This window comes from Seriola dumerili, unplaced genomic scaffold (assembly GCF_002260705.1).
Source record: "Seriola dumerili isolate Sdu_G_001 unplaced genomic scaffold, Sdu_1.0 BDQW01000189.1, whole genome shotgun sequence".
In the NCBI taxonomy this organism is placed as follows: Eukaryota; Metazoa; Chordata; class Actinopteri; order Carangiformes; family Carangidae; genus Seriola; species Seriola dumerili.
Genome location: NW_019174444.1, coordinates 2,159,909 through 2,230,693, shown reverse-complemented (window position 1 = coordinate 2,230,693; position 70,785 = coordinate 2,159,909). Strand labels below are relative to the sequence as shown.

The following is a 70,785-nucleotide window of genomic DNA, read 5'->3' as shown; positions in this document are numbered from 1 at the left end:
ACAAGAAAAAGAAATGTGAATGTATTTGTTTCCCCAAAACAACCAGTTGGTGAAAAAAAGTAACGAATCCCATCATGTGTTGATTTCAGTGGAATTTATTTACAAACACAGGCACAGCCAAAATGATGTGTGTTTAACTGTGAAACGTAAATCTGCGAAGTAATAAGAAACGCAACTGTGAGATGTTAATGGAGTAAAAAGTACAATATTTCTCTTTGAAATGAATTGAGGAAAATCTGATTCTTCCAAGATGGAAATAATAAAGCAAAGGACAAAGATTATATTAAAACTTGTAAGGAAATCTCTTAAAAAAACTTAAAAAATGAAGAAGCGCTTGGTCAAAGAAAACTAGACTTTAGAGTCTTAAAGGTGTCTCCCATCGAAAAGGCTTCAGTTCAGGACCGGTTCTTCAGTCCTGCACTTAAACTAAACAGAATTTCTAAAATCCTTACCGCAGACTAAACCACACATTACATATGCTGTAACCAAAAAAAAAAAAAAAAAAAAGCTAAAAGAAGCTAAAAAGCTGTTTAAAGATGCAGGAGTTGTTGGTTAGCATTCACCCGTCACTCACCTGTCTCACAATCATTTGAACCAACAGAACAATGATTAAATGAACTGTAAGGACGACAGTTTCAAAATCAGAATCAGATCAGAAATACAGAAACAGTGAAGCTCCATCTGCACTGACCGCCAGAACAACACCACCATTATCCTCTTGTCTCTCCCCAGACTGGGTGTTTGGGTCCCGTCGAGCCACCAACCCCAACAAGAACTGAGATAAACTGCATCAGCAACAACATGAACGAGATGAAGGGAGAATGAGCGAGCTGTGCGAGCAGCGCGCGCTGGTGGAAATGAGCCACATCTCCCTGAACCACCACACTAACTGCCTGAGCTCCAGCAGGCCGGAGGAGGTGGTGGTCACCATAGACGAGACGTTACAGCAGCGACCTCCGGACACTCACTCCGGGACTTAACCGTGACCTTCCGACCTTCCCTGAGAGAAGAATAAAGCAGCGTATTTGCTTTGCATTTCTTGTTCGAGTGGATTTACAAGTCTGTCATGAATCGAAGCTCTATCCACTGTTTCATCACCTTGCAGGTGGGCTGTAATACCTGTGTTATGTTGGGGCCTAAAGGGACTTTGATCTGTGAAGCTGTGCTGGGACACTGAAGGCATCATCAGGTGCTGATGTTTGTCTCTGATTGGTTCCTTTCTGTGGTGAAGACTGTCGAGGACAGCTGCAGCTTTTTCTGGACCAGCAGTCAGAGAAAAAAGTTTGTTTTTTTTTTTCTTATTATTTTGTCCTCATCGTACCGACCCCCTTTAGCTTTACTGTGAAAATACCACTGTTAATGTAACACACAGCACGTAATCACTCTAAATATACAGTACATGTTGGTCAGTACTTATTGTAATACTGCTTCAGCTTCACCAAAAAAATAACACAACATTTCTTTCTGGTTTTCCTTGATGCTGTGAGACACTTTTGTAATTATCGTAAAATTTATATCAAGCACCTGAAGTGACACAGGTAATATAAATGTTAACACGAGCTCCTTTTATGTGTAATTGATGCTGTAATCACTGGGGATAAAAAAAAAACATTTTCACTACATGGTGATAAAATAGAAATATTTTGTAGTTTCATGTTATTAGCTTGATGTGAACAAGTGCTAAATCACCTTTAAGAGCTCCGGTATACCTGACTGCAAAAAAATCTAATATAAAAGTATCAAAGCCATCGTTCTTATCTTTAAAAAAAAAGATTATAATTTGAAGCACAGTGATGGTTGCTTGGTCCTTTTTTTAGTCGTCAATATTTTATGTGAACCGGCTCGTGTCGAAGCCTTTGTTTACCTTTGTTACCTCACTGTTAAGGGCTACGTAATGCTGCTGTGACACCACTGAAAGCTACAACCAATGGGGCTTATTTATTTTTTTCCCTGTGCATGCTGGGATTATTATACTCCACACGCACGGGAAGATGTGCCAAACTGCAGAGAATAAATATTACACTCTTTAAGGCAACTGGAAATAGAACCACAACAGAGGAAATAAGATTTAGCTGTTGTACACTCTCATATATTTTTGGATGAAATATGGTAACGTCGCACTTTAAGGTGCTGGTTTTAAGGGCAATTTGATAAAATGGTGTTTAAAGTCCTCTGCAGTGATCATTTCCCAGGTGTTAAGTGTAAAAGTTCAGAATCTGAACCTTGAAAAAAGATCATTTATTTCACCGTCAATCACTGTTTTCCTTTCAAGTCATCTAATAAATGCTCATGGGCAAAAGTCTTATAGTTAATTCCTTGTTTCTTATTTTCATACATCACTGACTTAAACTCCACCCACTGAGAAAGACTAAGATCAGTTTCAATTCACAAAACTTTATTTGTCCCAGGGGCAATTTAAAGGACTTATAGAGTAGACATTAAAAACACGCAAAATACACAAAGAGGAATTAACACACAACCAGTGCAAGACAAACTGTACACATTAAGAAAAAGAAAAACAGCGACAATGACATGAATAAAAACAACAACGGTGCAAAACAAAAACTGAAATATTATAATGATGAAATGATATAAGACCAGGACCAGCTTTGTTAACCTAATAAGAAATGATTTACTTTGACAACATGATCAAACACATATGTTGTTGTTTCCTCTTTTTTTTAAGTACAAATCATCACATAAAATACTTGTATTTATACATTTCCTGGTTGGTTCTAAATAATTCTACAGTAAAGCAACATTTTTAATTAAAATGAGTAAAGTGACTGACAAATAAGTATTGATCTATAGACATTTAAGTAATCATTTCCAGCCCAGGATTTAAAAAAAATGTATTGTTAGCCTACTTATATTTAAATTAAAAACAACAGTGAATGTTTTTAGAATAAGTTCAGTTTATTGTTGTTTATATTTCTGGCTCACAAATATCAGAACCAAAAATCAACAATATGTCTCTCAACACGGTGACTCCTCTGCTCTGTTCTGGAGCTCTCAGTCCTAATCTCATTGGTTCCAATTGAAGATGTAAATCTTTAAAAACACCTCACACATATGTAGTTTCATTTTTTAAAACGAGCCAGTACTTAGTGGAACATCTGGTCACTGAAGTTTTTACAACGTTACTTAAACAGGAGGAAATGGTGCATTTGTTGTTTGTTTTCAGCAGCGGATTAATCCACATTTGGGGCTGCAGGAAGGTGTGTGACGGACTGAAATAAGATGAACTACAGTGTACACGTTTGTGATGATGAAGGAACATGTCAGCCATGTTTTTAATGGTCTCTATAGACACAGTGGGTGTCATAGCCACTTCATGTTTCATCACCATTGCTTATGCACCTTTTATGTACAAAACAAAATCTTATCAAAATGTGTTTATTTAAAACTTTAAGACATAACTTTACAGTCATAGTTTTTTTTTCACTTGAATTAAAATTCACAGTAACAACGACGGCAGTGTCAATGTCTACAATAAGGTCAGAGGGGAGAGCATCGATGTTATTTCAGCTGTGTCCTCCTGAAGCAGTAAAGCATTAAATGACATTTCCTTACATCACAGAACTAAGAGAGAAAATCACTGATGCACAGCATAAAAGTTTTATTATAAAACCACAAAGAATCCAGAACTGGATCTGGTGTAACATACCTTGAGGATGCATGCTGCAGTATGTTTTTTCTTAATATCCACCCCCTCCCTCGACGGCAACTTCACAGTCTTCGAGGTTTTCAATGCAGTGACCAACTGCTGTGAGATGCGCGGAAATATTAATGAGCACGGCACACGGCTCACATGTTTAATACCAGGCGTATGGATAGAGGACATCTGTGTCATGAATTTCTACTTTTGCTGAAAACATCTTGGGACAACCCTGATGAGAGTCCTCTAATGTTAGTATTTTAGAAATGCTAGCGGCGCAAATCCAGGAACGCCAATGTTGTTGTTTTTTTATATTTTATTAGGTTGAGTTTTGTGTTTTTAGTGAACATGTCTACGATTATTGATGGATTGCTGTGAGATTTGGTTCAGACATTAAAGGTTCCATAATTTTAAAGTGTTGATCCATAAGACAATATATTTGTGGTTTTAAGAACAAAAAACCATCTCAATGTAGTTTTACTTCTCCTCTCTCAGGCTTCTCTCTGGAGCTTTAGTAACAACAGGTCAGTGAGCCAATCAGAAGAGAGGATCAGAGCCTCCTCTCTTCTCATTAAAAATATGAAAAAAATAAAAATATAGCAGATTCAGATAAACAAACCTGCAAGTTGGATTGTGTCCACCTGGGCGGGCTCGGGCATGGCTGAGGGCAGTGATGCTTTGTTGTGACATCACAAAGTACCAGAAGTCCTGACAGCTGTTTTAGGTCAGTTTCTGAATACACTGTGCTTGTTGTTTGATTTCAGCCCCTTTTTCCTTGGGCTAAACTCTAAGTGGATCTTAAGCGAGGTAGCAATTGATACTTTCACAGTATTAATATAGAAGCTAGACCTGATCTATAATCAAAAACACATGGACATCTACCTTTATACTATATGGGACCTTTAATTAATTTAAAGTATATAGTATCTTTGAAAGTCTGACAGTCCGCACTCAAATCCACCTTTTCAATCACCAGACAAGATAAAAATGTGTCTTGTCAAGCAGATGATGTATTTAATTTAACAGGCCACACACATCAAAACCAACCCCAGTCTAAATTTTTCATCACCTTCAGGCACCTTCTCAGTCTGAAAAATGTCTACCTTCCTGTATCCTGAGGACAAACTCCAGCGTGTTACCCACACTGCCGAGCGTAGTTGTTGCTTGTCAGCTTCCCGTTAAATAGGTGCATGACATGGGAGCTAATGAAAGGGCAGCGAGGATTGCCAAGACCTGCCCACCCGGATAACCATCTGTTCCAAACCCCCCCCACCCCACCCCACCCACCCCCCCACCCCCGCTCAGTGAGACCTTCCTGTCACCTCCGCAGCCTCGTCCCGAGAGTTGTCTCCTTGCTTGACTAGTCCTGCTACATCACCGAGTGTCTCCACCCTCCGAGACCACCGGACAGGGCCTAAGTATCAACAGGATACAGCATGTGTATTATCAGTCAGCTTATTATACCAAGCAGCATAACTATAAAATGTTGTGCTAATTAGGGAAGACCAGATTTATTTCTCTCATCTATACATCTTTTCTTGAAATTGGTATTTGCTTCATCCTTGCAGCTCGTTCAATTAGAGGCTTGTAAGCCAACAAAAAACACCTGAAACATTGTGATGATTTTCCTCCAGCTGGCTGTTTGTTCCTGTATTTTTCAGTAGTTTTTATTACAAAAATACGACAAATTTAGTCATAACTTTTTATCTCTGGAAAATCAAACCATAAAACATTGTTAAATTATGACATTATGAAGCTACTGAGTCGATCTATTCTATCAATCAAGTTTGCTTTTACAAATCAACATCCTATAATACAAAAGTGAGACTTTTTATGACTATAGGCTACATGTACTGTCACTGCAGGGGTAGTAGATCTTAAAATATGATTTATTCAAATTTTTGAGAAATTCAGTCATCTACTTTAGTTATGTGGGCAGATGATAAGAATAATATCAATGTCATGTCTGTGTGCAGAGTATATAGTTAAATTCAGGATGTGGTTAGCGTAGCTTAGCATGAAGACTGGAACTAGGGGGAAACAGTTAGCCTGGCTCTGTCTAAAGCTCAATGATAAACATGTAACATCCTGTTTGTTTAATCAGTACAAGAACAATAATATAGGCTGGAAATGTTTCTTAATGAGCAACAGTCAAGTGTGAGGTTGCCAGGTTTGGTAACAGTGTGCCTCTGCAGAGGCCAAATAAAATCTGTGCTCACTGCCGCCTAGAGACACAGAAATACTGAGCTAATGGATAAACCACAACTTAAAGAAATATTTTCATCATCCATCTCCTTTAGTTTATAGATTGAACTCAGACACCAACTTCCCCCAGGATAATAATAGCATTAGCATTACCTTTGAGGCCACTAAAGCTGTGCATTGGGAAAGCTAACTGCTTTTTATTCCAGCTTAATCGGTGGCACAATATAAATATCATGAAGTAGAATTCTAGGCCAACACGCAGCCACTTAAATCTGTTTGATAGTAACCATACATACACACTAAATGCATATGATGCCTCCCCATGACGTCCTCTTTGTCATGAACTATTATGAATATCTAAACTTAATTGTGCTATACCTGTTCACTTACAGTATGTTGTGATTAAAGAGATCACCAAATGAGCCAAAAAATTCATTCTGTTCTCATTAGCCTCATGTAATGCTCATTGTTGCCACTTGACTTTGACAAACTTCCTCAATTCAAATGAAGTAAATGTCACATCTTTGTTAGGTATTGATTCTCATGGCGGGATAAAGGTTTACATGAGTAAGAGTCATCACAGTAGTTAGTGAGCGAACATGAGGCGTTTTGATTCACGTCCATTAAATCTGGCTTTGACTCTGCTGCAGCTTCAGTCTGTGACCTCAACAGCAAACACGTTCAAACTGAGTATGAAAGGTCAGTTGTGCTGATGGCATTTTGTTCAGTTTCAGAGAAGGAGGCAAGAGATCTTTATTTATACTGAAGTTCAGGTTTAGTAACAGATCTTTTCACACGAGTCTTCATAAATTAGAGTTTAATATTCAGTAAAACGTCATGGCCGACGCACTTTCTCGCGCCAGTAAAATGTCACGAACACACTGTTAGTGGGGGTCTTCATTTTATCCCGCAATGCATTAAGAAAAGTAGTGTACAACCCATGGTCACTAACAAAGCAATATATACCATCATGCATTACGCTCGCACTGAAAGACAGAAAAACAGTGCAGAGAAAATTACGAAAGTGCTTTTTCATTTTACAGAAGAACTCACTGTATACTCCTCTACATAGAACTCCCTGGATAGTGAGTAGGCAGGAGTGAGTGAGTGAGTGAGTGAGTGAGTGAGTGATTCCCTGCTTCATTTATTTCCAGGTTCTTCCTGATTGGCTGGTCCCTCCCGTCTCATTAAAGGACTGGCTTCACCTGGTTGGAGCCTATTTAAACTGGGAGGTTTCAAAGATGACCTCTCTCTCTATCAGCCCTCCTGGAAGGCTGACAGCCAACTTGGTTTTATTTGGATTGGAATTGTGGTCAGTGAAGTTCTTGTTACAGGTAGTTAGCGCTATCATTTTTCCTTGCATCCAGCGCTTACACTACACTACTGATTACTGACTGCATATGTTCTAGTTTGCTAAGGTTGGGTTGAGTTTCCTTAAGTGGTTACTGTGTGGCCTTCTTTGTCATGCTCCTAAATCAGCCGAGCATAATACCAACTATTCCCCATCTTGCAAAGTTAATTGTAAAATATAAGTTTAATATGTTAGAACATTAAACATGCAGACAAATGAGTATCAAACAGTGTTTAAAAAGACTGTGGAAACACAATATAATATTTACTGTGTGGAAGCGCCCCCAAGTGGCCAGACAACACAACACCTGCAGAGAAAGTGTATATACTCAAACACATTATTAATTTGTTAATCGTGCTTTGATAAGCAAATTGATTTTTTATTCTCTGTAACAAATTTTGTCACCTACAAGTTTTCTTGCTACTTTCTTCAGTGTAAAGATTATCCTTTACAAGTAAAGGTCCTACAATTAAAATGTGACATAAGTAAAAGAGAGTGTGAGTGTTGTACTATTAAGTATTAGAACATTAGATCATCATTAATCTGCATTAATGTCTAAGCAACATTTTATTGCTGCAGTTGTTTGGGATGGAGTTCATTTTAACTGTTTCTATATATGACTTAAACCATAGACTGTATAACTAATGATTATTTTCATCATGGATTAATCTGATAATTTTCTTGATTAATCAATTGATTGTTTGGTTTGTAAAAATGAATAAAATAGTGATAAGAGGCCAAAGTTAGGCTATGCCTTCAAAATACAACCAACCAATCCAATGTTTTTTTTGGTCTAAACCTAAGAATTATTATAAATAGATTACTCAAGTATTATATTAAACTATTATTTGAATGGTTTTCCATTTTATCTCCTCTTATTCTATTTTGTACTTCAAAGAGGCAAATATTGTATTTTTTTAAAACGTCACTACATTTATGTTACAGCTGTAGTTATGGCTACGTTACAGATATAGATCTCACTTGCAAAATATTGCACATTGCTATAGACTTTAAAAATCCTTAAAATTAACTCCCTCTCATCCATCTGCAACACTACAATTCTACTCATTAGTTAATCCACCAGGAATGATAATCCAATATTAATGTGAATCCAATTAAATGTTCAATCCAAAACTTTTATTTGTAATGGAGCATTCTTATATTGAGTTACTAGAAGATTTAGTCAATCAATCCTAACAACATTAGTTCAGTTGTTGCTTAGAGGAGATCAGAAGAAGAAATATATAGTATAAATGATTTGGTGATATAAAACATTATATTTTCATCATGTAAAGTAGATGTTATAATAACAATTCATGTACAGACAGATGCTTTTATGTTTGGGAATGTAAAATCAGAATGATTAAAGGGTTAATTATTTATTGTTAAGCTCTATGAATGACTATTCTTAAGTAGTTGTATAGTGTACACAAAAAGGTAGATAACTCAAATGAATATAAGCATACAAAATGGTGCTGTCACCTTGCATTTATTTTCCTTTAACAAATGCACTAAAACTCCAAGTTTCTTCTCATCTTCAGTTGAAGTCCTGGCACCAAATCATCCACAGCCCAATGCTAATTAATCTCCCCATACAGGATCTCTGTCCTCGACATAATCCCTGTAGGTGAGTGGTCTTAGTTCAAGGTTGCAGCCCAAGAGTTTAATGGTGGAAGGCTTCTCCTCAGCGCTGACCAGCTGCCTGGCTGGAGAAAGTCATGGATTTCTGGGAAGGAGCTATAATTAACTGGTTGGCTGGGGACCAGGACAGGAGGACCCACCATATGGAGGTGAGGCCAGACAAATTGAGAAGCACTGGAGATGAGCACCATCCTCTGTTACACAGCAACAATGTACAAAAAGACTGAAGGAGGTCAGGTCATTTCATTATGTCCCCACCATCCTGAAACAATCTAGTTTTGTCCAGTCTCATGGAACTAAAATAAATTGGATCAGGATGAATTAGTTAGACGAGAATACTGTGTTAGTTTGGTAAAAACTGCTGAGAGTGAATAAGTGAGTGGCATCACTGGGCAAAATGTTGAAAATGGTGACATTGTAAGGAAGGAAACAGGCAACAATGATGATGATCACCCAGCTAGACTGCAAGGACTGAAATGAAAAAAACATGTGAGATTTTGAGGTTGTATAGGAGTCAGAGAGAAGAGAAACCAGACCAAACAAGCTCCTCTTCCACTAAGGTTCAAGGATTCAAGGCCACACAGCAAATTACCTGAGGTAATTTGAGAGCAGATAACATTTCTTAGAAGAAAAATGTATCAGGAAGTAAGTGACAGTTGTATTTCGACAACTGAGAAAGTGACAGTACTCAGGAAGCGGGGCCCAACAGTTGTGTTTGGCTCTGTACTCTACGTATGTACAGTGTTTCCATTTTATGCTAATTTATACATATAATCCACAACATTTCAGAGGGAAATATTGTTTTTTGACATCTTAAGTTCAAGTTTAACAAGATAAAAAACAAAATAACCTTATAAAATAGGCTGCAACATATTATTTACGATGTTGGCTTGTGACCCCTTATATAAAAGTGGTGTGTATTTAAGGTGCCTCAGATGTCTATGAGCTGTTAGCAGTCCCACCAAAGAGACATTTCCCTTTTAAACTTCTGAATCTGGATCTGAATACTTCTTCCACCACTTTGAATATTCACAGCGCAAACAATACAGCCCCAAAAGATTTGGGACAGTGCCTCGGACTAGGTTTTCTGCATGGTTCACCACGTTCAACTTCAGACTTTTTAGACCTTTTTAATCCAACATGCAATTTACACACAATTATATAGACCAAAGTATGAAAAATATCTATAAAAAAATCAGCACGGATGATATGGCCAGGGAGTTGTTAACCAAACGCATGTATGTATTAAAAATGACCCAGACTTGGCTAAACAATAGACAATGGATGGATAAAAAGATGAATGAATTATCCAATTAAAATAATAACCTATTTATTTATGATCCACATAATAATTTCAGAGGTCTGGAACAATAGTACTGGACTAGTTTTAGCTGAAATCACATACAAAATTATTATGCGATAATAATGATAATAATAATAATAATAATAATAATAATAATAATAATAATAATAATACAAATAATAATAATAATAATGGCTATCATAAGAAATACATAAATAAAGGAATTATATACAAAAGTAAATTATACAAAATAATTCTGTGTATATGAATAAAATGATTTATATTCATGTTTTCAGTCCTACACGGAGGTGGAGCCCACACACAAGCCACAACCCTGACGTCGTCATAGCAACGGCCCGCGGAGTAAGGGGACGCCTTGAGCGCCTTGTCATTGGTCACCCTTGGCTGTTGGTCTGCCCTAATCCTCCCTCTGATTTGGTACATCTACTGTCGCTCTTACATACTGCAATCTGATTGGTTGTTTTCGACATTCACGGCCCGCCTCGGCGAATAAGCTGTTGCAGCTGCACACAAGTCAGAAAAAAGCGAGCGGAGGAGGAGATGGTGGTACCACGATGTAAAGAGTAGAAACTCGGTCGTTTTTCGGAGTGAAAAGTTGTTTACTGTTGTCTACCGTTGTTGACTGACTTTATACGAGTTATACAAAGCTGGGGGAAATGTAGGAACTTCCTGGCCGCCGGTGTCGTTGCTTCACGATGGAGGAACCAGCGACAAGGCAAGTGATAAAACCGCGACTCGTTAGCTAACTTACCCGTTTACAGTTAAATATTGTTGGTTTGGAATCTGCGTAGTAATGTGAGGGATGGGTTTAACATAAAGAGTGATGTATAGCAAGTATGTGACACTTTAAAGTAAAAATAAATGTATATATACTGACAGTATTCTCCACAGAGAGTTTGAAATGTCCCTGTCAGACGGTGCCTCGGACGACGATATGCCCTTAACGTTACCCACAGAGGGCAGCCACAGTGGGAGCATCCGAAAGGTGCGACACCTGCAAACACACACGTTCAAAAACATATATACAAAGACACACACTACAGGTATGTGAGGTCTTGGGATGTACTGTCTCTGTCAAATTTGCAGTATTACAGCAGCAAAGTGCACACTACAAAGAAAGAAAAATGACAGTACCAAATACTTAAAAAATAAACAATATTATAGTATAATATGTATAGTTTAAATACTTAGATATAACAAAAAATTAGCAGCAGATAAGTGATATTGCAATTTTCCCAAGTTTTGAGATCAGCAGAGTCTCTGATGGTATTTCCCCAATACAGTGAAGGTGAATGCAATTTCATATGTGAAACTTAAAGCAATGAAAAATAGCAGCTATGTCTTTTGATAGAAACAATGGTTGAGGCTACAAGTAGGGTTTTTATATTATACATGTAGTGATTTTGGGGCTTATCTGTGCGTGTATACATTTTCAGGAGATTGATCAACCAGTCAGCTTATAGCTCAGTGATCCACAGTGTGTTGTTCAAGTTTGGGAGGTGTGCGTGTCACCTCCTCTGCAAACCTCTGCAACCTACAGTTACCCATTAAACCCCTCTTGGTGTTTGTGTATCTTCACAAAGTGTAATTCCAAATATACTTGATGAATGATGAATTTTTCAATACTTTTATCAACCACAAACAAAATCCATTCATCCCTACTGGGTGTGTGTAACAGCTGAAATCTCATAGGCAGGTGTCTCAAGGCCACAGCAGATAAAACCAAAACCACTAAACATAACTGGGAAAATATGTATTTTTAGAATTCGGTTCATCTGATCCTTTTAATTACCTTAAGATGTGGGTGTATTTGAAAAGCATGAATGGAGAAAATTAATGATCACAGACCTGGTGCCCTTAAGCACGGCACATCACCTTCTACTGCTTGACTGCAAAGAAAACTTATAAGTTGAAAAACAAGATGTCTGCTTAGAGAAAGTCTCACCTGGACAGGTTTTTGACACAGACTTTAACTGCACAGATGTCGAGCAGCCTCCATCCTCCTGCCCTCCTGATGGTGGAGCAGAGGAGGGAGCTCGGCCAGAAGCCTAATCCACACAGGCACTCTGAGGATTACTTGACGTGCGCATGCTAAACAAACACCTTAACTGGGTGAGAGGGAACAAGAAAGATAAAGGGAGAAAGAGTGTGAGAAAATGGGAAACGTCCACACGCTGTACAAACTGTCTGTAGGAGGGCTGGAGAAGGTGATGGAAGGAGCCACAGGGATAAGGAAAGGGAGTATTCAGCCTGTTTACAGTACGGCTGCTCCATCTGTCATGTTACTGTACATCTGTTTACCTTCTAAGTGTGAAACAGTGGGGCCTTGTATGATAGATTGCTGATTTTAGTGGGCAGACGTCTAACAATCAGCTGTGGGGAAGCTGTTGGGGTGTGGTTGGAAAAATACCTGTTGAAGTGAGATTTAAGAGGCCTTTAAATCTTCAGACAGATACAGAGCTCTGACATATCACAAACTCCTTTTTCTATTAAACATAATGTCCTGCTGGGGAGAAGCTTCTCCTCCTGCTGCACCACGTCAGATTATTTCCATCCTTAGCATCCACAAGGCTCTCCTCTCCTGAGCCCTCAGCTACCCCACATCTCTGACATGCTCTTTGACACACCCATCATCTATGGCATGCTTTTCTATCCCACATGGCCTTTTTTTTGCTTTGAAGTAAGGCTCTCAGGCAGCTTTCTGTCCAGCCTGTATTCTATTGCTACCAATAAGCTCTACCATTAAAATGCGATAACTCAATAACTCAATTATAAATGTGATATATTGTTATTGATAAACTCTATTTAACCACACATTTAGAGGATGTTATTGTTTGCTTTGCAGTCCTGGTTTGTTGTATATTGGGCCAGTATGGTACTTCTTACACTGCTCACTTTTATGACATTCATTATTCAGGCCTTCATCATTTCTGTTGCCTACTCTCTGTCTTTATTGCCTCTGCAGGGATGCGATCCTTTCGCCCAGACTCAGCGCAGTAAACTGCAGCACAGAAGAGCACGCATCAACCAGCAAATCAACAAGGAGATGCTAATGAGAGCCGGAGCAGAGAACTTGTTCAGGTGAGGCTGAATCACACTGCTGTTTTCCTTTATACCGCTCTGATGATCATATGATACATGGCGATATTTTGTGGAGTCAAAATGTATATAGTTTGGTATCAAAATGTTGACATTGCTCAGCCTTAGTTTCATCTGCTGAGTTGTCATCTGTTTTCCTGCTGCACATGTTCAGATAATGTGCATCACTACTTCACTGAGTCAGTGTGAAGATAGAGTCACCTGATTAATTAAAACAAGGGAAATTATGTTGGAAATAAGTGAAAATATACAGTCATATTGACATGTTTCTTACCTGCTTTTGAAAATGGATTTCAAAGCATAATAGTAGGGTGAAAAATTGTTAAGGGGTTTATCTTGTGAAGAGTTTGTCTGCTTTACTAGTTGTAATGCAGTAGGTAGGGATGTCATGATACTGGAAATTTGTTAGTCACAATCAGTACCATTGAAATTCTATGATTCTTGGTAACAGATTCCACACAGACACGCACACATCCCTTCATATAGTCAGTGTGCAAGGAGTTGTTTAAATGAACTAACATGGTGACATGGTGAAAGAGTCAAAGTTGTGTTTTGACGAAAGAGTAATGACAGTGGCCACCCAGTTCATGTGATGAGCTGTCGCTATGTTAGCCTAAACAAGCTAATGCTAGCGTTTGTGAACATTGTGTATGGAGCGTTGTAGCTGTCACAATAACAATAACAAACAATAACATTTCAGGACATGAACATTTTGATGATATGCTGTAAATAACCAGTTAACAACTGATCCTCCTTTCATTTTAAATGCTCTGTGGCACTGTTTGCATACCAGATTTTGGTCATCTATAACTTGTCTTCTGACTTGTCTCTGATGATCTTCTTTGAACCCAGTGACTCTTGGCAAGTTGTAGTGGACCTGTTGCTGCACCTGCACTTTCCGTTGCCATTCCACGTGTTGTTGTTATTGCTACTATGTCTGCCTTCTTCTTCTCCTTCCCTTTATGTTTAATGTACTAGATCTAGTAGAATACTTGTAGGGTTATTATTCTGCCCTCATCAGGCCTGGAAGAATCTCCAGTGCCATTACATTTTCTGATTTTTGGTGTTGACTTGCTACCAAAGTGTCAGTTCTCGTGACATCACTAGTAGTAAGATGGACCCATTGTTCATGGTTACTTTGTCTCGTCAGCTCCTCCTCTAAGATGTAGTGATAGATGCTATTCAGGTCTCCTCTGTGTTGGTTGCTCATTGTTAACTTGTTGGCTCTGTCACATTTGTGGTTCAGTCCGGTGATGGGAAAAGGTCAGAGATCACTCCCCTCCTAAACAAAACACACACACACACACACACACACACACACACACACGCACACGCACACACACACGCACTCACCAGCACCACCCAGTTTTATGGTTCTGTTTGTGTTCACTGTGTGTAAACATGCATGTTTATGTGTCTGTCTGCTTCTGTGTCTTCTCTGTGTTGTGAACGTTTGTGTCTCCTCTTTCTTTTTTTCATATTTCGTATATTCTTTGATAGTAATCGAACACTGCTTACTTCTGCAGCACGAGCACCAACAGTTAATCACCAGAATGAACTGTGCTCGCTTTGTGTTTTAAGCAGCAGGCTGTCATTCACACAGCATGCAAGAGTTTTATTGGTTAAGAAATGAGGGAAATGAAAAAAGAAACGATGGCAGAACATCAAAGTGTTCTCTCTGAGAACATTAACATCATCTTTATCCTCTCCAGCGTCTCTCCATCTCTCTGTGCCTTTGCCTTTTCCCTCCCCCTTTCCTTCTCCTTAACTATTTCTCAGGCTGTGCATGTTTGTACGGATTCTGAAAGTATACATGTATACATGTAATATATGTGCATACATTTGATCTCCACTTTTGTCATAGCAGTTTTGAGAATTGTAGTGCAATAGTCTGAAAACACATTTGCAGAGGAGTCACTGCCTCTCCCTCATGAACTCGTAAAGATTCAACTTTGGAGAAGAAGGAGGAGCCACTTAATTAAAGAAAGGACATACTTTCTGCCTCCTTCTTAGTGTCGTGTCAGAATTTAATAAGATCAACAGAGAAAACAACAGAGTCTTTAATTAAAAGACAACCAAGGGCACCCCTCACTATCCTCCCAGGACATGTTGGGCTTCAACTAATCAACTTTCCCACTTTCTCTGGGATAGATGGATGATAGAAAACAGGGCAAATACCTACCATTACTGTCATTGTTGTCTCAAATATTATATTCTATAAAATCACAGGCAAAGTGGAAAATATCTCTCATATATTTCCAGAGTCCAAGACTTGACTCTACGTAACCCAAAGATATTAGTTAACAAGGATGTCAGACTAAAACTGAAACAGTTAGTCCATTCATGTATTATTCTGGAAAATAACTATTTTGATTGTCAGTTAATTGTTTTTCAGGCAAAACACTCAAACATGAACTCTTTCTAGTGTTGATTTACTGTTTTTGCCTTATGTGATAGTAAACTGAATGTCTTTGGGTCTTTGAACTATTGGTTAAACAAAAAAAAAGTAATTTGAAGACATTTTCTTGGGCTTTAGAAAACTGTGGTGGGCAATTTTATTTTACCAAATACAGTATAATGACTTGTTGTAATAATTGTAAGTCCAGCCAAATATAAAACAGTAAAAGTCCTCACATTTGAGAAACTGAAACTAGTGACTGTTTCTGACTTTAACAATTAGTTAATTATGTTAATTTAGTTGTTAGTTTGGACTAAATCTTTAACAGGTAGGGATGTTTTTTCCTTTCTCTTGGCCGTCTCTCTCTCTCTCTCTCTCCCTCTCCAGCTCCACTTTTGACTGGTTTCAGGCTGTTATCCTAAAAGGTGATGACTCAGTTTAGGGGAAATAAAACAGGTCCTCCTGCCCTTTCTGTTGGGATGGTGGGTCACAGAGACAAAGAGGACCCCCACACAGCCTGCCGGCCTGTAATCAGCTGGCTTTGTGTCCGCCTCCCGTCCTGTTCCCATGCAGAGAGAGACGAAGCCCTGGCAAGCTCATCCCCCACTTATTTGTCTGGCACTGTCAGACTTTTTTTTTTTTTCTATCCTCCCCCTTTCCGGTCAACTGGAATAGTACACACACACATACACACACACACATACACACACACACACACACACATACACACACACACACACACACATACACACACACACACACACACATACACACACACACACACACACATACACACACACACACACACACATACACACACACACACACACACATACACACACACACACACACACATACACACACACACACACACACATACACACACACACACACATACTGTACACACACACATACACATACACAAGCACACACAACAAAACATCTCGCTTTCTTTTTCACTTCACTCACTCTGAAACTGTTGTGGAATTGGGTCGTGGTATGAGTAGCGGTGGGTGATGGGGTGGGAGTGTTAAGATGCTAATTACAGATGAAAGATGGGTTGTAACTCATCAGGGCTCGTGATTGGCTGATGAAGACGTCATGTTGTGTGCTACACAGTGTATTTCTCTGTGGGAATTCAGCTGAGGGACAGTAACTAGTTTAATCCTGGTCCTCATGTCAGTTAATTACAAAACTATGATAAGTTAGGTAAAACAACTTGTTTTCAGCCTCTCTGATACTTTCTACTAAGAGTTAGTTCTCCCCTCAAAAGCTGCAGTGTGTTGTGCGTGCAAGTGGGTGTGTGTGAAGGGGATATTTGGCAGCCCATTTAAAGCTGACTAATCAGATTGCCCTTGGCTTGATCCTAGATATAGGTGTGTGTGTGTGTGTGTGTCTGTGTGTGTGCGTGCGTGTGTCTGTGTGTGTGTGGGAAATCGGGAGGGAGTGACGGAGGGAGAGGTGAATGTAAAGTGGTCTAACTGGACAGATTAACATTATTTAAAAGGAGCTCAGAGGTGAGCTTCAGCTGCGTGTTTGAGCCCAGTTTGGTCATGTGATTAGAGAATCACATTTTTCAGGTTGTGCAGAGGTCACTGATTGTCCTGACTGAAGCAAACAATGGTAAAAAGTTTAACCCAAAAGCAAATCTGCCTCATATGAGGTCTGGACAATTTATCATGTTTCATCATATTTACTGTACATATTCAGTATGTTCAGTATTCATTATGTACAATAATGTTTAGTTCAGTTTTTGTTTATGTAAGATGTTCTGTACTGTGTCTGACAAAAGCCAGAGTATCAACTGGCGGCTTTTTTAAAGTCAAAGGTTGTAATATCTTCAAAAATGTATAACCCTTATTTATTTGCTTGGGACTGATACAGTACACATAGACAAACTGAAAACAGCCTGGCATAGTTTTTATAGCAGATGCTAACTTGCAACACCTGTCCCTAGAAGGGCTTTTGTGAAAATAACACAATGTGAAATACTATAAAACTCACAACAACTAATGAAAATTAGGCATGAGTACAGGTTTGTTGTTGATAGTGCCGTAGTTAAACGCTGTGTCTAATGGAAAAAAACATTTAATTTTTAATGAAAAATAGTGTTAAAAAGTGTGAGCATTGGAGTGAGAGCACCTGAGAATAACTAGCTGTGATACAAACACTGGTTACATTGAACATGTGTCTAATTAGAGAGTGTTAAACGTGGAGGGCAGGATGCAGTCTGATTTGGTAAAAGAGAATAGAGCTGACTCTGTGTGTGTCGTGCCCTCACTGGAGTGATGACACTAATTTCAAGGAATAGTCCACTGATTATATGCTCAGAGAAAAATGAAAGAATACAATTTTCCCAGATGGAGAATCCATGAAGAAAATCTGACATTTAAGTGAGCTTAACTGTATTATTTATCTATGACCCATATCTGAGCCACACCTTGTTAGTTCTATGATTTTGTGAGTTTCTGTTTATCTTTCCTCCTCAAATCTTCGACTCCATGATGCGTCTTGATGACTCACTCAGCACCAAGACCTTTAATCTTTCCAATTATTCGATGAAAGTGAGAAACTTTGAAATAAAGAAAACTCTATCACTGTTTCCTGCATCTAGTATTCGTCTATTCTGCTTTACTGAAATCGTTATTTTGTTTTTTGTTTTTTTTCATTATTTCTTCCATTTCTGCTTCTCAACCTCATCTTGTTTGTGCTTGAGGCTCAAACGACTCAGTCTCGTTGTGTCACTGAGCCAGTGAAATTTAATGATTGCATAATTAGGGGGATTTTCTTAGCCACTTGTCCAACAAAGTGTATATCATTAGTTACCATGGTAACCCATTGATGCCTCAGATTTCCAGGAACACTGTGTTGTTCATCTCTGCCCCCACCACAGGAGTGTGAGCTGGCTTTACGCAGCACTGAGACCCTCCCCCTGTGTTGAGAGGAGTGGAGAGTCTTGGACTGAATGAACAGAGGATGATGGAGGAGTTGGTGGAGAGAGAGAGAGAGATGCATACATTTAAGACAGGCTTGTTGTGAAAGGAAAGTCCACTGCTTAGTGTGTGTATTGTGGTTTGGTGGAAGAGTTGCTTAACATCCACTGCAAAATTACACCTGCATGTTCAGCAATGTAATGTCCCAGATATAATAGCAGCTAATTTATGTTTTTTTTCCATGGTTGAATTATGGTATATAATTACTACAGAAATGTCAAATATCAAATTCATATCTCATTATTTTTCATTCTCAAATTACAGAGACAACATTGGTAACAAATGCACGTGCCACAGTTACTGTATATAGAAAGCAACAAAGTGATACTGTTTGATTTTTTTTGTTTGTTCTCGTCAGACACTGATTATTATCATCATATAACATTCAGCTTAACTCCTGAGTTTTAAATTTACATTTTTCAGTTAGTGTATAAAATGCCAGAAAAGAGCAACAGAAACCGTATCATTTGAAGCTGAATAGAGAGTGTTTCTCAGTTTTATTGTTAAATCCAAACTTGTTGATTTTTTTTTTCTGGTTGATCAAGTAATTGATTAGTCAAGTAATCATTAAAGCACTCATAAGCTTTATGTAATGATTTCTACTATATTAATTTACAATGATAATTTTAATTTTGTATGAGAATTCAGCAGCTGCTTGCTGATTTATGTATTTTATTGTTATAATGGTTCATTTTCTGCATTAATTGCAGCGTTGTTGTTTTTTTTTATCAGAAGCTGAACTCTAAACGGATATAAATTATTTTGAGTGTGGACAATTGCAGTTTCTGATTCTTTAACACAAGAACTGATAATAAGTAACCTACATATATAATAGGATCCAAAGGGGTTGAATATGGGGTATGGTATAGAACTTACTTTATGACAGTTTTCTGGTTGTTTAGGAGGTTTGTGTGTCTCCTGCTCAGCGGCAAGACTTCTGACTTGGCTGATTTGGTGTAAAGTCAAACTAACTCACATTTTCTCCTGTCAAATTTAAAACTGATGTGTGCTGTATTCTGTTATAGTCTGTTTTGTTAGAGTAAATGAAGGGAAGACATCTGACAACAGGTGTGTGTGTTTTATTCTGTAGAGCGACGACCAACAACAAGGTGAGGGAGACTGTCGCTCTGGAGCTCAGCTTCGTCAACTCCAACCTGCAGCTGCTGAAGGAAGAACTGGAGGAGCTCAACAGCAACATGGAGGTCTACCAGACAGACAGGTAGACAGTTCTGACTCACACACAGATCAGAGTCTATTTATTATTCATCCCAAGCATTCCAGGCCACACTCATTAGACTAATCAGAATTATAATAGGTGAAAACAAGCATCCATTTCTCTTGAGTGTATGTGCTCCTGTAGCATTTATCTTATGTTTTGTCTGGTTATCAGTCCTTCAAAGGAATCTGTGTTTGTGTGTGTGTGTGTGTGTGTGTTTGTAGTCTGTCACAGCTTGGAGATCTTTCCCTGTGCAGCCCGGGTCATGGGAGGGATAAATCCCCTGATTAGAGTGTCATTAATGACCCCATGGCGTGTTGTGCACGTTTGTGTTCACTGTGAATGGGAGGAAGTGACTTGGGGGGTGTCGGAGCCGTAAGGGTTAATACTTGGCTTTAGCTTTGCTTATTAGTGGGATGAAGCACTGAGTAGTGAGCCTGCTGTGTCTGAAGACAAGCAGATGGCAGTGCTCACTTGACTGTGGTTGAAACCCGTGTGTGTGTGTGTGTTGGTTTTGACGTAGTGTAACTGGTGACAGATTACACACAAACACATACTGTATTTATTTCTTTTCAGTGAGGCTGTCAACGTTCCCATGATCCCACTCGGCTTAAAAGAAACCAAAGAGGTGGACTTCACTGTTTCTATCCAGGTGACGACAGAATCCAGCTGTTCACATTTCACCCACATCATTTATCTCATTTTTACAGAAAAAATAAAGACTGATTTTATTAGACACTATTAGAACAAGTAGTGAAGGAATATTGTTAAGCTTATTGGTGTTTGACCTTTGACCCTAATTTTAAAGACAATATATCAGACATCATTTAGCCTGATTTATTTGTTTGTATAAACTGAATTAACTTCACATCCACCAATGTTTTTGCACTCCTGATTAATTATAAAAAGTTATATTTTATCATAAATGCTGTTTTATGAATAAATGCATGTTTGTCAAGCCAAAGCTTGACAAACATATAGGAGTTTGTGTTAGAGTATTTTCACTGCACAAGTTTAAAGTGAGGATTTTAAAGTGATTCTAGTGGATGTGGATTTTTTTCTCAGTATGCATGCATGGATGCATCACAATGATCAAGCTAAAACAACAGTTTGTCTTCTTAATTTGTCATTCTCCTGTCATGTTTGTGCTATTGAGGAGCAAAGCTTAATACATACTGTGAAATATGTACAAGTGCACAAAGGTTTTCAGTTGCTGCGAAACTGATTTATCATCACGTCATGTCTGTCTCCTCTCACAGGACTTCATCTGTGAGCACTATGGAGAGGACAGCTCTCTGTACGACAAGGAGATCAAAGAGCTTATGGAGCTCAGACAGGTTAATAAATTCAATCATTCAACTTCATACAAAACAAACATTCACCTGGTTAAGTATTAGATCCGGTTTTATTAAGTTAGATGTGGAAAATCAGTGTAGACTACCTCCAGGCAGCGATAGAGAAACTGTTGATGGAGAAAAAAACGTACGTGTAGGAAACTTTCAGTCTGTTTGTGATGTTAGATGTATATCTGTGTGTGTTGTCTGTGGGTCAGGCCATGCGTACACCCAGTCGCAACCAGGCTGGTCTGGAGCTGTTGATGGAGTACTACAACCAGCTGTACTACCTGGACCAGCGCTTCTTTCCTCCACACAGGAACCTCGGCGTTCACTTCCACTGGTAAGATATGAACACTTTTCATTTTTCAGCCAGTAACTCTGCTTTATTTGTTAGTTTGGGGTCTTCCAGGGTCTCCACATGAGTAAGAAGCAGTTGGGCATCATTTCATGTGTTTCAGTCCTTTGATGTAAAGACAAATTCATACAACATTAACTTATAAGTTCAGTTGTAGAATTTCAAGTCTTTTGCCGTCTCTCAGGTACGACTCTCTGACAGGCGTCCCGTCGTGCCAGCGTGCGCTGGCCTTTGAGAAAGGAAGCGTGTTGTTCAACATCGGTGCTCTGTACACACAGATCGGAGCACGGCAGGACCGCTCTGCCACAGCTGGAATAGACCGAGCTATAGATGCCTTTCAGCGAGCTGCAGGTACTGAAACACAAATCTGAATGTGACACTAGCTCTGTTCACTTGTTTTGGGAGACTACACAGTTAAGATGTCCAGTTGAACCTGTTCACCTTCTGTGCTAAATTGTACATTTTGTTCATATTTAATTTATTTACACACATTAATCTATGGCTTAATTTTTAACCAGTTGTCAACTGGTTAAAGGGGTCCATCACAGTTTCCCCACAGTTCAAGAAAATGTCAAAACACAAAATTCAATTTACAGAGATTTAACAGATAAAATCTTCACATTTCAAAAGCTGGAACCAGAAAATGTTACTTTGATAAATTTAAACGAAACTTAAAATCGTTGTTGATAAATTTTCTGTAAATTGACTGATAAAATTAATCAACCGTCAGGATGGCAGAAGATTTGGTCACCATCTTTTTATCATACTGTCTGTCCCTGAATTTAATGAATAGGGCATCTTTATGGCAATATAAGATTTCTATATTCATTTATTATATTTATTATGTACGCATCTTCTTTTTCCATCAAATTGATGAAGTAACCTTGGTTCTGGCAGTTGTTTTATTTTCTAGATTTTCCAAAAACAGACGTTCCCGTCCAGTTATTATGTTTATATATAATTTCAGTTGATTCCTGGAAACTGCACTTTACCATGATTTCCTGTTTATTGATATTAAAACATAAAATTTCATAAAATGGGATTTTATCCATATTACATCCAACGTTCACAGCCATTTCTTTCCGTGTGTATTTAGGTGCGTTTAATTACCTTAAGGAGAACTTCTCCAACGCGCCAAGTCTGGACATGAGTGGTCCGTCGCTCTGCATGCTGGTCCGGCTGATGATCGCCCAGGTGCAGGAGTGTGTCTTCGAGCGCGTCACGCTCACGACACAGGACATACACTTTACTTCTCAACTCAGCCTGGCACAGGAAGCTGCACGCGTGAGCACACACGTCTCTTTATTTGTCTGTGTTGCTTCTGTTTACATCCTGCGATACTCAGTCTGAACGTACACGCGTGTCCTGCAGGTGTCGGACGTCTACTTGTTGGTGCAGCAGACCATGACACAGCCTCTGATGAAGGACTACGTGCCCTTCTCGTGGGCGTCCATGGTTCAGGTCAAATCTGAACACTTCCGTGCTCTCTCACACTACTACACTGCTGTTGCCCTCTGTGACCACATGTGTAAGTAAAAACTACTAAGTAAAAAACTTGAAATACATGTAATTCATTTATTTATTTTATTTTATTTGGCAAGAAAATTAAAAAAAATAATGTAACATACATAGATATAAAACAAATGAGCAGTAGAAGTGAGGAGCTCCTCTCAGAATGAATGCTATTTGTTTATATTGCTAAATAAGTGATGGAAAAATTTTGTACTGATATTATGGATCAGGTTTTGTAGTGCAGTCTTTGCTCTGCGCAGGACAGTTGTGAGTATCTACATACATTATAACTTTTGTTTATCTTCTATAGCTCCTGTAGCATCTGCTGAGGAGAAGGAGCAGCATGAGGAGGAAGCAGAGAAGGCTTTCCTCCAGTTCTATGTCAGCACTCCTCCAGGGCCGTCGCTCAGCCAGGTCCTACAAGACCCTGAAAAGAGACGAAAGCTTGGTGAGTTCATGTGAATCAGTTGCGTGTTATCTGGTCCAGATATACAGCAGTGAACCATCTGTCGTTACAAAGGACGCAAGGCACCAGGTAGCTGCTGGTACAATGAAAGTCAACTTTGTGCACACATGAGGGAAGAAATGTCCAAAGGAAGTTTTATAATTTTGCTATTTTGGGTCAATTATTTTCACATATTTAAAAAAAGAAATCTCTTCTTACTCGTGTACAGGTAAAGCTCACTTGCGGCGTGCAGTAATTAGACACGAGGAGGCGATGCGTGTCCACGGTCTGTGTAAGATCCTGAGGAAGATGGACATTCTGCAGGACGTGCTGTCTCTCACACACAAACGCTCTTTGGACAAGTACTCCGAGCTGGACCGAGAGGATGACTTTGATGAAACCGCAGAGGCTCCAGAGATACAGTGTAAGACGCTTCTATAATATTCAGTAGTCAATGATATTCAATCTATGATGAAATGACAGGAAGTGATTTTTGGTTTCTTGTGTTGATAGCTCAAACCCATCAGAAACCAGACATCACTCCAACCAACTTCTCTACAGTGCAAGTTACTGACATCTTCCAAAGACTGGTAAATACACACTGCAATGAAGTTTAAAATAAACTGTAGCACCTACTGGTACTTGAGTTGAGGAGGACTCCTGTCTGTGCTGCAGGGGCCTCTGTCAGTGTTTTGTGCGCGGGCTCGTTGGGGCCCGGTGCGACTGATCTGCCTGCAGAGGAGAGAGGGCGGCCTGGGCCTCACACTCAGAGGAGACTCCCCCGTCCTGGTGGCAGGAGTCATACCTGGAGGCTGTGCAGCGGTAAGACGAAATCCACTGACCTGTTACTTCATCAGTCACAGCAGCACTGATCCTCTCCTCCATGTTCTCCAAAACTGTCAGATGGCTGGAAGCAGGTCAGACAGATGTTACTCAAAGCAGAACATCTGCACATTTTGAGGAAGGTTCTGAGTGAAAGTAAAAGCCAGTTATTTACTAGTGTTTATTTTGATGATTGGGAAAAAAAATCAGATCAATAATTAGGAAAATCTTGGTTGAGTTTTTTTTTTTGAGGGATTATTTGTATAATTTGAAGATCATTTGAATTTTCTCTCTTTCTATTTCTTTGTTTGTTGGTTTAAATTCGTATGGACATAAAATCAATCTGAAAATCAATTTAAACTAAATTAAATGTTAATCTGCTCCTCCTATCTTAATCAAAACATTTTTTCCGGTAAAATCTGGAAACATTGAGTTTTATGTTTAATCTGCCTTAAAATCAGCTTAAACACAATTTAAGTCTTTGTGTATTTAAGATGCAATAATTCATTCCTGACCAATCCAGGGTTTAAAGGTGACACCACAACACATTTATATATGAATTCATGTAAACTTTTTAACTCTTGCACCACATTGTGCACATAGTGAAGTTGGACGCCAACACCAGACTTTAACATATAGCAATAGTCGGCCTGTACATGTGGATGATGATTGGCTGCAGAATTTACAGTTGAAAATGTATTACTCAATTATCAACAGTGTAGAAAATGCAATAAAAATGCATTACTTTTCATTTCTGTTCTGATGTGTGTTGTACAGGAGGCAGGACTGAGGGAAGGAGACTACATCGTAGCAGTGGACGGACAGGACTGTAAATGGGCCAAACATGGCGAGGTTGTCAACATGCTGAAGAGCTGCAGTGAGAGTGGGGTGGAGCTCAGTGTTGTCACTTTACACTCACATGATACACAGGTACTTATGTGTGTTTGTTGTTATATCAGTGCCTGCTGTTTCAATGTATGCATGCTTACCTTTTTGGTGACCAGGACATTACCTGTGTGTCAGCAGGTTTGTGAGCGAAGGGCCATCATGCTGTCCAACTGTGGCGATAAAGAAAATGCTCGGCAGCGCCTGCTGGGCGCGGCTAAGGGCCAGAGCTCCGCCTCCCTGCTGAACTGGAACAGAAAGAAGAAGAGAGAGGGCAGCAGCGTCACCAAGAGACTAGGAAGCACTTTCAGTCTGTCATTCGGAAGCATCAGAGACGCTGAGGACATGTACTGAGACATGACTGCCGAGGAACTGCTCAGGGAATCAGTGGAGCACACGGTACGATGACGGCTGCAGACAGACTGATGCTAAGTGCTGCACCAATAACACAAACTCACAACCAGAGGTCTGATCTACCAACAAAAAGCACAAATTTAAATGTTGATCCTGGCTCATATTTTGCTTAAGCACAGTCCAGTTTGTTATATGGAAGCGTACGCACCAGGTAGAAAACCTTGTAGCACGTAGCTTTTTGCAAATGTTTACCTTGCAGGAATGAAGAGGGTGGAGCTTACTATTGCTACGACTCAGAGCAGTAGAAACTGTGGTGAAGAGTCTAAAGCTGTGTTGACACAGAACACGAGATGCAGGGCAAGATGTGAGTGGACGTGATGTTGAGCTTGCATGTTGCATGTTCAGCCAACAAGTCACGCTGCCCCGCCTTGCGTGGCGTTGCATTTCCATCACCTTTCCCTGCTTCCATCATAGTTTTGTGGTTCAGTCATTTTGAGACAAAACTCGGCTTGTTAAGTTTACAGGCTGCCATGTTATTGCTCTTGCATCACTCTGTACAATGACACTAACGTGACACTACAATGACGTTAAAAACGAAATTTTTTTGATGCAGATATTGTCGTCGACTTCTCTGTGAGACAGGGAGCTATGAACAGTCAAAGAATATTTGAGCCCAGCATCAAGTCTTAAGGATCCTTCGAGCATGTGAATATTGAGATCTGATAGGTCCATAAACTTTTTTTAAAACCAGATTCACACTAGTTCCTCTGATCTGGATTTATCAAAAAAAGGAGTTCAATGGCAACACAAACACACACACACACACACACACACACACCAGGAGTCCTGTGATGCAAACTCTTGGTCAGGCCTCAGTGACAGTGATATACTATTCTCTTATTTCTAGCATCCGTGATTTAGAAAAACATACACGTTATCATATTAGCTCCCTGTATTAACACATGTATAATATACCCTGACTACTTCTGGTATCACAGAGCTATATAAATAAACCCAGCTGGAAAAATTTATTGTGAAAATTAAGGAAAACGTTACTTAAAGTTCCTTTAATCAACTTTACATAAGATTATGTAATTTAGCATTAATGGAACTGAGGGCGAAGCAGCATCAACAAACTAGTAGCACATTTCTTATGTCTTATTTTATCCTGAAGTCGTCACAGAGTCCTGCAACAGGCTCCTGTGTTTCACCACTGAAGTGCTCCAAAAGCTTTCTGATGGATTTGGATCAGATCATCCACCAATACTTTACTACAAGTATCACATCTGTTTTTTTTTTGGTTTTCATTTTGTCAGATTTGTGGATTATTAAGCACTCCAGAGGTTTTGATCTAAAGTTTTGTAGTTTGGGTTTTTAACGCAGCGTGGACAATGAACAACTACGAAGTTCTGACCTGATGATACTGAACATGAAACTCACTGAGAGGTTGTGTATTTGTTGTGTATTTGACATAAAATGCGACACTGAGAGATAGAGAAATTTGTATCTATTGTGTTTTTTAATGGTTTCCTGTTAAAGTCCAGCCACTGTACTGTATGTTACAGTCAGCCAATGTTAGGATCTGTAGATGAGGAGAAATGTTTGATTAACATTGTTTGAACTGTTTTGTAAGATTTTGATACAACTAGAATGATAAGAAGTTTAGCACATTATTGTTTGGTCCAGCTGCAAGTGAATGCTGCGTGATTTTCTTTTATATGATGCTTGTGCCATGGTGGTCCACAGTCATGAGTGCAGGAAGCCAGAGGTGGCAAACATGATTTAGATTTGAAGGAATCAAACTTGTCATGTCATGATCAAAAAACTCAACTAAAATCTTTCCTGATGCTCTCTGGCTTCCTGTACTTCAGTGTTATGTCTCTACTGTGTATGTGTGTGTGAGAGTGAGTAAATGTTTGACAAGGATGTTGTGAAGAGAAATAATTTTTTCATTCTCTTTGTGTTTTTCACTGAATATCTGACCATCCCTGACAACTCTGTCTAGGGATTTGCACAGTATTATTTTCATATATGAATACAATAAAAGTGAGAAATGAATAACTGTGTCGATGTTAAAGAGGTTACTGAGAACTACCTTAAAAATTATAATACACATTATAGTGTACAATAAGTGCAACAGCAAACAGGTATATTAACAGCTGTTATTTTATACCTTGCTTTTTATGACTTTTTATCCCTTAATATACTGTGACATTTTTTATGCCTTACTTTATTATGACTTTTTATGCCTTACTATACTATGACGTGTTATACCTTACTATACTGACATTTTTATGTCAGATACATACAGCAACATATACAGTTAGCAGGACAGGAGAGGAAGTTATCGCTTTAAAGCCATTTTAACTGCATTTAGTAAAATGGATCAGAGAACTGCTCAAACGCTGGCTCTGTACTATAAAAAACAGACTCTTTTACAGTCTTAAATTGCTACATGCAAAATATGATTTATTTTTTTTTTTAGGAGCACTAAGGGGCAATATAACCAAAGGAAAAGTTGACTGACAAAGCGCCTACATATCACTTCAGTTATTTGGCATAAAAAAACATTTTCAGTGGAAATTGCTGTGAAACTGCTCATCCAGTCTTATCTAGTCTAATGTAATATAATGCATTTTCTGATAATCAGGGGAATACTTATGTGTTTGAAAGCATCCTTTACCTGTGAACGGAGCTTGTGGACACTATTGCACGATGGAGCAAACACAAGGAGAAACGTGGCAGGTTTCCTTGGACGTGGACGTCCTCTTGAGGAGACAGTCTTGGGGATTGAGTCCTCCTCGTCCTGGCACTGAAATAAATCAACAGTGTCAAGTACAGAAGTAAAAATAATGCTGAAAAATAAAAGCTGCTGCAAAAGGTCTCTGCTGACCTACGATGTGTGAACGAACTAAAATCTCATCCAGTGTAAGAGCACCACTCTGGTGTCTTGTCATTTATATAATCTGGTTAGATTCATACTGTACATACCTTCAGGGTGACGTCCTCACGTATCACAGAGTCAGGTCTGCTTTCACAGCAGCCCTGACATCTTCATCAGGACACATCTTAGGCCAACGTTTGTAGAATCTGACTTTGTCACCCCCCGGTGGAGGCATCAGTAAAGTGCACACTGCAGATTACAACTGAGATCTGAGAATGCAACATCACTGATTAATCAGGTTGTATTCCCAGATCTCAGTGATTAAAGTGGTGAGTATAATTATAATAACAGACAAGGGCGATGGCCAAAACTATGGAAAAACCCCAACCCTCAACACCTTAAATGTTTGTACCGCATCAACTCAGAGGACACAGTGAGACAAAGCTCACACAAGATGAGCACAAAACTCATAAAAATATCTTCTCCAGTCACAGTTTAGTGACCAAAAACAAAAACACCACCTGTCCGTGTTTCCTAAAGGCAAGTAAAACCCAGATCATGTTGGAAAGACAAGTGCACGTGTGACAGTGTGATTCAAACAAACTTTACTCGAGCGTCACAGATCTGTGCGACAGAGTGGACACGAAAACTATGGTGATCGCTGTAACACTGATTATTGAAAAGGACCGATTTGCTTTCATTCATTTTTGTGACGATTTGTCCTTTTACTGTGGGAATTAGATGCAGGGTCGATTACAATCACTTAGACCAGTGGTTCCCAACCTGTGGGCAGGGGCAACAAAGGTATTACAAATGGGCCGACAAATCATTTGCCAAACAGTACAATTTTGGTAAAAAATATATAATTATATAAAAAAAAAAGAATAAAAATATACAAATAATGTTTTTAAATGTTTTCTAACAAAATTATGTTTAAAAACTGTTTAAATTCTCCTCATTGTTTCTTTTTCCTTCTCGTTATAAAACCTATCACTGTGATTAGCCACTAATAGGAAGACAAGTAACCTCCCACCCATCAAAACAAAAAAGAAACATTGGGCTTCCCCTGCTTTCTGTTCAGTCCTGAATGTTCAGTCATTACATTTCAGTCACTGAGAAGTGTTTGTTTGGCCTCCGTGCCGTTATGTGGTCAGATGTGGGCTGCCAACATTTTTGAGATTGTAAAGTGGGCCGTGAGTTGAAAAGGTTGGGAACCACTGATTTAGACATTTAATGATATGCTATATGTTGATGATGTGCTTGTTAATGACTGTATTTAAACTGTATTGACTTTTTTAAGCACAGGAGGAAAAATCTGGCAGATTCTTAAGAACTATTGGTTATATTTCAAAATAAATGGATCAGATTGAAAGATTTGGTGTTTTGAAGATGATTTATTGAATGTCATACGGGTTTTGTGGGATAGCTCCTGGGCTAATAAAGTCCCTCTGGTCCAGTCTGATATGGAGAGTAGGACACTTATTATTGAAGTTTTCATTACTACATTATTCTCAATGAAACAGTGTGAAGCAGATGTCTGAGGTGATCTAGTCCCACACAGAGTTCATGGGTCACGAGAAGCGGTTTGTGCTCCCTGAAGCTCTTGCTGCAAACTTTATACACAGTATGAAGACGATATAATCCCAGTGGAGAGAAGCACAGATATCACTTTGTGACACTAAATGAAGCCCAACAGTTCCTGGGAATCAGACAGCAGGCGGTCTTACAGCAGACTACAGTCTCCCTACGAGCCTCTGGGGGCGACCTCTGACCCCAGGCCGCTCTGTTCCAGCTCTGCTATCACCAACATGTGTTTGAAGTCCTCAGGCTGGTGGTTGAACGTCTCCACCAATCGGTACGTCTCCTGCCTCTGTGTGCCGTAGAACAGCTGCACCTGATTGGCCAAGCACTGAGCCTGGTGGACGGTCTGGGAAGAGGAAGGACAGATGGGCAGTTAAACATGCCAGACAGAGTTCGACTGATGCATCAGCTTACTTTGTTGTCCAGCTCTGATGTAATACATGGACAAAAGTATGTGGACAGCCGTCGCATAAATCACCACCCTTTCACAAAGGACTTACTATAAACTTTGGGTCCATCTCAGCCGTCACGAGGACCACGCCCTTCTCCTCCTTCAGGTCTGGGTAGTGGTAGAGGATCAGCTGACTGGGAGCGTTCTCGCCCAGCGTCTGGACACCAACAGGAAGAACAAAACTGTGACCAATACCTCCAGGAAGCATGAGCTAAAAAAATACTTATTTACTTACTTATCTCATTTTAAGTGCTGTTCAAAAGCTTGTTAAATATTACACACTCTGCTGATTTTAAGGATGAAAGTTCCCTCTAACCCTCAAAGATTAGAGGGAAAGTTGGGATGCAGCTCTGTAATAATATGAACATTTCTAAAAGGACAGTTTTAGTAATTAATTAATCATTTACTTCATTTTAACTAAAGTTTTTAAAGTTTTGACTGCATGTAGATGCCAAATGCATAAATGACGCGTACACACAAAAACCATGCGTACGTCATTTCCCGCACATAAATATTATAGTAGTTTATTATAAATAATAGTACTTATAAACACAGAATGTGTCACCTCCCTCAGCCCTTTGACCATGCATACACAGGGTTTTCCAAAGCGATCAAAGTTACAGTGAAGTGAAAATACAAAATAAGCCGAGACACGTAATTTAACATAAAATACTATAACCAACTTCATAGAGCTCCATTCATTATCATCATTATAAGTTTTACCGTTTACACAGTAATAAACAATTTTACAATCCATAATGTTTCCTTCAGCATCGTTTAATATCCTTATTATTTACTGCGAGTCATTCTGTGAACTGTTTCATACTATTTTAATATTTACTAATCAGTGTTAGAGCGTGTGTGGAGCCTCGTTAAGACGTCTCTAGTCCCAATAAATTAGGTTCAGAGTAAATTTATATTTGCAGTGACTGTACTAAAGTTAACTGTGTCAGTGAAATTGTTCTTCTTTCTCCTGTGTCTGATAACTTCTGGCATAGTGTTTTTTTTTTTTTAATGCAAACTGATGGATTAAGTGAGTGTCTTCATCCATTTATGGTTAATTGTGGGAGTGAAAATGAGGCTCGTGCACATGCGCCCAATTTCTCAATGAGAGAGATTTATAAAGCAGAACCATACGTGCACACGGCTTTATAATTCTGAACAAAAGAAATGTGTATGTATATTTCTGGTACACGTAGTTTTAGTCATGAATCTACACAGAGTTTTCTGCATCTGCCCCCTGGACCGATGTCAAAGTTCCCACATTACACTGCAATCATTATGTTTAACCGTTTTGACATGACAGAAAAAAAATCTTAGATTTGTGTTCGGTTTAAAAACTTAATTTATAACTTTACGAAGACAACAGCACAGATGACGAAGCATCTTTCATTGCTGGAATGCAGCTAAAATACTATCAACAATCTACGCAGCATGAATTTAAAAGCTGTTTACTGAAGGGATGAAGTTGGTTGATTGTATTTCTGGGTGACCTGCACATGAAGGCAGAGCCGTTAGAGGCTCAGACAGTGTCACGGCAGCTTGTGAACGTGTCAGTGTCGCAGCAGTTTACCTGGACGTTGATAAGGGAGGTGAAGTGGAGCTCGTGTCCGGACCACTGACCCACAAAGAACTCGTAACCTTCCCTCTGAGGCAAAGCGTAGAGGAACTGAAGGAGAAGGAAACCAAATTGAGAGGGGTCACCATGGCGATGAGATTCTGGCTGATTGATTGGACGTGCTTCAGGATCAGATCATTAATAACTTGCTCTCATGATTTCAAGTTCTGGTCATCTGGTCGTTTAGCCAGAACTGGATTTGAAATAATTTCATCTTGTGGAGCAGAATAAGTGAACGTTCACAAAATAACCAGTGTTTTTAGTTATAATGACAGACTGATGACTTCAGTGCTCCAGTTTAGTTTCTGCAGCTTTTCATCAACATGTTTCAGACTGAGCAGCTGTGATCTTACCATCGGGCAGGACTTTGACCTGCTGACAATCATGTCGTAGATCTGAGTCTGTAACACAAATGAAGACAGGTTATTAGACATGTGCTAATGCTAATTGTTCATCATTGTTGGATCTGTAAGACTCTCAAACAATGTCATTTTTACAAGCTTCATTGTCCAGTGTGTTATACAGTTACATAAGAATATCAAAAGCAAAACAAATCAATTTTTGTGCACATCTAATTATAATTAATGGTAAAAAATAATAATAATCTGTAATTGTATTAGCAGCAAAAGAAGAATCACTTGTTCCACACTTCCAGGCGTGACATGAAATAACTAAAAACAGATATAAACAAACACAGGAGCAAAACATAATGTGTCTTTAGCAGTGATTTGAGCAAGTCCAAATAAAAGTTAATGTGATATTAACTAAATAAAATGTTTTGCCAAATGTTTGGTTTGGTTTTTTTGACAACAGAAGAAACAGGACATCAAATCACAGACAACTATAAATATGTCAAGGATGACACAATAAAAGCCTATCACTTAGTTGCATTGTGGATCTTGATAAAAGATGGCAGAGAGTTGTTGTTTAAGGCAGGAGACCAAGTTTCTAAATTCAGTTCAAGCACTGAAGAGGTGAATGAAATAAGTCTGGAGAGTCTGTGTTGAGATTCTGGTGTTAAACTCACCGGGATGACGGCGCTGATCGTGTCCTTGGTTGAATAATATTTCATCCAAAGCTGAGAGAAAAATACAAAAAGGTCAAAACAAAGACGAGTTTCAGCTTCCAAAGTAAACCACACTACAGGAAGTGATGCAGCTGTATGAGATTAAATCAGAGTAAGTGACTTTTGACTGATGCTAACCCCGCCCCTCCCCCCTCACAGACTCACCTCAGCAATCTCCTCGCCTGTCTTGTCCTGGATCATGTCCATGTTGAGGATGGAGCCCAGCGTCTGAAAAACAGCAAATTACACAGTGATTCTACCATTACACACAGAACACAACACTCAGTCCACTTCCTTTAAAATGCTATTTAGACGACACACAACCACATCACTCACCCACCCAGGGAGCAGGGCCGCAAAGTGAATAAAGAGCTACAGAAATTACACTAACACGATTCTGTCTGTCATCAGGAAATTCATCTGTGACAATTCAATTAATCACTTTAGTAAAAACGCTGATTTCTTAATTTTATTACTTATTTTTTACCATTGGTCAGAAATATATTTAGCAATTTCAAGACATAATTTCTGACTTCAGTCGTGTCGAGGCATTTGAAATTTAAGATTTTTTAAATATTATTTTGTAATAATATAAAAAAAAAAAAATCAATTAAAAATGACCTAAATATAAACCATAAAATATAACCATAAAACGGAATGAATTTAAAGTAAATTAAAAGCAATCTTACGTAACATCAGGCAGATTAAACAGCTCCTCCTCTCATCTCACCTTGTTCTTTGTGAAGCCTCCACCTGCTCCATCGCCGGCAGCCATCTTGTCCTTTTTCTCCAACTGCAAAGATTCCCACAACAAAAGCCAAATCGCATTCATACGAGCGTGATCAAGAGCTGACACGGGCAAATGAAACGAAACCAGGGAAACATATTCACTAATCCTTCTGCATTATGTTAATACTGAATATGAATTTACAGGAGTACTGATTTTAATCAATTACTGAGGACTTTTCAACACTTTGTTACCAGTTATCAATTACAAAAAATATATAAGTGCTTAAAATGTATGTAACTGCGTTTGTGTTTAAACTTCTGACTTTGTTTGATTTCTCAGAACTTCATGTTGTTCTGTCCTGTACTGAGCTCGGCTGATACTCCACCTCCTGCTCCATGAGCCTGACAAACTCCGCCTGCTTCGAGTGTCCGAGCACTTCCTTCTTGGCCTCATGACGTTTCTCCAGTCGGTCCTTGTACTCCTGTGGTTTGGCGCTGAGAACAAGTCGAGACAAATCAGTGAAACACCAAAGCGACTGTTTAAAGTTTAAGAATCTCCTTTCACTCTTCAACATGTGGTGATAATTGGCAATTAGTATAATTAGCATTGAAAAATTAGCATAAAAAGGTGTTTTCCTTGATTGTGTTCGATGGAAGTTAGAAGTTCATCCAACAGCAAAAAAGGGCCTAACTTAATTAAGTGCTTACATTAGGAAATGCAAGACATTGCTTTTAAACTCTAACTGTTTGCCTTGCCTGCCCTGATGCTACCCAGCTGAATATTAGAACTTAACTGTGCAAAATGATTAATGTGAGTTTGACACTTGAAATATATTTACATATTTGTAGATTCTGTTAAACTGAACATGATAACATGATGCATCTCAATTGATACATGATAACAGACTGCATCTTAAAAACACATCTTTTATTTATATTAAAAAGTTAATAATCTATGATTTTCATGTCATTTTCATGTCACAAGGGGAAAGGGGAACTGCAGCACTGGTAGGCCTACTGAATATAAAAATGTTGATGTTGGAGGCAAAAATATTATATATCTGTTAAGTAATTTCCTAAAGTTTACTCTTAGTCTCTGTTACTGTGCATAGTTTCATTTAGATGTAAATACAGATCTTAATAAACATACGGTTGACAACATTAAGAAGTCGTCTTTGTTTTGGAGGGGTGGCAGGGTTATTCTGTCCCTTTCGATGCTGAGAACAAACCTCAGCCCTTGATTTTCTGACATCTGATAGTGAAAACGGTTAATCAAGAAATTAATTCAGAGAATTACTCATAATAAAAAGCCTTATCTGCACAGTAACATTAACCAGCATCATATACTCAGTCTTGTATCACTTTTTCTTTTAAACTTATTGATTAGGTTGGGGTGTAAAGGGGGATTTATTTATAATAATGGGGTGGGCATACCTTTAACAAATGACACCTCAAGATTACCCCTCCATCCTCCCAAATTATATGTGGTACCATAACGATTCCTAACTGGTTATAGTTAGATGAGAAATAAGTTGCAGATCATTTTATACGTGATTCACTGGTGATAATTTAACCGAAAATATCATTATATCGTTAAAATTTCATATTGATCGTTTGGAATTGTCTAAATAATATTTACACACGTCGAAAAAGAAAGTACTTTTAAAATAACGTTTTCTTTGAACGGATATTCGCGCTGTTAGCTCGCTGACCTGCGCAGCTTCTGGATCTTGTCCTGGTACTTGTTGTAGAACGGGTTCTCCTCCAGTTCCGGCTCCTTCCGCACCGAGAAGGCTCGGAACTGCGCCGGGACCAGCCCGGGGAACAGCGTCCTGATGCCGGTGGTCCTGACCGCTAACATGCCCCGGTACAAACATGACATTTGTACCATAGCAGCCGCCATCTTTCCATCGCTCCCGTCGCACATCTATACTGTTCCGGCGGGGAACGGCTTTGATAAATTTGTTCCGGGAAAGGAAGGGAACTGACAAATTGTCGGTAAACCAATGAGATTAGCCATAATAAAAAGATGATAAAAAGTTATCTTTTTGCAATATTATTAGTCTAACAAGCATTATTATCATTATCATTGTCATTATCATTATCATTATTATTATCATTAAATCATAAAAACACGAAAAGACAATTAATAGCCTACTACTATTACTACTACTACTACTACTACTACTAATAATAATAATAATAATAATAAAACATAAGATGAAGGCAATTAATTTGTCCAAAGGAGTTTCTTTAATATATGTTCATAATGTTTTATTAACTTCTAACAATTGAAAATAAGCAAATAAAAAAAAAAACCCATAAAAACAGCAGAAATACAAAAAAGTAAGATGGGAACTAAAAACTCTGTTTATGAAATAAAACAAAAACAAACAAACCATAAAATACCATGAATGTTTGTGATATTTGATGACACAGCAAGCTTAGTTTTCCTGTGGTCAGAAAAATAGAAAAAATTAATATATCTGTGGTTGTGGAAAATGTAATGATGTTAATTTAAAAAGACAAAATAGTGATTCAAAACAGACTTTCTGTCAGATGTTGAACCTGCTGCTCTCTGGCTCTGGGTCTTCAAATCTGCCTCAGCTGTTTGAGTCACTGTCCTGACAAGTTGTGACCAGTAGAGGTCACTACAGACTTTCACTGAAACCCACCTGAATGTTCTTTACTATGCATAAAAGCAGCATTTATTACAATAGAGCCCTCACTGGTATCTTGACACTGCAGCTCATTATAGCTCAGATGGACAAATAAATAAACAAACAGATAAAAACAGAAAACAATCTGCTCAAATCCTCCAGAGAGATGCTCTTCTGTTCTCCACCGTGTTCATAAACCCATATGCTTACGCCTCTATGTGTGAGTGTGTGTCTGTGTGTGTGGGCTGACAGACGCCACGCTGGCTGTAAATTTAATGAGATGTGTGTTTCACTGATGACTGTCTGAGTGCTTCTGTGTTTACTTTCCACAGCCAATCATTTTTCAATCACTAATCAATAAATAAAACAGCTGGGAGCTGTTCACTGTGCATCTGGGCCCCAGCAGATGACGATGGCGTTCAGTGTGCGTAAACATGGCAGCTGCTCTACACTGCACTACGGACAATATCTGTGAATGCAGAACGCTGGCAAACAAAACTCCATCTTCAAGAAATAAAAAACTGTTTGTAGTTATAGCAGGTAACATTAGTTTGCTAACTTTGCTCTTCATAATCTAATAGTAAGATAGAATGAAAACATGTTAGTAACTTTAGCTCCTAACTTTCCTAACTGCTTTAAAACATCCTGGCCCTAAATGACCTCTATAGATAAAGCTGTAGTGATGACTGGAGTTTGTTAGAGCTGATTTTTATGACAGCACTGCCTAATGCTCGATGTTACTGCTGATGGTCTGGTGTTTTATCTAATATACACTCCTTCTAATCAGCACCAGGGCTGTTCATCAATGTCCTGTGTTCACTAAACAATAGCTGTGCAGGTTCATTTATTTTAATGTTAATGACAATATCAACATTAAAGTAATATTAACAATAATGATATTATTAGTTCAAACTGCTATATCAAAATAACTTTGAAACTACATTTAGTTTACAAAGACAGAAGAAGAAGAGTCTGAATATAAATTTAATTTTTTTCCCTTTCACATATTTGCATTGGGTCATATTTTGAAATGTTTATAAAATGTTTGCAATCACTGGTATTTTTAGTCATTCTACATTTTTTGGCATCACTTTACAATAAGACGACCCTTATAAAGGATTAATAAATGGTTTATAATAAGGTTATTAATTCCGTTATTAACACTTTATAACACAGCTGGTAAAGGGGAGCCTTATTGTATTTATTAATGAGTAACTACAAGGCTTCCTTTAGCAGTTATAAATGGTAGTAATAGTAAGCATTAACTTGATCTTGCCAGATAGTGAGCCTGCATCAACGTGTGAAAACTGTTATAACTTGCTTATAATTGTTTATTGATGATTTATAAAGTGTTAAGGACCGAATTAATAACCTAGTTAGAAACTATATCCTTTATAAGGGTCGTCTTATTGTAAAGTGGTACTCATTTTTTTTTGCATTTTGATACTGAAGCTCAATAACTCAAATGTCAGTTATTTTGCAACACTACGTGACTGATGTGTAATTAACAGGTGGGGGCCAACATGGTTGAGTGTTCTGTGCCTCGGGGACGAGATGATGATGCACCAGGCTTTCATCACACCTTGATCACGCCATCGAAACAGACTCTCCACTGGGGGCTGTAACGTTTGTTTCAAGGCTTTCAAGGCCGAGTGTCCCTCTAGTTTAAATCCTGTGTGAAGGTGAAGCTCTTTCTGTCTGCGGGGCGTTAGCTGCACCTGTCCAGGTGTGAAAACAGGTGGTGACAGTTGGGAAGTGGTCGTGGATTTGAACTAAACTTGTGGTATGAATCTCATGGTCAGTTTTAATCTGATCTGGTTTCATTTATAGGGAGAGCTAGTCTGTTTACCGGAGGCCAGATTTGAACACAAATCAACAGACAATATTGGAGTAAGCAGACATGATGTTAACTGTCTTGACAGCAGCTTAACTGATCAGTTGTATGTGGTGATATTGCAAGAATAGAGTCGCTTACTTACTCTGTGTTTTGTGTCTGTAAACACATCTCCATCCTCTCTGCTGTCAGACACCCACTGGTTTCTTTCATCTCCTCTTGCTATCTCGATGCTTTTCTTCCTCTCACTCTCAATGACCCTGCCCCCACACCCCCCCTCTCTGTTCCCTCGCTCTCTTTGTTATGGGGGTCCTGCATGGAGGATGTATATTTTATGTGCGGCTCTGGAGGCTTTTACCATTAATTATAGAGAAACACTAAGCTCTCCATTTGCCGGACAGATGTTATTTTTTACTTAAGGAGAGAAAGGGGACTGTTCCATAATTCAGAGGTAATCCCGCTCACCAGAGAACAAATAAATAAATGAATAAATAAATAAAGCAAAAGCAAAAACCACAAACATTTGGTACACTACTGCTGCTGCTGCGTGCTCAGACATGTAACGCAGCAGCCGACACACACGCACAGATTTCCTCTGTGTTCAGCCTTTAAGTGCCCTCCATGTAATAAATATGGAACAGCTGCTCTATCATTTCATTTTTTATTCAATCTCCTTCTCACAAAAATCACACACACACATAATGCAACTGTTTTTTACCTTCAGAACAATAGGCGTGTAGAAATGGAGGTTTATCAGAGCTGAAATATTCAGTACAAACAAAAAAAAACAAACAATGTTGACAAATACAGAGGGGAAATGAACATATTTAACCTGCAGCATCAGAAACTCGTGCTGTAGAGAACTGATTTACAACTATTTTGATTGATTAATCATTACAAAAGTCATTCATCAACCAATATAACAAACATTCTCTGGTTCCAGCTTCTGGAACGATCTTTATTTCTGTTTTATATCACTGTAAACTGAATACCTTAATCATCACCAAGGACCCTGGGAACTATAAATAGTCTGTAATCCAGGGCTGCAGCTAATATCATCATCTGTAATATTTAGGATTTAGGGGAAGTTAACGACAGGAGGGGGAGTTTACATATCATACACACTGAGTTTTTATTCTGACATTTAAATATCTAAAAATTTGACTGTTTTGGGGCCAAAAAAACAAAAACTGAATGAATTACAAGTGATTTATATTCTGCTTCTAAACAAACTTTAAGTCACAATGTAGGAAGAGAGAGATAACAAAAATACACATGAATAAAACTGTATTTTTCTTTTAATAAAATAGTAAGAAAATTGTACAGTTTGGTGCCAAGTCAAAAAAAAATTGGATTAACTGATTAATCCAAAGGCAAATAACATATTGATCAATAATAACAATAATAAATAGCTGCAACCCTACAACCAGACACAAGACTGAGAGGTTTTGACTGTTTTACTCAGAATAAGTTCGTGTTGGCAGAAGCAGATACAGAATGTGTGATGTCGTCTCTGTGGAAATAAGAAGATTTAAAGAAACCTACAGCACGGTTTAAGGGGGAAACGGAGGAGTTTATGAGGGTGTGGTAAAATATGTGAGAATAGCTGGTAATAAATAGGCTACTTATCTTCTGACATATTTTAAATATAATTAACCTCCAAAAATAGAGACTTTTACCTTAAATCCTAAATGTCTTGTGTATCATCTTAATTTCCCAAAAACATCCAAATATGTGTGTATGAACACATATTTGGAAGGTTTCAGATAATTTACCCATCTAACATCTACAGTTCAACCACAACTGTGCAAATTCCATCTGCTGATGAAGATCATGTGTTGTGACAGAAAGTGCCAGAGCAGCTGCTAAATGGACTCTGTGGTGAGATTGTTTTCTCAGCTAAGAATTTGAGTTTTTATTGCTGCATAACTCCATCAGGTGGAAATACCCTACAGGTCTTTTCCATTATTTTATACACATTTCCACAATATTCAGTTTGAAAGATTTGATATTTTGAAAACTTTGAGATCTCAACTAAAATGATAAAATAAAACAATGTTTGGCTGCAGAGCTTGAGTCTGTAATGACTGACCCTGCAGCAGATCAGCAGGGTTGAACTTCTGCTTTTGGGCAAATTAGCACAAAATGCTGCACAGACTGTCTAGAATATTTACATTTGAGGGAAGGGATGCAGCCATAAAAACATGGTTCTTGAATGTTACACACAGAATTATAATCCAGAAGATATTGACTTTGAGATTTTGCTTAATTTAAGGGACAAAAAGGTGAAATTTGAAGGAGAAACAAGAGTTTAGGAGCCTAAATAAATGTGAAAAACCTCTTTTCTTGCAGATCTTAAAAATGACTCTGCTTCATGTTATGAACAGCTCAATGATATTTTCATGTGCGGTCTCAGTCTGCCGTGGCGAGTGGATAACGTGTGCGATGAGGTTTGATTTCAAGCCTTGGGGTTTTTGGGGTCTTGGGACCACTCACTTACCATCCCTCTGGCAAGCTAAAATCGCACCCCTGGGCCGGTGGATGACCCTCATCCACGCCTCCTGCACGCACACACACACACACACGCACACACACACGCACACACACACACACACACACACACACACACACACACACACGCACACACACACACACACACAAACACACACTCAGAGGAAAAGCTTGGCAGAGGAATCCCATCGTTTTAGAGAGGGATCCCATTAAAAGTGCATGAGTGTGTCTGTCTAGGAATCAAGACACCCGCTCTACTGCTCAGCCGATAGCTCTGTGTGTGTGTGTGTGTATGTGTGTGTGTGTTTGCATGGGCGTGTGCTTGTACGTGTGCGTGTGTGTGTGTGTGTATGTGTACATATGTGTTATACGTATGTGTTATTTATTCATGCACAGAGTTATTAGGGCGTCCTGTGGCAGGCATCACTCACTCTGACGCTGGACACACTGAGGAGCTGCTGAATGACATTTGAACATTTTGCAGCTTTGGTTTGGAGTTTCACGTCTTCTTCGGATCTTTAATTTGACCTCTGACCCTGAATTACACACTGACAATCCTGCAAAAACACAATCTTAACACATTATATTCAAAAACAGAAAATGAACAACACACCCAGGATACATTGCTCGGATGTGAGGCATTTTCAAATTGAATTTTTATGGCACCGATCAGTCGTCTCAGTCTGGCAGAGATACAGCAGCTGCCTGCTCGCAGCTTTCTCTGGCTCAGACCTGAAATTTAACCTTTTTTTTTTTTCATTTGCATTAAAAGACATTAAGGTTAAAACACTGAACCAGCAGCTCACACAGAACAAGAGAAATGAGGGAGGATTTAAGAGGAAAAAGAGAAGTAGTTTGCACACTGAATACTGCAAACACCCCAACAAATTTTTTTCAAAGATTTTATCATATTGAAACTAGCATTTTCCTTCGTCTGCTGCTTTTGTTTTGCACCTTAAACATCAAGTCTGATCAGACAAAATAATGAAACTGAAGTTGCAAATTAAATTCAGGTTCATATTTCACTAATCACCTGTCAGCAATAGGCTACATCCTTTAAAAATCAATGAAATGAGAATTGAAAAATCCAAATTACTTGAGTTGAAATATCATAAAAAAAAAGAATAAATAATAAACCTGATTTGATTTAAATTTGATTGACTTATATAAAGGCTAAAGCACAAGTCAGTATGAGACAGCATAATAAATCTAGTTATAAATTATACATAGGCTATGTTAAATTGTATGCAAGTAAACTTTGACTTACATCAACTCAGTAAACAGTAGCTTCTTATTCGCTTGTGTCCACATCAGCCGAGAAATGCAAGTAGATAATTTAAAAAAAGTTACATTTATGTCTCATATTCAAACTCTTACCACCTCCTACTGTATTCAACTCATGCAAAAAAAAAAAATGAATAATATTAAAATTAAAGATAATAGTCCTACTTTATTTATTTTAAAGTAAAAATACCTTCTTCCCGCCTCTCCGGTGCCTCCACGGTCGGTTTTAAACGGAGCGGTCTGATGTTGGGATGAGCCCCGAGCAGAGAGAGAGCACTGCGGCAGGACGCTGCTGCCGCCGCCGCCGCCGCCGCTGGGCCGCGGTTCCTCTTCCGAGCAGCAGGCGGCGCTGCTCGCACACGAACCCCGGTGACGGAGCTCCGAGGCCACGGGGAGGCCAGAGCAGAGCAGCGGGTCCAGATAACAACAGAGTCCCAGCACAGAGAGGTCAGAGCTGTCCTGAACAACAACAACATAAACACACAGCTCAGTTTGATTTCGCTTCAGCTTGTTTTTGTTAAAGATTAATAGATAGTCATTGATTATTGGTGATTTATTTCTTGGTTCCTGTAATGTGGAGAAAAATGTTATTATATTTAAAAGTTTATTTCTTGTGTTTCAGCTCTGACTTCATGCAGACTTTCTCTTCTCTCTCATCTCCTCACATCCACATGTTTTTCTCTTCTTTCATCTCCCTGTTTCTTCCCTCCTCTCCTTTCCTTTCATTACATCTCCTTGTTTCCTCTTCTCTCCCTTCTTTCCTCATTTCTCTTCTTTTCTTCTTCCTTTCTTCTTTCTCTTCTCTTCCTCTCTATTTTGTCCCCTGTCCTTTCCTTTCCCCTTTCTGTCCTCTCCTTCCTCACCTCTCTTTGTTTATCTCGTCTCCTGTTTCCTTTCCTCTTCATGTTTCCTTTCCTTGCACATCCTTAGTTTCTGTCCTCTTCTCCTTCCCTCATTTCCTCTCCTTACTTCTTTCTCTTCTCTTCTTCTATTTCATCTTGTTTCCTGTCTTCTTTCTCTTTCCTCCCTCAATTCCTCTTCTGCTTGTTCATCTCTCCTTCTGTATCTCATCTTCTTTCTTTCTTTCTTTCTTTCTTTTCCTCTTTTCTCCACTGGTTTTATTATTTCTCCTCTCCTCACCCCTCCTCTCTTGCTTTCTACTTTTCTTATGTTGCTTTCTTCCTCTCCTCTCCTTTCATCCTCTCCTTGTTTCCTTCCCTCACATCTCCTTGTTTATCTCTTCTTCTCACTTTCCTTCTTTGTATCCTTCTCTCTTTCCTGTCCTTCCTCCTCACCCTTTCTTCTCTCCTCCATCCTGGCCACGCTCCAAGGACGGATGGGGGGGGGTCATCCGGAGCGCGTTCAGTGGTGCTGACAGCTGTCACTTTGGCTGGTGCTAATGCAGACGAGCTAACCTGAAATGAACAGGGACAGGCCTGAGGCTCAGCGCGTCACTGACCACCTCCTCCTCCTCCTCCTCTTCCTCCTCTTCCTCCACAGGGTACGTGGAGAGGGCTGAGGTGCAGGGTGCTGTGGTGGGTTGGGAGAGATAAGGCGGCGGATATAAGAGGGGTCAGCGGGGTCACGGTGTGGTTAGCACTGACAGCAGGGCTCTGAAAGCGATCCAGCAGCAGTGCTAAAGGGGGAGGCAGAAAAAAAACAGGAGGTGAGGAGGAGGAGGAGGAAGATGGTGAAGGAAGGAGAGAGAATTAGGAGCAGTGATGAGCACTGGATCCCAACATTTGTAGCTCATGATTTTTATATCATGAAGGGGTAAAAGCCCACCAGCATCTCACAAGAAAAGCATCAAAAATGACGCCAGTTTCTAAATGACAAACCTTTTATTAAGAGTTGATGAGTTGAACTTGAATGCTTATTTTTGACCTTGGAAACAGCTGCTGACAAATCTTTCCACAAGGTTCATTTCCAAGGTCAGGAACGAACTTTTCGTCTCAACTTTTAAGCCGACACGATGAGAAGTCTTTAACCTTCTTTTAGACAACTTTTGTCCTGCTGAGTCAAAATCGAACCCATCTGTTTGACTGTTTATAAAACATGAAGTATAAAATTATTAGAGTAATTAAAGTAATTGCATTACACCTTTTCAGTAAACTTCAGTCCAATTCATTAATGCGACTCTTTAGGAATTTTATGGTCAATAAACCTGCGTTTACATAAAAATAGACCTAGTTTTGAGTAAAGAAAAAAGCAAATTTTTGAATTATTTTGACTAAAGTAACAATCAGAGGAACATATGTTGATGGATTATCACAAAAGTAAATGCCAAAGTTTAGTCAGGATACTGTTTTGAAACCATTTCAACAGTGTGACATATGTCTGATATAAAAACATTTCTGATGTGTTTTGGTGAGAACACAACTTTATTTTCCTAATTCCTAATTAATTATTAATTTAATTTATCTCAGAGAAAACTCCACAAGGAACCTTTAATGACTTTCTGATCCCTTATGTTCATGTCGTGACCTCTTGTGGGGTCCCAAACCAGAGGTTGGAACCACTCAATTAGAGACAGGAGATAGAAATAGAGGGAAAAGGGGGGGAGGAGAGAGTGTGAGGGAAACAATGGAGGATAAAGTGACAGTTGTGTCGCTAAAAAGGATCCAGCTCATTATAACAGCTGGTGTCAGTCTTTGTCTTTTCCTCCTGTATCTCTATGAATGTCAGATGCATGCTCACTTTAAGTCTGTGTGTGTGTGTGTGTGTGTGTGTGTCCCACTCTGTGCATATCCACACTGCGTGCTGATTCAGCTTGTTATCTGATGGAGCCGTAGACAGAATGAGTTTAAATCTCAGCATCGCCCCGAGCTCTCACACTGCTTCATCTACTGTTTGCCCTTTCTCTCTCTCTCTCTCTCTCTCTCACACACACACACACACACACACACACACACACTATAAGTGAGACAACATAAAAGTAAGAAAGAAAAACATGGTATTTTACAAAAAGTTAAAGTGCCTCCTCCAGAGAAAGGGAAGTATCTGGACACCAGTTACACCCACATGTGATGCATGCACTCAGCTTTGGATCAGGATTTGCTCCCTTAAGCATTAGCCCAATGAAAATAAGCATTCAAAATAGCTGTAGACAAGTATTAACTTCATATTTGATCAACAATTTAATCTGTAAAATTAAAAAAGTTAAAAAAAAAGACCATTACTGTATAAAGTTCCTGATTAAACCAGGTGCAGGAAATTGACCACAGGTATAATTTTAGTCTCCAAATTTAATTTCCACATTGACTTCACTGTAAAAACACACAAGAATGCGTAAAGCTACACTGCTAGAACTCACGTGGGCACAGATATTAAGCAGCAATAACAAGCAAAGCACAAGAAAGGCACGACAGGCTGTAAAGAAATTGAAATTTTTAGTTTTGTGCAACCAACAGTTCAAAAGTCAAATATATTCAATTTACAAGGACACAAAACAGAGAAAAACAGTGAATCCTCTAAATCTATCATCAGAATTATTTGCTGTTAATTGCATACTAATAAAAATGAAAGTGTGTGCACCACAGACCATAGTGATCAGAGGTTGAACACATCCAGTGGAGGTTTTGCAGGGTAAGGACTCTCATTTAGGGATTATCCCAAAGTAAAAACTAACAAATTTTTCAAGCATCCCCTCTTGGTAATTTGAGCTCAGGGCCCGGTGAGCCTGTAACTGGTGTAATAATCAGGATAATCTGCCTGTAATAGCTGGATTACAGCAGGTTAGGCAGACTGTACTCTTTGGCAGAGCCCTCCTCTGGATCTAAACTCTAATTCATTAATCAACTAATGCCCATTCAAGGCCTGCTTAGAGACGCAGAGGGACTCAGCAGAGCTCCGAGAGCGAGAGCTTCAACCCACTGCTGGGAGCGTCATTACACAGACATAACACAGAACTTCATTTTAAAGGATAAGGGCTGTGTTATTCTATATTATTTCATTAACGTGTGTTAGTCTCAGTACCTTCTGACTAAACTACGCTGCCTTGGGCACTCAGACATTAGACAGCTGGTTCCTACTGAAGATGTAAATCTTTAAAAACATTAGAAAAATATATTTTTGATAAAATTGAAAAGGCTTAGTAATTTCCTAAAACTAAGATTTTAGCAAACGTTTCTAAAACAGGAGGAAATGGTGCATTTGTTGGGGACTATTTTCAGCGGAGGATTAATCCACATTTGGTGCTGTCTCCCAGTGCAACAACGTGGCTCCTTGATGTATTTTTATGTAGTTATTGGACAACAATGGAGCTTTGTGGCCCCAGTGCAATATATATATATATATTAATAATATATATATATCAGGCTTTGTTGGATTTAGCCTTTTCTTTTAAAAAAGTTTCTGTCTCTTGTTCATTTTGGGCATGAATTTCCACAGAGCAACAGAGGATATAGAAAAAAACAAAATACAATCTGGGAGAAAAATGCGTGGGGTCAATTTCAACCCAAGAATAACATTTCTTTTATGTTGTTCTTTTAGACAAAATCTAAAGGGTGAGAGAGAGAGAGAGAGAGAGAGAGACACCAGGAGGAAAGAGAACACTGATGTTAAGAAGAACAATATCACCATCCTCCGAAAGGGACAGCCACACAACACTGTGAACTGTGACACACGGATTTCCTTCTTTAACCAGCACCAGTGTCTTCTCTCTTTGAGTGAAAGCTGTCATATCTTATTAGCTGCATGTGTTGCACCCACTTTTAGCGAGTGAGTAGAAACTGCTTCATAATGAGGTTTAGAGACGATTACGAGACAGGCGTCAACAGCCCAAATGTCTTTAGAATAACTGTGAACTCATTGTCCCGTTAGTGACTGAGCTAATGGGCCTGTCAGTAACCTTGGAGACCTTTTCCCCCCTCCACAATAACTCTTTATTGAGTGAAGATACCTCCACTGTTAATCTTGTAGGCACACTAGATTAGCATCTTTTGTTGTGTTATATCTGCAACAAATGAAACCAGGTTGCTGGTGCTTTGCTGACTCTTCTGCAATATCTCCATATCTTCCAGATAAATCCTCAGAATTACAGGTCGTAGGTTTCCACTAGGATGCTCACACTGAGTCTACATCCACACTACAACATTTTAGTTTTGAAACGCATCACTTCTGCTACGTTTACACCTGGCGTCCACAATACTCCTACGTTTCCGTTTTATGTATTTGTAAGACTTTCAAAGACTTTTGGAAACGCTGCTGGACCCGTTTGAGTTTGAAAACTTCAGGTTGTGTTTTAGTCTGGACGGGCAAGAAACTGAGACCTTTTGAAATGATGACGTAGACACCCACCTCTTTATCAGCCTTGACTACCAGTGGTGAAAACAACATGAATAACGAATTACACGCATCACTGACCTTGTTGTCTTTGCCAGCAGCTGTTGTTCAGTTAAATTCTGCATTTTAACCAAGCGTCGACCTCTGAGGCTGAAACATGCAGCCAACACTGAAGCACCAAAAACTGCAGTTCCTCTAATGACCACTAGAGTCTGACTCCAACAGTGAGTCAGTCTCCATAGACTCCCATGGTAAAATGTCCAACTTCACAGCAGAAATAAACATGTTTACAGCCTGGTACAAAAACGGTTTTGGTCTCTAGAGCTAATTTCCTCCTTCATGACAACTGTTTATATAACTCACCTGTTTACATTTTATTGAGGCTTAAAGTTATGGAGAAGTTATGGAGAACTGACACATGCTCCACCTCTTTGCGCATTTTTTGATTAGCTGGGAGTTAGGGGCGGAGTCAGGCACCGCCAAGATGGCGACGTTGGAGCAGCTCACTCTGAGCTTCAAAACAGTTTTGGGTGACGTCACAGAGGCTACGTCCTTCTTTATTTACAGTCTGTGGTCTGGACAGAGATTGTTTTATGTTTTAAAATGAAAACGTAGCCTTATTGTCTGAATGATGTGCTGTGAACGTGGCATGAACATGAAACAAAAACCAGGATCTACCAAGTTCAAGAAACAACATCAAGGTGTGTTTATCTGTACCAGGATGGATGCTGGTGGTCATGAGTCTATGAGCAAACACACTGAATCTGTGACTCTCCTCCCCCTCCTCTTCCTCTTCCTTCCCCTCATGTAGCTGTCGTCCCCTCTGCGGGGCCACAGGTTCGGTGTGAAACGCACGCAAACATTTAAATATTTCAGACGGTACTTCCACTCACCAACCAACCAACTGACCGACCAGCCACCGCACACACACACACACACACACACACACACACACACACACACACAAACACACACAGAGACGGCGGCGACAGCTTCATAAATAGTCCATGAGGAACGAGCAGCCCCTCCTCGCCACAACCTGTCAAAGGCCCACAATGATTTATTGATTTCTTTATTTGTCACATAAAAAGGGAAACTGGCTCCTCATGTCTCTCTCTTTTCTCTCTCTCTCTTGCCCGTCTTCTTCCTCCCGTCATCCTTGCTCTGAAAAAGAGAGAGAGAGAGAGAGAGAGAGAGAGAACAAATCGCCACTTGACAGGTTGAACAAGAGGGAATTCCCTGTCTGCTGTGAGAGTGTGAAGGACCTGTGACTCTTCAGCCGTCACTATCATCCAGTTTCTCTCCCACTGGTTAATAACAGTATTTTATTCATCACCTTTAATGGTAAAAGTAGAGATTCACCATGTAAGTAAATCCCCTATAGGGTTAAAATCATTTCTATTCGTTCCCTTATTTCCTCTTTCTTCCTGCTATCTTTCCTTCCTTCCTTTCCATTTTTCCCCTACATCCATAATTCCTTTCCTTTTCTTCCTTCCCTCTTTTCTTTCAGTCCACTCCCCTCCTTCCGCCCTAATTCATTTCCTAATTTTCCCTCCCCCTTTTTTCCCTTTCCATGCTTTCCTATCATTTTCTTCCTTGTTTCCTTTCCTGCCCTCTTCTCTACTTTCTTCCTTTCCTGTCCCTCTTCTTTTTCATTCACTTTTCCTGTTCATTTCCATCTCCCATCTTTTATTATTTCCTCCCTCCCCTTTTCCCCTCCCCTTTCATTTGCCTCATTTACTTTCCTTTATCCTTTCTTTCAGTCCACCCTCCTCCATCCTCCTTTCCTTTCCTCTCCTCTCCTTTCATTTCCCTCCGTTCTTATTACAGTTTCTTCCTCATTCTTTCTATTTCCATCCATCTGTCCATCACAACAGCACATTTCCTCAAATCACATCAATCCCTTCCTTGCCGTTACGACTGTCATATTTCCCCCATCCTTCCTTGAAGGTGTCCCTCCCTCCACCATCCTGCACTTAAAACCTAAATACACACTTTTCTTTAGACGTTACATGAGACGTCTTTCAGTCCCAGAGCCGTAGAGGTTGATGGGGACAGTCATGTGCTGCTGAGGACACAGGTTTGACAGAACAATGAGACATCTTCAGGTTATTTTATTCCCTCCGGACTTCCTCTTCTCTTTCACTCACCTTCAGTCTGTCCTCTCCCTCCAAAGTAAACCTCTCATTTATACACACAGACTGCTTTTTTTTTTTTTATTCACCCCTCCGTCTCTCCATCTGTCTCCTCCCCCTCTTCTCTCTGTCCATCCATCCATCCCTCTCTGTCCCCCCTCTGTCTATCTGTCCCCTGCTTTCAGAGCCTCTCTGCGCGCTGGCAGCCTGTCGATGAGAAGCATTGGTTGGCGGCCGACGCAGTCGATGACCCTGACAGTGTGCAGTTATCGTTCTAATTAAGATGCCACACTTGAGTTAAACCGCAGCATTAGGATTTGATGGGGAATTGATCAGGGTGTCAGAGGCAGAGTGAGACAGAGAGAGAGAAAGAGAGAGAGAGAGAGAGAGAAAGAGAGAGAGAGGTGGGGAGGGGAAGCAATGGAAGGAGAGGAGGAGATGCAGGGAAGGTGTAAGGCATAATGTAAGAGGACTTATATAGAGACAGGAGGGGTAATAAACAGGGTGTTAGAGGAAGAAGTTGGACAGACCAGAAGAGATAAAAGAGCAGAGTCTACACACAGCTCAGTATCACCAGGGATCATCTTCATTTTTAAGTCTTTTACATTTTTGCCTTATGATTTACGTCTCATGCCAATGTTCAGTGCCAGTGCAGGAGGGAATGAGTCCGTTAGCCAGAAAGTAACGGTGCAGCGGGTGGAGCGCTGGATCTTCCCACCGACTTTCCGTACCGCCATGTGCCGCATGTTGCAGGAAGTTGGATGTAAAAAACATTAAGATGTGACATAATCCAGAGTTTTGCAGAAATGTCCAATATCAACATTCTTGTCTAACGAGTGTGTTGGTGTTTTAAGGTGTGTACTGTAGTTATGAATGCGTTGTATAAGTACGGTGGCCCTGAAGTGTAAAACGAGAGGAAAAGAAGTCAACACTCAGACAAAAGTGTATTTGACTTATAGACAGGAAGTTGGGTGTACAATGAAGCAGATGTTGTTTTTGTTTATTTATTGTTTTTGACATCAGTAAATGACTCAGCCAAACAGGTAAACATAAAAAAGGTAGGTTGAGCCACATTTCCTACAGACATATCAAAAACAAACCAACAGGGACAATGAGTGATAGTTCACAAAAGGGTCCATTTTCTTTTTCTCTGTTTTATTTTCTGTTGTTGATACTCTGTACTGTATAAAGTGTTATATTGGCATATATTATACATGTATTTTCTTGATGAGGACTAAACTTTGAGCACTTCATCGTCATCTTATAATATTGTTTTTTTAAATATATATTCTAGTGCTGCACAAAGAAGCTGAGAAGTTTTCAAAAACCAAGTAGACATTGATAATATACTTGGTATTATATTTATTTAACTTACTTTATTATATTATTAAGTATAAAATGAAGTAAATTACAAATATTATATTGTACAAAATAATACTAAAATAAATGTAAAGGTAATTATAGTAGTATATATATATACATATAGTTATAGATTATTCTTTATATTGTTTGATGTGATCTGTTATTTTCCTTTGATCTGATCTCTGTGATTTTGTCTTTTTTTAAAAACACGGTGACAGTGGAAATTAATAATCAATAAAAACTGATCAAATTTAAATTACCCAATTTCTTGGTCGAGTGTATATTTACTCATTTATTTTTCTGTTAATTTACTGGTTTATTTGAGTATTGTCAGGTTTGAGCCTCCGTACTTCAGTGCAGCGCTTCCTGTTTGCGGAGTGTGAGGAGCAGCGGGGCAAAGGTTAAAATAATCTTTGATTCCACTTGATCACCGGGTCAATATCCTCAATGACAGGAGCTGTGAGTGTGTGAGTGTGTGTGTGTGTGTGTGTGTGTGTGTGTGTGTGTGTATCCTCTGTACATTAGCCTGACACTGAAAGCCTTGACAGTTTCTTATTGCTTCTGTCTCTTGGGATTTCACTTGAACTACACACACACTTAAATGACGGAGCTGCGGCATCAAACGGAACATCAACAGCGAGTACGTTCACTCACTAACTGTTTGCAAACATTCACAACATCCAAGTAAACAAAGCACACTGCTGCACACGCCGCTGGCCCGTTGTTTCACATTAGAAAGCGCGAGCGTATGATTACACGCGCCGGAACAGCTGTGTGTCCGGATGCATATATGTGCTGCAGATAAATATGAATGAGCAGCAGATAGGCTTCATGCATTAAAGTGGGTGCGGCGATGCATATTCACTCAGCTCACTGCACACGTTCACAAGCGTTTCACACACATTCTCAGACAGGACTTTACTAACAACTCTGCACGCACAAAACACAGCGGCACAGCGGGCTCTGCGGCCTTCAGAGGACGGAGCGGTCGGGGGTCGAATTAGAGGTCGGCTCAGAAGTTTTGTTTATGTGTGAGCAGTAAGACTGTGCTCATCAACATTAGAGGTGGAAGAGTTTTTCAGGTATTTTAGTGAGTTTAAGTAAATTTTATTTTTAGTTTTTGCTACGTTTACACCTGGTGTCCACATTACCCCGCAGTTTTCAAGCCTCTAAAACAGAGACTTTTGGAAAACGCTACAGGACCTGTTTTAGTTAGAAAACTCTGGCATTTTAGTTAGGACGAATAGATACTGAGACCGTCTGTACGGTGGCCCTGAGAGCTCAAAACACACTCGCACTCAAAACTTAAGGAAACACATGCAAACAGACAAAACACAAACTTCATCGCTTTGACAACACACGTGCTGCAAATACTCACAACACAAAGGAAGTGTTTTACACGAGTGCAGCGTGCTAACGTTAAGCTAAGATGAACAAGCTAAAAGGAAAAGTTTCTGTGTGTGTAGACTGCAGCTTCGTTCGCCACAAACCTTTGAAAACGTGCGACTGCAGCCTGAGACAGCAGCCGCCTCCTCTCAGCAGCGTTACCTGCAGCAGAGGGAGGATGGAGGAGATGACCGATAGTGACCGTTGTCTGTGTTCTCCATTCAGCTCCGCTCAGCAAAACTGTATATGCACACTTCAATATTTGTATTTGTTTTATCGCAAGTCACATCGTCATTGCAATATTGAACAGTGTCATCGCAAATTTTCTTCATATCGTGCAGACGTAGTTCCAGCTCTGAATCACTGCCCACATCAAACATCATAACCTCTGTTTCTCCCCGCTGTAAAGGCATGATAATAATAATATGATAAGAATGGGGATGTCATCTCTACATAGCACGGCCAGAAAAATGGCAACAAGTGTGACTTACACTGGGGAAGCTATCCAGGTTCACGTTTCGACAGAACTTGCGAAGAACATTAATTCAACTGTTTTCCAGCAACCAGTGCAACCTCAGATGAAAGCTGGAGGAATATGCCACTCACTACTCAAATGTAAAAAGGAGCAAAATAATTCCAACCTGTCTGGCAGTAAACAGCAAACACAATTTTGGACTTAATTCATTTGTTGGTTGGTTGTCATGTCTCAGATGATTTAAATGATTGTACATTTTACATTATTGGGTTTTGCACTGTTGGTCAAACAAAACGAACAATTTGAACCAATCAGCAAAGAGTTTTTTTTTTTGTTGTTTTTTTTTTACTATTTTGTTAGTATTGACTAAATAATTAACTGATTGATCCAACTTTAAATTTATAGATTCATTTATAAAGAAACAAATCATTTGTTTCAGTCCCAAAGGTGTTGGTACTGTATAACATCTCAAAAGGAAAAAAAGTGTGGAACCACTGCTACCCTTCACCTTTGGTTGTGTTATTATGCCTCTCTCTCTCTCGCTCTGTGTGTGTGTGTGTGTGTGTGTGTGTGTGTGTGTGTGTGTGTTCACTTGTGTTTGCGTCAGGTCTGGTCAGTCAGAGGCCTTTCAGGGCAGCTGTTAGCAGCAGACAGCACTCTGAGTTGTCAGGTGTCATTCACGCTTCCCGTCAGTGTTGATGGCGAGCTTGCCCCTCATGTCACTGTGTCCTTCTCCCACTCAGACAGCAGGCCTGTCAGGACAGACATATGGTAAACCTCACAACACAGTCCAGTCCAGATGTGGAGTGACAGCTCGCCAGCATCTGCTCTTCACCTCCAGCTGCTGCTGCAACCTGTAGAGACATGGGAGAGTCATTTCCGAGACCGGTTAAACCAACATGTAGCAAAAGCTGAAATCTATGATGTTGTATTAGGGCCACACTAAGAATGAAGTCATAATTTTGAGAATAAAATCATAATGTTTCAAGAAAACAATCGTAATATTACGAGAATGAAGCTATAAAATTATGAGACTTAAAAATGTATTTTCAATTTTGAGATAAAAAAACCATATTTTTTTAGGAATATTACCAGCAACCAATAAACCAGGTGAAAGGACGGTCAGTGGCAGCTGCTGTTTGTCTGTCTAACAATAGAACACACTCAGTTTCAGTGAGAGAGAGAGAGACAGAAAATTCAGGAAGCGAGAGAGAGGATGACATGCAGCAAAGGGCCACGGGTTGGACTTGAACCCCAGCCACTGCATTAAGGACTAAGCCTTCATGGTACGCAGTCTACCAGCCGCCGTCTCATATTTAGTATTTGCTTGTGTCAATCTTTCATGTGACTTACCACAGTTGAGTTGACATAACCACAGCCCCTCCCTAACCTGAACCACACCATCGTTACCATGCACAGAAACTGTACAAAGAAAAAAATGACAACACAGTAAATTATATACAATCTATATTAAACAACTTATAGGCTAATAATAATGATAATAATAATAATATCACACTTTATTTATATAGCATTTTTCTTAAGTTACAAAGTGCATTACAGAAGGGAAAAGGGGAAAATAAAACACGACTTATAAAACATTCATAAAAGCTTTCCAATAAAAGAATGTTTTAAGAAGAGTTTTAAAATAGACTAATGATGTAACCTGTCTTGGATGCAAAGCAGGAGTTTGCAGAATTGTAGAATATCAACATTTTCTTTCTGCAGATAGGGACATCATGCCAAAACAAGACTGTAAGAAATCATATCTATTAATAATAATAAATAGTGTGTAAGAGCCTGTCAGCACCTAGAGTCAACTCCATCCGAGTCTGATTGACAGGTTCTACATCAGCCTATACAAACCAAATGTACCAGTGTTCAACTGAACCATATGGATAAGTTTAGGTGTGGAAGCGCTCTGAGTATCTGCAGCGGTCAGACAAAAAAAACTCCTCAAATTTAACGTAAAGCAGACATGTTCAATTAACCCTTGTGTTGTCTTCACATTCTGCATACTCCCCTTGTCCTCCGGGTCAAAAATGACCCGCCTCCACTAAACCCCTAAAATAAAGAAGCTTAATTGAATTTTTAACACCAAATTTAGTTTGCATGAAGAAACAACCTGCCATTCATCACAAACTGTGTGAATATCTGAGTTTTCCCTCTTCACAGTGCAGAAAGACGTGCATTTATTCAGTGGACCCCCACTCCTTTTTATTACAACACTGCTGTCATAATTGTCTTCTTTCCTAAAGTAGAGGTTTATTGTTAATATCATCATTTCTTAAGGTACTGCAGAGGTGGTAAACAGTATTTTTATCAAGAGATAGTACTTCTATTGCCTAAGAAAGTAGCAGAAATGCGCAGAAAGTAGTTTTGAATGCATTTCATTGGAGGCGTTTGCAATAACAGTCAGGGGTTTTTTTTGCCAGTGAACAGTCATATATTCTTTTCTTTACAATTAGGAATTAAACAACACAATATATATATGTCCCCATTTTTTAACCATTGCTACCACCCAATAAGTGTGTAAACACAACAAACAATAATTAACAATGAAATATACAAAAGAAATGTGAACAACATAAATTAATCAACTAATTAGCACATGTAGGGCAGTACACAACTGTGTGTGCATGGACTTTGCAGATATATTTCTCACATGTGCAGCACACAGCATGTGTTTTACAGTCATTCATTGGTGGGCAGACCTGACAATTTTTACTTGCCCCAGCAAGTAAGGCTGGGGCAGCTGGATCCTCCTGTAGATCAGGAAAAGATCCAGCCCCCCTCCTGAACAGCTTTGGTGGTTCGGGTTATGGTTAGTATTAGGCTGTTCAGCAGTAGAACGTGCACTCATGGCTTCAGCACGGAGAGAACTCGGGGTACTGTCATCTGCAGCACCTTTCCAGCCTCTGAATGTCGAGGTATTAGTGAAAAATTCTTTCAAGAAATCTTTATTTTGTGTCTGAAATGGTTTGAACTTGAGTGGGGTCGTGGAAAGATGATGCTGCACCTGCACGAGAAAGTTGTAGTTCTGTCTAATATCAATCAGTAGGACACAAACTCAATTGCTCAAGTGTGTGTGTGTGTGTGTGTGTGTGTGTGTGTGTCGTTTTTTAATGTGTAACCGACTCTGTGACTGTGATTTTAACTGCCGGGTCAAAAATGACCCGAAGACAATCTTTGTACCCTGGTGGTGTACAGCTTACATGGAAATGGGAATAAAGACAATATTTCACTTTTTCTAATGTTGGGCTCAATCTAGGAAAAGTCATCGAATTTCAAGATGAAAAAAGATCATTTAGGGAGTTCTCACTGCTGTTAAACACAGTGGCGGGTCATTTTTGACCCGAAGACAACACAAGGGTTAAACAAACCCTTTTTGAATGATCATAATGAAAGAAAAAAAAAAGGTCCGGTAGCAATGTGACCCCTCGTCTTGTCTTACAAGGCTGTTATAACCAACCTGACAACGAAATGTGGTTTAAATGGAAAATGTTCTCAATAACATTTAAGACCCTCAAGGCTATTCCATTCATTGATTACCACTGATGGCGATCATTTACATAAGTATGGGAATGTTCAAGGTTAGTTCATGCTAAAATGATTTTCTGAGACCGTTTCAGGTAATCTTCAAAAATAATGCATTTCCTATATAATATCAAGGTCCATGCGTGCCCATCTCCACGTTCTCCTTCTCTCTCTCTTTCTCTCTCTCTCTGACGAAGGAGAAGAGCTATCGACTAACCATCAAATCTCCTATCTGCACGCCGGGCCATTTCTCCTTGTCTCAGCACTCCACACCTCCTCCATTATAGCTCATAATCTCATCTGAACAGGCAAATGACCCTCTGAGACATACAGAGCAAGAGAGAAGGGAAGGAGGAGAGAGAGAGAGAGAGAGAGAGAGAGAGAATGAGCAAAATGAGCATAGCATGGTTTTAATAACATCCACCTGCCTGACACAGGAGAGGTCTGCAGGGAAAATGAGATGGATAACTAATAGGGATGTGTATTTATCCTCATGGATGATGATTCAATGCATGTGGCTCAAAATCCAATACACAAACAATACAAATCTTTCTGTAAAGTTAGGATACACAGTGATGTGATTTATCTGTGATTCAAAGGAAAACTCCAGTGTTAGATTAAAACCTTTACACCTCACAAATACAGTATGTAAGTGTCATTTTAAAGAGAGTTCGGTGATTCCCTCAAACAGCTGGTCACTATAGTGAAACGTTGCTCAAAGTGCAGTAAATAGTTTCTACAGAAGCCCTGAGGCGAGTGAACTGTATGGTTTCTGTTTGGCCACAAGAGGCTGTGAATTATTGTCATTTTTTTTCTTTTATTTTCACATAAGCGTATTAGTTTTGAGAAATTAAATGGAAAAAGAAACAGGAATGTTTCCCCAATTTTTATTTCAGATATGTCTACCGCTAGACAAATAAAATATACAGTACATGGGCGAAGATACACTGAGGAAAATTAGCTATATATGGAATTATGGAAAAAAAAGTCCTCAGACCTGAACAACCACATAGGTAATTATTTTCAACCCTTTAATACGACCCATAGGAAATAGCACCTCTACAGTGGCAGGTGTACCGGATCTCGGTTGTCATGGTTACAGTAATAAACACACAGACTGTATGGACCTTTGCCACCATGGTTACAATTATAAACGGTCATTGCTTGGTTAGGTTTAGGAAAAGATCACGCTTTGGGTGAAAATAAGTACTCCCTCAGCATTTAACGATCTTTGTTGTCATGGTTACAACATGGGAATCAAACACCATCCTCCTGTGTCATATTCCTGTGTTTTGTTGACTCATCCATCCACCACAACCTCCTCACGTGGAATTTGTCTCTCGTCTCTGTTGCATTCTTAAACAACAGAAACAATGTTTGTTTTATGACACTGTGAAAACGATCCGGCAGTATTGAACAAAGTAAGAGTAACAAAGTAACATTTCTTTCAGTGTGAAAATGGCTTCATGTTCCATGCTCAGTCAGAAGATGAAAACAGCTCATTAAACATGGTTTGAGTAAGAGATACACGAGACCCAAGTCTTACCTGTGGTCTTAAACATTTGTGGTTGAAATGTCATCATGTCTATGTAAAATAAAAGAAGAGTTGGGAACTAGATAGACAGGCGTGCATATGTTTGTGCAGATCGCTGTTACCCAGCTTTAGAAATGAGCTTATGGATGTATCGAATGCGGCAGCTGTTAATTGTGTCTTGAACGCAGCCTTAATTGCTTCACACTCCTGATACCTAAACAGCCTGGTTCTGACACATACCTGTTTTTTTTCCCATCTTCTCCATTTTCCTCTTGTCATCATCACTACCTCAGTAAAAAAAAAAAAAAAATCTACCTGTCACTCTCCCTGTTTCTCTCAGTGGGTGGCTAACCCCCCCACCCCACCCCACACCCCCCCCTGCTGACCATTGATCACTGGTGACAGTGATGTCTCTACTGCGCTCTCAGACAGCACCATGTTGTCCTGGCTGCTGTCCACCCTGGATCTCTCTTGACCCCTTCAGGCATCAGCACCTGCTGGTTACCGTGACAACTACATCCTGAGCAGTTATTGGTCCAGCCTGCCTGCCTGCCTGCACTGACTCGCCTTCTGTTGGCAGCCATAACTCCTGGCAAACGAGGCTTATGATCCCTCGCCTCCTACGCCCTTTATGGGTGCTTGGGGAGACAATGGGGCGATGCAGACCCTCCTCCTCTTGTCTTTCTCTCAACTGTATTTCTCTTCACCCCCTCTCTTGCTTTCCTCACACACATATATATATGGCTGAAAGTGGTCCATCATACCCCCCCACCCAACCCCACACACACACACACACACACACACACACACACATACACATACACCCTCTCTCAGCTGCTCAGTGATGGATGGAGAGGCAGAGGAATTAACCTTGGCTTTATGGGGACTCCTCTGCCACTCTCCACTGCTGTCTGAGATCCCTGTTTGCCTCTCTGAACCTGTTCTCCTGATCCTTCTGTGTGTGTGTGTGTGTGTGTGTGTGTATGTGTCTGAAGAGTTCCTCCTCTTGAACGCACCATGAACAGGGCAAATGATGCATATTGAGAATTGCCTCCAAATGTGGACCGATTCGTCTCTCATCAACTGGAGGCGGTTAGTCAAACAGAGAGGGCAGCAGTAGCCACGGCGACAAAGCTAAATGGTTTAGAAATGTAGTAACATGATTATGGTGACCAAAAGGATCACGGTTATCAGTATTATCATGGCATTGTTAAAATGCACTGAAACTGTTCAAAAAGTAATAAAACACAACCTGAAATCATCTCCCCAAGTGAATGTTTGCATTTAAACATTAAAATAATAACATGCCCAACACTTCTGTGTCATAAGTCGCTTTTGAAAAACCCACTTATACCTGCTACCTTTGGTGTAACAAGGTATTAGAGGGCTGAAAAATCTCTGGAGCGGTGCTGACAGTGCCTTCCGCCATGTTTTGACTGACACATAAACTCACGTTGCTTGCCATGCATGTGTCTGGGAGAATGTTGCTGGACCTAACGTGAGTCAAATTAACCACAGTAATTAATCACAGTCATCGGCCATGGTTATAGTGATAATTAAAATTTAAATAGTAATACGAATTGTCTGGCATTTCTACTGTGATAGAGTGTGAAACAGGTAACCATTTCATCTCTAGTGGGTACAAGGGCTCACTTAACCCAAATAAACATGTTAGGTTTGTCTGCTGTAAATCAAACTCTTTTCTCTGCCGCCAAACGTGGTTTCTTGCCGGGAGCAGGTGGTTGTGATTGTCGCTTGATAAGAGCTTCGGCCATCATTGCGTTTAACAAACAAAAGGCATCTTCAGGGCAGCCTGGAGGCTGCAGTGAGTCGCTATCGGAAAGTGATGAGACGGGATGGGGCTAGCTGGTTAGCATGCTAACTTCAGTAGAAGAAAAGTATTGATAGGGATAAGAGCCAATTGCTTTCCACCCCTGGAGCTGTTTGTGAGTGAAGACATTACGTTAAATTTGCAATATTTCTTCTAGACTGGTACGTAAACAGCTGTTAATGCTAACATTGGCAATGTAGCAATAGCAAAACTTACAAACAGGTCCTTTAAAGTTTTAAGCATTAATCCTCCTACTATTCCTTCAAGCTGTTTTGTAACATGAGAAGATAAACACATAATGTTAATAACGAGAATCTGATATTCTCCTGGAGGTCTATGAAGTGCTATGGACATAGGACGACAGTCACCAGAACCACAGGTGACCTTAGTTTGGTTCGTTTGGTTTCGGCTATAGGTTGCAGAGGAGCCAACACACATAACTCTCAAAATCTCAACAAAAATTATGCAGCCATGTGTGTCAACAAGCTTATTGGTTGAGCCTACTTCCTGTATGTAGCTGAGTCCAAAAGAAACATGTTAGCATTTTTCATACAAGTACAGAAACAATAATATAACATATAACAACTGTAAACATAAATGAAGAATTTGGACACAAACAAATAGTAAACATAGTACACTCAGTAACGAATAGGCACTATGTTCAGAAACAATTTAAAAGACCGTTATGGTCCAGATCCAGTATTTTGTTTTGTGATCTAAGAGTGTCCACACCTCTGCCCCTTTTCCAATGATCATCATTTCACACACACACAGTACCAAACAATATATTGTGCACTTGTAGTTTTCATCACTGCAGGCACCACGTATCAGCAGCTACAACATGATTGCACTCCTGTATCAGCGACTGCATCAATCCAATAACTGAGTACTTTGAGGCAGAGCGATCATCGCTGCTGTACATGTCTATAAAACCACCAGGGTGACATGTCACATAAAGCCACCGACCCTGCTCTTAACCCCCCTCTTTCGCCCCTGCCGACCCTCCACTCCCCCCCAGCCAATTCCAGGTAGTGATGGTGGGACAGAGGAGAGAGTGACAGGCGCATGAGTGTGAGGGAGGTGGAGGTGATGGAGGTTAATAGTCCGTCTCTCTTTACCGGCCGTAAAGGGCCCAGACAGTCTGTTAGTGCTTTAGTGCCAGGTCAATCGTACATGTCCCTTTGTATTAAAGCTCAGAGGTGACAGACAGCAGGAGAAGAGGATGAGGGGGAGCTGAGGACGAGGAGGAGGAGGCAGGAGCTGTTGTAGTTTTTACTTGCAGGAAAGTAGAACGATAGAACTGCTTTACTATCAACTGATGCGAGCAAACAGCTGGGCTCCAAGTGTTTGTCTCATTGATTAAGTAAGTACAGCCCGTCACAGACAACGACAGTATAATTATATAAAGGCTACTTTTATGCATCTATGAAAGTAAGTAAAACTTAGTGTTTTTGCTTTTGCTCCACAGTTTTTACGATTTTCAGAGAGAAATATCCATATTTTTTCCAATATTCACAGAAAAACTATATTATTATTATATCCATATATTTCCTTCTCTTAATGCAAAATATCCTTATTTTTCCAATTTTCAGAGAGAAATAGTCAGATTTTCCAAAAGGTTAAATTATTTCAAAATGTGATATTCTTACACATTTGTCTCCACGACCCAGAAAATGGTTGCGTTTCGCCCCAGGTTACATTAATGGGGCTATCTGTAAGTTTTCTTCGCTGAATAAGGTTTCTTGCCATGAGTTGGTGGTGGTGATTGTCACTTGACAAGAGCTTCAGCCACTCTGAGCAGCGCTATGTCTTCAGGGCAGCCTGGAGGCTGCAGTCATTTGCTATCGGAAAGTGACAAGACGGGATGGCGCTAGCTGGTTAGCATGCTAACTTACGTAGAAGAAAAGTCGTGATAGGGACAAGAGCTAATATTGGCGTTGCTTTCCACCTCTGGAGACAGCTGTTGGTGAGTAAAGAACTTAAGTTTAAAATGCCCAAACAGACTACTAGACTGAGTAGATTAAGTAAACAGCTGTTAATGCTAACTTTAGCTCTGTAGCAATAGCAAAACTTACAAATAGCTCCTTTAAACAAGGAGAAGAAATGAGATTAGGTCATAAAATATTGAAAAATGTAGATGAGCTGCTGATTATACACTAAAAAGTAATTAAAAAAACAAACATTTAAACTACTGGTGATACTTAAAAAACCTTTTTCCATAGATTTTCTTTTTTTCACTTTTAACATTGAAGTCCCAGATTTTCTTTACTGAAAAACAAAATGAAACAAAATGAATGAAATAGTTTTCTAAATGACTATTTCCTACTTTTTAGGCAGCCACGTGATTCATTTTATTCCATCACTAAAATTCATTCTGCAGAGACTTGCTTGAGTAGAGTAAGTAAACCATTAAAGTGAATGTATCTTATTAAATTCAGAGTTACTGTAGCATTATAAAGTGAAGCAGCTGAGAATATGGACTCTTGACTTATGCATTCATGTGCTTCACCATAAGAATTATTCTAAATATTCCAATGCTATAAAGAATATTATACTTCCTTGCATTAAAATAGTGCTGATCAGTAGTGGATGTTGTTACAGTGTATTTAATCTTTATAATAGCTAATTGTACAAATATTAGTTCAGTGCATCAATATCCCAGCACAAAAATCTCAAACTCCCGCATTTGTTGAACTACACCCAACTACAAATAGACACGTCTGTGTAGCCAGCACCCTTTGATTACGGTTATTGTTGCCCTCTCAGTGCAGGTTTTATTATACCAGAATGCATTAAATGACATACTGTATCTGGATGCAAAAAAATTGGATTTTACTCACATTGCTCTCAGATCATAAAAAAAACAGATATGTCAGCGTTCAGGCTTGCCTTGTGATGGGAACTGCGCATAACCTGGATGCACTCCAGGCAGAAAGGCAGGAAAAAAAAACTACTGCAGACACAGGTTTTAGATAAATGCACAACAGCCTCTTTCAGGCTGCATGAAAATTCAATGATGTGAACTTCAACATCCCTGAAATGATGTCGATGTGAAGACAGCATAAACTCTCAAATCTCTGATTACTGATTATTCATTATGTAATTTTTCATCAGAAAACATTTTGTTAACATGTGATAAACTTACATACATGAATAAGATTAATTCTGTATATGTATCTTCAGACCTGCACTCAGACTCAGTATCTATTGGTTTACGTTACATCATAGTGCAGCACAAGCTACAGGTTTCTGTAACACAGTCTGTTCTGGTATCATAATGTTCCCATACGCAAATGTAATATATGTACATATACAGTATGTAAAAGTTAAATATGAAACCTATTAGAAATTGGAACAATTTTAACCCATACAGATATCTATGTTTATGTGTGTATGCTCAAATTGTAGACTTATGTTACATAAATATATATCCATCCCAAAGCCTGTTAATATATGTTGATATCATATACAGTAGGGTCCAAAAGTCTGAGACCACGTTCCCAGAATGAGAAGATAGACATGTTTAAATTAATTAAGATAGACATGTTTAAAACATATATAAACATATAGATTTTTTATGTGTATGTTGTCTTAATAAACTTGCATAAATAAATTAAATATATATGGACACATGTTAACACATAATTTTTTACATTTAACACATACTGTATGTTGTGAATATATGTGTTCTATATAAAAATTTATCATATAGATATTTCTCAATATATTTACATATACAAATTTTGCTATGGGTATTTCATATATATTATATCTTCATATATCCAGAGGATTTATGTCTTATATCCTCTTATAGTTAACATACTGTATATGGTGACATCAATGGTGATATAGGGACATGTATGTCATATATTACATTTCTCTATGGGGTGTTTGTCTACTGTTCATGTAAATGCAGCCAGACAAGATGTTAAAATCCTCTGGCTGCAACGACACAGATTTTTCTTCACTTAAATAATGGCTGTGTTGCTGGGATTGAATGTAAGTTCTTCACCTCCTTTACAACCTGCCTCCCTGCCTTCATTTATGTACATGCATGATGACTTCTTGACTACTTGCAGGATCTGATCCGACCCCAGAAATGGCTGAATATGGCCGTCTGATGTCACTGGAAACACACACACATGGAAAGACACATGTTGGTAAATCCATGTTGAAGCATCACACTGTTTGTGTGTGTGACAGCGAGTGAAAGCGAATGCTCGGTGCGCGGCTCCGATTGTCTCAAGGGAAAGTCCCATCCTGCTACATGATCAGGTGTGGCGGCTGAGGCTCGTCTGTCTCCCCATCAGCCTGTTACCGTGACGATAGGAGCTGAGCCCTGTCCCCTTTTAGTGTCAGATCCGGCGACGTCCACGTCATGTCAGTCTGAACGAATGACGTGTGTGGGTGTGTGTGTGTGTGTGTGTGTGTGTGTGTGTGTGTGTGTTTGTGTTTTGGGGGAGCAGCTGAGTGGCCCTGGCAGTCTGTCCCTTGGGATCAGTCTTTCCTGTGTGACCTGCTGACCCCTGCACACTCTCCTCTCACACACACACAGTGGAGGTTTCCACTTTTCTCAACTGTACTGTCCGCTTTACTCCGATGCACAGAAGTAAGAGGTGGCATTGATTTTCAAGATGCCCAAAGAGTAAAAAAAAAAAGAAAGAAAAAAAAAGACCTAGAACCTTGTAAACTAAAAGTCAACACTCAAAATTAAATGTTAAAAAGTCAGGTTTGAGTGATTTCTTGACCATAGCCAGGTCGGAGCAGTGTGGTTGTGTGTGGTTTTGCTGAGGGCTTTTACTGGATATCATAAACAGCTGACTGTAAATGCATCTGAGGAGCACTTGAGACAGACTGAGATCCGGTCGCCACCTTCAGAGCTGGTTTGGGATGAAATCTTGACGTCGACAGACGTAATCTTTACTCCTACATGTAATTACATCAATCGCCCTCGTTCCGTCTCATTAACACGACAGGTTAAAACAACTTCAGTGATTCCAACAAACGATCATAATGAAGGCTCACCAAGCTGTTGTAGTGTTTATCTGATCTCTGATCAGTTCAATCTTTGACTGATCTGTATGGGTGAGGGAGCAGCTTTTGTTTTGTTTGTAGGCTGAAAGTACAATTCCTCCATGTGTATGTGTTAGTTTATGGATATCTGCTAGTTAGCTAATTAGCTAAGTGCTGACTGCTTAGTTAGCTAAGACTTTATTGCTGTAAGTAAACTACTAAAGGAGATTAGTTCAGCTACATCCTCACTGATGCTTTCATTTTAAAACAAAAACGATTTCTGTCCAAACAAGCGTTTTAGCTCCTTGACAGAAATGATTTCTGTTCATACTAAAACGGCTGAAGACGCACATCATGTGACCAATCATGTAGACTTGGCATGTGCATGCTGGTGTAAACAGGAAGCAGAACAGGAGGTCTACTTGCAGTTGGTTGCTTAGTTGCAGAAAATACTACGAACGAGGAAAAGCAATGGAGAAATGTAAGAGCAGAGAGTTCTTTGACATGGTGGAAGTGTTACTCAAGGTAACACACAAGTATGAGGTTCATGGCGGCAGAAAACATGATTGGGAATCTGTGTTTTCAGCCACAAAAGGGTCACGTGATAGGAGTGTGAGGAATCAGGGGAGGATAAGTCGTGACTGATGAGACTCAATCAGGAAGCGAACGTGGGTGTCGTCCAGACTAAAACGCAACTACAACGAGGGGCCAGCAACATTTCCAAAAGTCTGCGTTTAAGGGGTTGGAAACCTCGGGAGAAGTAATTTGGACACCAAGTGTAAACGTAGCAACAAAGAATATGAAAAGTGTAAACTAACAATCTCTAGATTTTATCTGGATACTAAACACTTAAAAGAGTACTTCTCCGATTTTGAGATTCACGGAGGACTGTTAAAAAAAGTTATTGTATTATTGTCTTGTTTATTCCATGATGCTGATTGACACAGCTCCCTCTGGAGCCACACAGGCTTTGTCCAACTTTGTAACGCCTATTAACGGAGTTGGATGTGTGAAATCGGTTGAGTTCCTCTTTGAAATGACAAATACAACTAGGTCCAGATTTGTCAGAGTCTGCTTTTTATCTCCATGATTTAATTCAGCGAGGCTTCGGGTGGAGTTAGTTAGCGAGCGTGGAGACAGGATGTAGATGTGTAAAGTTCATCAACACTAGAAGTGGAGATGGAGATTACTGAGGTGAAACGTGGAGGATAAATGAGCAATGAACGCATCTTTAACCATGTGTGGTTACGTGAGATGTTACAAGAGAAACCATGACTGTCACATACACTCAAAAACACATTTAGAAACGCACACGCACACACACACACACACACACACTGACATAGAGCGGTGTGGCAGTCAGGAAGAAGAGACAGTTTCCAAGACGTTGGGGGAGAAGGAGGGAGGGAGGGAGGGAGGGAGGAGCTGCTCTGCTATTTCCTGTGTCTGAGGAGGAGCATTAGACCCAAGACAATGTCACAGCCAATCACCTTCAACACTGTCACATGACTCCTCACAGTTGGCCGTCCCGTCCTCCATCCTCTTTCCTAACCCTCTCTGACAAGCCCCCATCTGAAGGACTCCACTTGTCCAAACACACCTTCCTTCCTTCCACCTCTCTCTCTTCTCCTTTTATTTTTTATTTTTCCTCTCTTCCAAACTCTCCTCCTCCTCCCTCCCTCCCTTCATCTCTCCTCTTCGTGTCCACGCCAGCTCATTGATCTCTGTCAGTATTGAATGTCAGAGACACGTTCAAAGATGCTTTTCGCTCCCCATTAATAATTCACACTGCCTGAATCATCAATAATAATTCTCACAGAGCAATCATTCAGCTTTACCACCACTCTCTCTCTCTCTCCCCTCTCTCTCTGTACCTCATCCCTCTCTTCCTCCCTTTATCCTCTTCCTGCCCCAGGCCATTCTTCCCTTCCACACCTTATTCCCTACTTAAACGTGTCTCGCTCTGTGATATCTCTTTTTGCTTATTCGGCCCACTTTTCCAGCCCTTTTATGTGTATCATATCTTCGTCCTTTTTTTCCCTTGGCGAGGCACTTTTTCATGAGGTCAGTCTGTGCTTTTACAGTGATGGATTATCTAAACATGACTGATTCCCACCTCATTCTAATGGAACAAACAGCGGTGTTGTTTCCTTACGATTTCCTCTCATGTATTAAAACATTAACATTACCGTACCCTGGCAGCGGCAGCCGTATTCTGCAGTCTTCTCTGATCGTAGCGATAACTCAAGCCCTGTCAATCACCTGCTCAAAAATGAATGAGGATGGACTATGTGTCACCACCCAGCCAGTGTATATTTACTTTAATAGATATAGTGGAGAGGAGGAAGAGGTGGAGGAGGACAAATAGAGGCAGAAAGCCTCTCTTAATGTACATGTAAAACTCTCCAGTGGGCCCATGCCAAGTGTAAGTGGTTGAGTGATATTGGCAAAGGGAGAGAGAAGGGGATGGAGGGAGAGAAAGTGTCAGATTTAGGCATTTTCCTTAATGCTATAAGAGCTTATTGATATTTTGATTTTCACTGGGGGCCGGCAGGTGCTGAGGCAGCTGCTTTTCGCTCCGTCTCTTTACGGGTGAGAGATGTGAAGTTCATCCCATCCCACACGCGGAAAACTGTCCGGAAAACTGTCTCCTGGGAATGCCGCCACAACGAGAGAGAGAGAGAGAGAGAGAGAGAGAGAGAGACGGAGAGAGAGATGGAGAGAGAGACGGAGACAGAGGGAGGTGGGGGAAGGTGGGAGGGGAGGGGAGGGGAGGGGAGCGTTGTTGCATGCTGGGGATGCACTGGATGGGTCATCTAAGGTTCATCAGTTCCAGGACTTTTTTTGCTTCATATATAAGACATATTTTAGTGGAAGAGATACACATCTGGGCTTCATACTGCAGCCGGCCGTCACTTTATTCAGGAGCTGATAGTCTGAGAGCCAATGAGAGTGTTTGTTGTGCCTTGCTGGAGGCGGGGCCTGAGGATGGTAAGGTCAGTGTCAGTCAGTTCATCCAACTCCTTGAGCCAAAGACATCTCAACAAATACTGGCCAGACTTCCAGTCATCATGTTGGTGACTCCCTCACCTTTAATTTACTGTTGGCCTCCAGCACTCCTCTACTTTTTTATGTGATTGACAGAGATCCGGTGCAATATGAAGCAATGTCTACATGTGAGTCCTCCACAAGGCGTATGTCAATTAGTTGTGAGAAGTTTTATCTAGACTGATTATCATTTGTAGATGCTCGAAGAGGTAAAACTATTTCACACAAAGAAAGCAAAGATTAAAAAAAAAAAAAAGTCAGTAAAACATGTTTCCCGTTGACTACCCTGCGAATAATCTCACAACTCCTCAAGCAAATGTTATACCTTCCACATCCGCAAGTGCGTGAGGGTCTGCATGACATTACTTTCACTATTGGTGGGTTTACATGAGGCCCTGGTGAAAATGTTCGTGTATCCACCAATTTGTTGCGCACACTTGCGCTACAAATGTAGCTGGAAAAACAAATGCTGAGTTTGAAGGGAGGCTGTGTGAGGAGGTCCGCTGCTGCCCTCCCCTCTACAATTTGTGTTTAAAAGAATAGGTGCAGCAGACGAAGCAGCTCTTCTCCTTCTAGCGTGAATGCCGCCATTTTGATTTGATCCGTGGTGCGCATGCTCGGGATACGTGGACACGATCGACTGTGCATGAATGGAAGGCGTCCTCTAAGTGCAGTGTAAATGAAAACAACTCCGCATCTGTAGTGTCTGCAGCTGTCTCCGTGTACGCGTCTGCAAGCGAATATAACTGAGATCATGGGGTTCATCTTACAAACTTGCGGCAGTCTGGACTCGCATGTTGGGAACCTCTGTCACATGGATCGAATGATGGGAATAATCTCCACAATGTGAATGAAACAGTGCCACAACAAGATACGTTGCATGAACACTGTCGATGATGACACAAAATTGATCGTTATTAATACATTTTTGGACACAGCTCAGGTTTTACCAATGGCAATAATAATAGCTAATATCCATTCAGTCGCCTCCCTCATATTTTGGCAAGACTCACAAGGACATCTAATTGCAACAGAGCCAGTAATGTTATACCTGTGATTTTGCTGCTAAGACAAGACATCTGCCATGAAAACAGCTCAACATGAAATCTACATTCAGGCCTTTGGATTCTAATGATCCCATGACTTTTCTTCTAGTGCTACCCCCCCAAGATAAACATATTTATATGTAAGAACGGGAAAGGATTTAAGATAAATTGGTGATATACTCATTTAATTCCACAGTCCAACAATGTAGCTAAGTTTTCTTATCTATTTCCCCCCAAATAAATGAGGACCACACTTGTTCTTTTGTTCCAGAAAGAGACTTTTTACAGTCTAACTGCCACATGTCTGCTGTTTTTACGCTGTAAATACAAAGTACATTGATCTTATGGGTTTAATTTACAGTATGTTTGGCTGCATCATGATACTATTAAGCACTGAATAACATAATTAATACAGCATTTGGATTACATATTTGTAATGCAATGTCTGAACAACAAAAGCAAATAAGATCTTGCAAAAAAAAATGTAATCAAAAAGCAAATAAAATGAAATGACATGTGCAATAAAATTAAGCTGCAAGTTCTCCATCCAGAATCCATAATATACTGTCTGATAATAATCATTTCACACTGTCCTTCTCTCATCGACTGGCTGACAGTTGGACCTCTACTGTAAATAAATACGAGGACTCCTGCGTCTCATTAAGCCGAGGAAGCTCGTAATCACCTCAGACTCTTTACCCACGCTGAGTCTCTCCAGCCCACTTTTGTCTTTAATTGAAACCGCTCACTAACAACCCTCTCGGGGATCCGGCCCTGTTTTCACAGTCTCCTCTCCCTCCGGAGGGGCTGCAGTCACAGAGCTATACCACCGAATAAAAAAAAAAAAAACATCTTGTCTGATTTAAATATCCCACGGATCGACTGTCTCACACACACATCGTCCCTGCCACAGTGTTGAGGAGGTCGAGGAGAAATGTGGAGTCGGCGTCTGATCGACTGTTGAGAGCGAAACCATCCGGCTGTAGGTCAAAGTCAAGACACTGAATCTGAGACCATGTTGTTGTCAAGGAGCTGCAGCCATTACAACGGGAAAAAAAATCTCATTATCTTGAAGTGATAGTCCTCAGAAAATGGTAAAACCTGCTCTTCTATTGGTTAGAAATGTCTTGTTCTAGCTCACCGGTTGGCTGACCTGACATTAGCACTTCCTGTAAAGAGCATGTCACAGCTCACATTATTTCATATTCAGTAAAGATAAAGTGAAGTGAATGAAAAATTTAATCGGGTGCTGATCACAAGCTGTACGGAGTCTGGTGTCTGGTTGATAGAGGAGGTGACTGAGCGACAGAAGCAGGAGCTAGTGGGTAAATCACAATATGAATCCAGAACAACAAACGAGCTAGAAGTGGATATACTGGACTAACCAATGACAGAGGCAGATATACTGACCCATGAAGGAGGAGCCTGGGTGTCCAAGTCGCATCGAGAATATGGATGGAAACATGGAGAAGTGGGTTACAATAAAGTAGTGGTTTGAGAAGTTTCCATGATACTTTACTACTTTACGTCATGAAAACTGTTGGAATCTGTTGCTGCAGCTGCTGCTTACTAATAAGGAAAGAAGTTACAGTGGGGCATCATCTAACCCAAACCAAACCTCATTCAAATTTATGCTAGTGGCTGAAAATCGAATTTTCTTAAAGAAAATCTATGAACAGAATGAGATTATTTCACTTATTTCCAACAAGATTCAACATCAATGTCATTTTCTAGAAATCACATTACTGATGTGTGCTGTTTCAAGATGCTGAAATTCATCTAAAAAAAGAAAATCCTGGAACAAAGAAACTACTCAGGAAGCAGGTGGGATTATAAACCTGTTGTTTTGATGGCAAAAAGTTAGACTAAATAACCTCTTAATACTGATATTTATATATTTTTTTGCAATAATATCATTATTC

At 39.7% G+C, this 70,785-nt stretch overlaps 2 protein-coding genes across 2 annotated transcripts; one reads left to right on the top strand and one right to left on the bottom strand.

The window, feature by feature from the left end:
* Positions 1-10,874: 10,874 nt before the first annotated feature.
* rhpn1 (rhophilin Rho GTPase binding protein 1) lies at positions 10,875-25,865 on the top strand. Its single transcript, XM_022753090.1, has 16 exons — positions 10,875-10,898; positions 11,075-11,164; positions 13,145-13,260; positions 19,760-19,888; positions 20,462-20,537; positions 21,145-21,222; positions 21,438-21,562; positions 21,762-21,928; positions 22,674-22,861; positions 22,949-23,105; positions 23,400-23,537; positions 23,764-23,958; positions 24,048-24,124; positions 24,210-24,356; positions 25,134-25,286; positions 25,383-25,865. Exons 1-16 carry the CDS (start codon positions 10,875-10,877, stop codon positions 25,593-25,595), a joined length of 2,073 nt encoding a protein of 690 aa, XP_022608811.1. The 3' UTR covers positions 25,596-25,865.
* Positions 25,866-29,853: 3,988 nt separating this feature from the next.
* Positions 29,854-35,851, bottom strand: atpaf1 (ATP synthase mitochondrial F1 complex assembly factor 1). Its single transcript, XM_022753072.1, has 9 exons — positions 35,637-35,851; positions 34,311-34,419; positions 33,926-33,988; positions 33,361-33,423; positions 33,157-33,207; positions 32,483-32,530; positions 32,085-32,180; positions 30,561-30,668; positions 29,854-30,406 (listed from the first exon to the last, which is right to left on the bottom strand). The coding sequence occupies exons 1-9, from the start codon at positions 35,849-35,851 to the stop codon at positions 30,224-30,226; spliced, it is 936 nt and encodes a 311-aa protein (XP_022608793.1). The 3' UTR covers positions 29,854-30,223.
* Positions 35,852-70,785: the final 34,934 nt, after the last annotated feature.

Excerpts from the sequence above, each read along its gene's own strand:
- rhpn1 (XM_022753090.1), top strand. The coding sequence starts at position 10,875 with ATGGAGGAACCAGCGACAAGGCAA. Across the intron at positions 13,261-19,759 it reads GGAGCAGAGAACTTGTTCAG|AGCGACGACCAACAACAAGG; the intron begins GTGAGGCTGAAT and ends TTTATTCTGTAG. Across the intron at positions 24,125-24,209 it reads CTGACATCTTCCAAAGACTG|GGGCCTCTGTCAGTGTTTTG; the intron begins GTAAATACACAC and ends TCTGTGCTGCAG.
- atpaf1 (XM_022753072.1), bottom strand. The coding sequence starts at position 35,851 with ATGTGCGACGGGAGCGATGGAAAGATGGCGGCTGCTATGGTACAAATG. Across the intron at positions 33,208-33,360 it reads CAGGCGAGGAGATTGCTGAG|CTTTGGATGAAATATTATTC; the intron begins GTGAGTCTGTGA and ends TTTTTCTCTCAG. Across the intron at positions 30,407-30,560 it reads AGATGGACCCAAAGTTTATA|ACCGTCCACCAGGCTCAGTG; the intron begins GTAAGTCCTTTG and ends TCCTCTTCCCAG.